Source organism: Apium graveolens, chromosome 2 (genome assembly GCF_009905375.1).
Source record: "Apium graveolens cultivar Ventura chromosome 2, ASM990537v1, whole genome shotgun sequence".
Classification (NCBI taxonomy): domain Eukaryota; kingdom Viridiplantae; phylum Streptophyta; class Magnoliopsida; order Apiales; family Apiaceae; genus Apium; species Apium graveolens.
In genome coordinates, this window is record NC_133648.1 from 222,305,332 (window position 1) to 222,377,420 (window position 72,089).

Consider the following 72,089-nt stretch of genomic DNA (forward strand, 5'->3'; position numbering starts at 1 on the left):
AGATTCTGAGTCATCATCACTTTCAGAACTTGATGACTCAGTATCAGACTTTGTGAAGAGAGCTTTACCCTTGTCTTTCCTTGAGGTAGTTGTTAGGTTTCGAAGGCATAAAACGCAGCGGATAAATGTAAATAAAACAAAAAATTCGAAACCCAAAAACAAGATCCATGTATAATTATGGGCAGATTATGGAGATAACGAATCATACCTTTCAAGAGCTTAACTTTCACGAACTCAACGGAGATCCTAGCTATCACGCTTTGTGTCTACCTCTCGGAGAAACACCTCTATGGTATCCACACGAGCACCTTCAAGAACGTCTCACGAACTTGACTATGGAATGGATGTACTAGCCTCCTTCTTGACGATCTGAATTGCCTCTGCCTCTCTTTGTTGCTAGGGTTTTCTCAAAAACGTACAAGCCTCTTTAACCTATCATTATGTATTTATAATGGCTGATTAAAAAAGCCCATAACAGCAAAGCCCAACCCTAGTAGGTATTGGATTAAATAATAAAAACGAATTTCTATTATTTAATTAATAACTAAGTCATACTTAATTATTATGGGCAAAAAACATTCCTTTTAATTCGAATTTATATTATCTCAATTAAGTCTTACTTAATTATAATAAAATTCAAATACTCATCAATTAATTTAAATCCATAATTTAAATTAACTATTCCATTAAGTGCTCTATTTGTGCGACCCTATAGGCTATTATTTAATTGGCAATAATTTTATTCTCTAATAAAATTATAAACAATGAGCGGTATCTAATAATACATCATTGTTACCCAATTAAACAATAATTAAATCGTGATTAGATAAAACCTTTAGTGATTAATGTTTTTCATGTAATATAATCCCTTTAACCATACATATTATAGATTAAACTCGAGGCATGTATTTAATCATCCTCTTCAACATTTAATCCGGGTTTACTTGATCCATGAGTAGATTATCGAGACAAATCATTATTTGAGCATGGCCATGCTTTTATAATCTCACTCAATCAAGAGGCCAATAATATCTCTCCTAATTATAGGAGGGTTAAATCCTTTATCTACCATTCATATTTCTCATACGACTCATGATATACCCGATGTCCACTTTTATCATCACCCGATCAAAAGTAACTTTCAATGTAGTCAAAGTATATTAATCCTCGTATAGAAATATAATGATTTCAAGTCAAAGGATCGTTACACCATTATCATTGTGAGTCTTTCTTATGACTTTATTAAACATGAAGAATCTCACTGTGGGTCTGTCCAGTACCATGTACTCTCACATGTACCTATGTATTGACTTTAGTATCCCCATACTTATAACCAATGAGATGTGGTTATCTTGTTAAACAACCTACTAGTCTACCTATGTATTATTATTGTCCTATATAATAATACTCGACTAGGGTCCTTTAAGAATATGATATATTATATAATCTCAAGTTCAAGTCATGTACTTAAACTATACAATTTGTATCATGATTCTAAGGACATTTATTATGCTAACAAAATATCGCAGTAATTAAGGTCATAATAAATACATTTATTGAATGATCAACTGACATAAAGATTATAAAAGAATAATGTATTGCCTCTAGGGCACCTACACTAACAGTAGCTGCCTTGGGGGATTCTTCTTCAGCCTTAAGAGCAACTGTCCTTGACTTTCCACCTTTCCTCTTGCTTCTTTGTTCCATCTCAAGTTCATGAGTCGTGAGCATTCCATAAATTTCATCAAGAGTTGTTTCATCAAGATTGTAGTTGTCTCTTATTGTTGTTGCCTTCAAATCCCAGCATTCAGGAAGAGCTAACAGGAATTTAAGGTTTGAATCTTCAAGATCATACTCCTTATTAACCAGTGACAAATCATTCAAGAGTTTGATAAATCTATCATATAAATCAGTCAATGATTCATTAGCCTTTGAGTCAAAGTGTTCATACTCTTGAGTGAGTATTGTCTTCCTGTTCTTCTTAATTGTATCAGTTCCCTGACACCTTGGTTCCAGAGCATCCCATATCTCCTTTGCAGTCTTGCAGTTTATTACCCTGTTTGACATTACATTATTAATGGCACTATGCAGTAAGTGTCGTACCTTAGCATCCTTAGCAATTGATGCGATATCTTCAGCAGTGTAATCACTCTTCTCCTTTGGTACAGTCTTTGCTGCTTCACCTGCAACTGCAACAACGAGCTTGGTTGGTTTGTGAGGTCCTTCCTTGATTCTATCAAGATATTCTGGATCTGTAGCTTCGAGAAACATGGTCATCCTCACCTTCCATATGGCATATTCAGATGGTCTTAATATGGGAACTCTGATGGTCTCATACCGACTTTGAATTTGTGTCTTTGGAGGTTCTTCAGTTTTGGTGGGCTTAGTTGGAGTTTCTGTATCAGACATGATTGTGTTTGGATCTTAAACTGTTTGTGTGTTAACAGAAAGGCTCTGATACCACTTGTTAGGTCACATACACACTGTAGAGGGGGTGAATACAGTGTATAGTACAATCAAATCGAACTTTAATAACTCAAGTAACAGAAAACAAACTTTATTAAAACAATAAACTCTGTTACAGTATGGAACTGTTACCTCTCAATGATGAACAAATATCACGAGAGATGCTAGGGTTACAATGAATAATCTTCTCGAATATGATAACACTTCTAGTGTAAATCCTATGTCTGTGTTTATATACTACACAGTTACAAGATAATCGCTAATTGATATGGAATATAATTCTTCTTCCTAAAATATATCAATCAGATATCTTTTCTTCCAAGTATTCTATTCTTCATAGAATTCCTTCTTCATGCATATCTCTACTTATGTTTATCTCGTTCTTCTTTCCTTTAATCAGCTGCTGTTCTTATCTGAACGTCCTTCAGTACTTAAGTTCTGATATCCATCTTCTGATGATTATCTCCTAATAATATAAGTACTGATATCCTTAAGTCCTGACTTCCAGTAAGTACTGATTTATCCTGTTTAAGTAAGATCTGAAAACTAAACATAAATCATATTAGCCATGACATTATCAAATATATCTAACAGGATGGTTGCGTAAGAGGCCGTGGCGTCGGTCCAGCGGAGATTTAGGTATTAAATAGGATATAATACCATTAGGCCGATATGTGCCTTGGGTGTCCCATTTGTTTAGTTGGATATGCTTCGGCATACCAGTGTTACTCCGCGGCTGATCACCGGCAGCAACACACTGTCATTCGAGGATTCCAATCTAAATTATTATATTGATTTTGATAATCTTATAAGGAATAATTTATCAACTATTTCCGTTTTGGAATAATGGTAAAATGCAGTTTTAATTCAGATTCTGATTTATGCTGATACTTACGTTGTTGTTAAATATCAAAGGTGGTATTAGTATAGATGATTGATGTTGACTTCAGTATGGGATGTTGTGAGCATCAAAATTCGTATTGATATCTAATTTGATATGACAGCAAAATAAGTATTAATTTCAAGGGTTCAGTTTTGAGTAAAGTTTATAATTCAGTCCATAATCATTGTTTCTTGTTATTGTTGTTTACGATATTACCGTAAACACTGTTTTACGAGTTTTATTCTCGTCAAAATTCAAAGTATTACTGAAGCATTTCGCTCAAAAATATCAAAAAGAGTTTTGAATATAATGAGAAACAATTATCCGATTCTTTAACAAATTTTGTGTTTCAGCAATTATGATTTTAAAATGTTCTGCACTATGGCAGATGTCATTTTTATATCAAAACAACCATATACATGCTATAATGATCTTGCTGAGCATTTCTTTCACTCATACTTTCCTGTTTTCAAATTTAACCTCCAGTGAGGATTAACTTGCGCTGTTTAGCCGCGTAATTCGAGGAAGCAAAGAAGAAGCTTTTGGAAGGTGATTGGTCCAGGGTTTACGGACTAGTATAAGTTTTATTGTATAAAGTTGTTTATATTATATTATATTATAATTGTATTATTTTATAGTTGGGCCTAGTATACTTCTTTTTAAAGTTATACTAGCGAGTTAGTCTTGAATTGGAATTTGTTGAAAAGAGTTTTAAAAGAAAGTGAAAAATTTATTGGTGGAATTTGGATATCTTATTTCTAGAACTGTAACCTTAAAATATCTTGGATTAGTATTGGGTCATTTTTGCTAAATATCTTCCGCTGGCATTTGTTTATTGATTAAACATGTTAATTTGGATTGAGATTTCACAGTGACGACCAAATCCCTTGACCCCGGATTTGGGGGCGTTACATTTATTGTAACATGAACATCATTAAGGATGTATAGGGAGTCTTGCATTTTACAACCTCTGTGAAAAAGAAAGTAATTTGTGTTAATAATAAGAGTCTTAATAAAGCACTACAGCTTCCACTGCACTTGTGTGAATTGCCATGTCATGACTCTATTCCTTGTTTGTGTTTAACAAAACTGAGTATGAACTTATGCTTGGTGTCTTGTGTGAGTCTGATGTTCCATCTAGTCTTTGTGATGTTAACTGTGGAATCCATTTTAAGTTAAATGGGTTATTTCTGTAAATTTGACTTGTTGATATACAATATTGAGTCTAAATACTAAATATAGTAGTTTTCCATGATCCAGACCTATCTATTTGCTTCCTATAATATTTACTAAGTTGATAGCCTGGACAATAAGGATTAAGAGTCTAATGCTCTTTCAATTATTGAGTCTAATGCTCTACTAAGTTGATAGTTTAAATTTAATGTTTGTTTGGCAAATACCAAAAAGGAGAAGATTGAAAGGATATCTTCGGTATATTATTTATTTTGGTATTTTTACTGTTAAAAATAAAATTTAAATACATGTAGATCCTCTCCATTAAGACATGATTTTAATTGATCCAAATCAAAGTTAAAATGGTCAAACTAGCAAAATTATTTCAAGTATATTCATATAAAAGAGATATTCCATTATTCTAAAACATCAAAATTATATCATTATGGGATATATCTTAAGGAAATATGATCAAAGAATAAATATTAAGATATGATATTTCTGAGATCTCAGTTGCAACATAAATAAGGCAACAAGCTCGAAAAATGGATATATCAGAAATATTTCTTAGAAGACTCGTGTTATATCAAATATATTTTACTCTTCGCTCCAAAATATATTTCTACATCCATCAAAAGAGTCTTTATTCAAATTTTATTAATATTCATGATTGAAATATTGATATCCATTTTTATAACCCATTCTATGTATACTTGGAGTAATTTTCTCATGTTTCATAAAATCAGCATTTCTCGAAAAATATTATTCAAAATTACTCAGAAATATTTCCCACCATCCAAATATATTTTATATATTCGGAAATATATTTTAAGTATGTATTCAAGTCAAAACTTTGGCCAAAAGATCCATATATTTAATTTCAAGACCAATGATATTTTTACTCAGAAGTAAAGGCTGACAGAACAGTTTTAATTCTAGATAAAATACTTCCACAAACTAGAATAACTTGAAATTTGGTATGGATCATTTAAATGGTATTTTCATTTCATGGTAAAAATTTCGTGGTCCCACAGTTGACCACGTTTGACCTAGTTACCATTGACCTTGGTTGACCAAAACTTTTATAAGATCATTTTATAATATTTAGTTAATTATCATATTTCTTATGATATTTATTTAAGAGTTTTGTAGGGTGGTCATAATTATTGGTATTTAATGCTTAATTAAATGATTAAACAATGATTAGAAGAAAAAGAAAAAAATATTTTTAATCAAATAAATCAGCTGAAATTTGAGCTTCATAAACTTGTTTGTCTTTTATGGGAATTTTAGAAACACAACTAACACACTTTTCTTTCCATGTCATCAATCAATGTGACTTACATCATCCACCATTCATTTTCCTCAAATCTCCACCATTCAATCCACCCAACTTCTCCTATAAATAAACCCCCATCCCAACCCATTTCAACTAAGATAAATAGCCAAAAAGTTACTGGGATTTTTTTAAGAAGTATAATCTCTTCATCCCTCTCAAATCTCTAAACACATACTTCTTCTCAAAAACCTTCTCTCTCTTTTATATACTTACATATATACAAGGTTTTTGAAATTCAATATTATCTTCACCCAACCAAGATTCATCCCACCAAGTGAGCTCATCCACTACCATTCTCCGGCCTTCAGAAGGGCTGTCCAAGTTCGACCATAGTGTCAAAATCCGGCCGAACCACCGACAAATTTTTTCGGCGAACTTTTCAAATCCTTTTCCAAAAGTGGTAATTTTTAGCTTCTTCTTTGAATTTCTTTTATTTGTTCTTTGTACTTAATTTATCTACTTCATCTCAAGCTCTAATACTAGATCTCCCATAAAGAAAGTTCTCAAAGAAAAGAAAACAAAGATTCGAACTCGGAATTCAAATAAGTACTTGATCTTCAAAAAGAAACATATAAAGAAGAAGATCTATAAACTACAAGTACTTAAATCTCTATAACTCCTCACGAGTGAGATTTCATAAATCTCTATAATTCCTCATGAGTGAGATTTCATATTTGAAAAACCTCACGAGTTGGCCAATTACTTGCACTTTATTTATCTCGATCTTGGCCAACCTATTTCGTGAATATAGAAATAATTACAAAATGTATCGTATAATCTTCAGTAACATCTTTAATATTTCGTGGGATTATAATTCAATCAATAGTAAACTTCGTAATTTTGTCAAATATCAGAGACAGATTAAATCACATGAGTTGGCCAATTACTTGCACTTTATTTATCTCGATCTTGGCCAACGGATAGTTCATGTATATAGTATCACTACGAAAAGTATCGTATAATCCCCACTAACATCTTTAGTGTTATGCGAGATTATAAATCGATAAATAGTAAACTTCGTAATCATCCATCTAAACTTCAAAAGCACAAATCCAAAGCCAATTACTTGCATTTCTTTTATCTAGATCTTGGCTTATATAGCCTATGAGCTTAAAAAGGACAAGTTACAGTTTTGAGATTGTAACTAAAGTATTCTTCGATTTATAAATACATAATTGAAAGAAGAAGAATACTAAAGAAGTCATAAGCTATATTGCTTATATATATAAAAGACTTTTTATATTACTCATATAACATATATTCTATAAAGACGGAGTAATCGAAAGTATACTTGACATTTATTCTATATCTCAAGTCAAGTATGTATAGTTGATATTTAATATTCTTATTTGAATATTATATTATCTAGTGGGCTAGTACCGTAACATACTAGTTCAACCCATCTTTTCTCTATACATTTTGTTTTGTGGATTGTCTTATTAGTTTTATAGTGAGGTGAAGTAACGTGACGTGATTCTCATTCTAAGACCCAAGTCCTATACGTACTAACGGGGAGTTCGTAGTATTTGCACCATGAAGAAGAAGAAAGACCCAAGACTGGATTACTAAGATCCAAGACCAACAAAAGCTAAGGAAGCCAAGTCTACACAAGGGTTCTATATCAACTTTGAAGAAATAGCGGGGAGTTATTGTCTAAGATAAGTTGTGTAGGTATTATATTTTATTTTTAGGTGGTAGCCCTTGTGTTACGCACCAAGACAAATATTTGTAAGAGTGTAAAGGCTTCTCCCCCTACTAAAGGAGCGAGTTTATCATAAGGAAAAATCCCGAGTCCGGGAGAGGAGCTCGGGGACTGGACGTAGGGGTGAGCGAATCTATTAGAGGTTGTGCTATCGCGAACCAGGATAAAATCTTCGTGTGGTATTTTCTTTCCTCGCACTTTATTTTCCGCACATATAAACTGCATAACTACTCGGTAAAGTTTTGAAAAGGGATAACTATTTTAAAACGCCATAATAATTTTTAAATATGTAATTAAGCTATTCAACCCCCCTTGTAGCTTAAAATAGCCCTTTTAAGGGACCTTACAATTGCATTCCTGAATTCTGTTCCATTATCACTTCTTAATCTTATCACACAATTACGACTTCAGCCTGCTTCTATACCTTCTTGTTGTGTTCAATTATGATGTGTGGAGTTTCATCTTTAGAATGCATAAATTCTACCCATGTATATCTTGAGTAGTCATCCACCATCACAAGTGCATATCTCTTTCTTGAAATTGACGGGACATTAAACTGTCCAAATAAGTCCATGTGATTAAGTTGCAAATGTGCACTTATAGAATTCTAAGTTTTAGTCTTGTTGTTACGATCAGTATTTCTAAATCTTATCTATATATAATTATGTGTTTATAATTGAGATTTAAATTGTGTGGAATTATAAATATGGGTGATCAATATATTGAATGCCTATAAATTAAGTGTTTAATGTATTAGTTTATATTAGAAAAATTAAAAGGAAAATTTTATTATTTAGTATTTTTAAATGATAATCAAAAGTATTTCATTCTATATTTTCAAATCTTATATCATTAAATTTCTAAAATCATAAGCTATTTTATAATATATATTTTGTGATTTATGGAAGTGCATTTATATTTATAGAAATTGTTTTAAATAGATTAGTTAATTTTTAATTTTCAATTTACTTAGTTTCCCATGCATGCATTTTGCTCCCAACATAAGATAAGGGCAAACTTGGAAATTCCAACCCCACTAACTACTACTTCAGTAGCCAAGTTACTTCTTTATCCTTGCATGCAAATTGACACAAGCTTGCTAGAGGGTTACTTTTGTCAATTCTCAATTCCACTCACATTTTAGTCAACTTAAAACCAAAAACCAAAGACAAGTTGTCATAATTTTCACCACCATATCACACTCACTCTCCCTCATCTCCTCCCTTCTCCCTCTCTCGGCTCTCTCTCGGCCGAAGCCCCCACACCCCCATTCTCCTTCATTTTTCATTCAAACATCCACCTGATAAGTGGATTTTATATCCACTTGGAACGCTTTATTACAAGCTTAAATTGGTGTTTAGGACTCAAGTTGTTGGTATTTTGATGTGTTTTTGTGTTATTGCATTTCAGGTATGAGTTAAATGAAGAAAGGAGCTTTTAAAGGAAATATGATGAAAAGTGATCAGATTTGGAATCCAAGGACATTGTCAAGTTGTAGAGAATCTCGTTAGCTTCGCGTGGTTAGTTGAATCGCCTAATTCTGACGAGTAGAACTCAAGTTATGGGCAAAATAAGATTCATCAGAATTTTCCAGCAAGGCTGCAGGCGCACGCCTGCTGGTGTCAGGCGCCCATCTGCTAGGAGGCGCCCGCCTGCTAGTGCCGTGTGGCCGCACGCTGATGCACGGTTGACTTCACTGATTTCGTTGAAAAAGCCTTTTTTGAGTGGAATTTGACGATTTTAAGGGTTCAGGTCCAATATGGGCTTATATATACTTAAAAAAAGGGTTTTATCATCCGGGAAGATTGGGATACCAAGGAGAAGACCTAGAAGCACAAAACAACTCCGAAAAAGAAGATCTTATTTTCAATTGTGATTCTTTGAATTAGTTGTAACTTTGGATGCTCGTTATCGTTCTTGTTGAACCTAGACCTTGTTTATTCGTACTTTAATTATTATTCAGTTTATTAAGATCTTGTTTTACAAGTTTTTGGCGCCGCTGCCGGGGACTCGGTGTTAATTTTTAGTTTATGTGTTTGTCATCAGTGGTCGTTAAAGTTCACTGAATCAGATTCTTTTACTTTCACGGTTTATTTGTTTATTTTTCAGGTACTCATTACAATGGGAGATCCAGCAACACGAATGAAAGCCTTGATGGATTTTTCTCAACCCAAGATCAATGATATTCAATCTAGCATTGTCCGGCCAGCTATCACAGCTAATACCTTTGAGATCAAGCCTGACATAATTCAATGGGTGCAGAATTCAATCCAGTTTGGGGGTTCTCCAACTGAAGATCCCAATATGCACATTAGGGATTTTATTGAGATTTGCGACACCTTCAAGTTCAACGGTGTTTCTGAAGATGCTGTGAAGCTGAGACTGTTCCCATTCTCTCTGAGGGACAAGGCTAAGAGCTGGTTACACTCTCTTCCAGCTGGTTCGATTACTACTTGAGAAGATCTTGCTCACAAGTTTCTTACTAAATTCTTCCCTATGGCGAAGACTGCTGCAATGAGGAATGCTCTTACTCAATTTGCACAGCAAATGGGAGAATCGCTATGTGAAGCTTGGGAGCGCAACAAGGAGATGCTTAGAAACTGTCCTCATCATGGAATGCCTGATTGGATAAGCATCAATTGTTTTTACAATAGGTTGGAAGCACAATCCAGACCCATGCTCGATACAGCATCAGGCGGAGCATTATGGGCAAAGAGCTATGAGGAAGTTTATGATCTAATTGAACTGATGGCTACTAATGAATATTAGTATCCAACCCAGAGATGTCCACAGGGCAAGGTAGCAGGAGTTCTTGAAGTGGATACAACTTCGGCTATCACTGCTCAAATAAAGGCGTTGTCTATGAAGATCGATTCTCTGGCTAACTATGGTGTTAAGCAGATAATTGGTGTTTGCGAGTTGTGTTCAGGTCCGCATATGACGGAGAAATGCGCTATATCTAGTGACTCAGCTCAGTTTGTGAGAAACTTTCAGAGATCGCAACAACCAGTTCCAGACACTTATCATCCTGACAACTAGAATCATCCTAACTTCAGCTGGAGCAACAATCAGAATGCGATGCAACAGCCGTTCCAACAGTTTGAAAATAAGCTATTCAATCCTCCTGGTTTTCAGCAACAAATTACACCAAAATAACAAACTCTTGGTGCATGTCTATCTTCGAATGAAAAATCTGAATTTGAGGAGTTGCAGCTTATGTGCAAAAACCAGGATCTTATATGCCAAAGCCGGGTTGTTTCTATCAAGAGTCTGGAGAACCAAATAGGGAAAATTACTAATGCCTTATTGAATCAACCACCGGGAATGCTTCCTAGTGATACAGAAACAAATCCAGGCAAGAGGGAAGTTGAAGAACAGATGAACGCCATCACCTTAAGGTCTGGAAAGGTCGCAAGCCCCTAAATTCAGCAAGACGAAGAGCCTGAAAAATCTCAAGTTTCAGAAAATGCAGTTGTGGCTGAAGAAGAAGTGCAGAAGGAAGCAGAGATGGAACCAAGGAAGACTACTGTGGAACACACTCCTCCTGAGGGTAATATAGGGGAGAAACAGATCTATCCTCCACCTCATTTTCCTACGAGGCTGCAGAAGAAAAAGCTGGATAAGCAGTTTGAGAAGTTTTTGGAGGTGTTCAAGAAACTTCATATCAACATACCTTTCACTGAAGCTCTTGAACAGATGACTAGCTATGCGAGGTTTATGAAAGGTATTCTCTCTCGGAAAGTGAAGCTCGATGACTTAGAGACCATTGCTCTAACAGAGGAATGCAGTGCTGTGCTGTAACAGAAGTTGCCTCCGAAGCTTAAAGATCCTGGAAGCTTCACTATTCCTTGCATCATTGGAAACTTGTCGTTCGACAAGTGTTTATGTGATTTAGGAGCTAGCATCAATCTGATGCCCTTATCTATCTTCAAGAAGCTTGGTCTGCCTGATCCGAAACCAACATACATGTCATTGCAACTAGCTGACCGTTCCATCGCTTATCCATGAGGTATAGTGGAGGATGTCTTGGTCAAGGTGGATAAACTCATCTTCCCTGCTGACTTTGTAATTCTTGATTTTGAGGAAGATAAGAAGATTCCCATTATCTTGGGAAGACCATTCTTGGCTACAGGATGAACCATGATCGATGTGCAAAAATGAGAGCTTTCGATGAAGGTTTTACGATCAAAAGGTCACTTTTAATGTGTTCAAGGAAATAAAGTTAGCCACAGCTAAAGAGGAGTGCTTTAAAGTAGAGTGGGTAGACTCTGTCGTGAATTTGAAACTTGAGCAATTGGCAAAGTCAGAGACCTTAGACAGATCCTTAATGAGGAAATCACTTATTGATGACAGGAAAGGAGCAGAGCAGCTGCAGGTTTTCGTTGCACCTCCGTGGAAGTGGAAGTTAGATATGCCATTTGATTCTCTTGGGCTAGCAGAGCTGAAAATTTCTCAAGAGTGTCTCGAGCCGTCTATTGAAGATGTTTCCACACTTGAGCTTCACCCACTCCCAGATCACTTGAGTTATGCATTCTTAGGTGCACCACATGATAAGGGCTTGGGATATATCTTTGATGATGTAGAGGGTAGCCGAACGAACCCTCCAATGCCTACAGAGGGTTCTTCTCATGTGCAGCAGGTAGTTGATAGGACTGGTATTGGTGATGAGCAGTACATGCGAGTAATTAGGCGTATGGAGGCCATGCATGTCATCCACCGATATTTTGCTGAAGATTTGACACACGCTTTCGGTACTGTTGTTCGAGACACTGGTGGTGAGGTTGATTTGCCACCCGATCCTCCACCCGACGGGTGTGACTCTCCCGCTAATTAGGTATGCCTGAAATCTTTATTATTACCTTCAGTGAGGACATTGAAAATTTTAAGTTTGGGGGTGATAATGTAAGGATTAGTAGTGTGTGTGTGTGTCCATATAGGTTCATATAGATTTATATTGCATGTTTAATTGTAGTTTATTCATATTTTTGCATGATTGTTCATTTAAGACATATTTGTTGTTTTTATTTGATTTCATATAGTTGCATTTGCATGCTTATTTAGCATGATCCCTTAAGATGAACTATGATTTTTGATAAGTTGATGTTGATTTGAGTGTGGTGATGATGAATAGAGGGAAGTTTAAGTCCTAATGAATTGATTTGCATGCCAAAAAAAATTATTTTCACAAAGTCTTATAGGGTTGCTTTTGATCTAGATCATGATCATACTTGTTTGTTGTTGAGATTTAATCACTTGGTTATATTTAGAATTTGTGATATTCTCGTAATGACGTAAAAACACTGATTTTTTTTATATGGAGAAAAACTTGGATTTCATTGCTAGTTGTTGTAAGGCTAAGCGTCAAATGGCTAGTAGCTGGGTCATATTTTTATGAGTAGTCTTGGGTTGAATGAGATGGAGCGAAATGCACTCATTCATTATTGAAAAAAAAAAGAAAAAAGAAAAAAGAGAAAAAAAGTATGTGTTTATGCATAATTTATCAAGAGTGAGCTCTTTAATACTCGAGTTATTAAGTTCTAGGGGACTTTGTGCCTAGTGACCTAATGCTTTTATAGTCTGGGATCCGCTAACCTAACGCTCGCTATATGGGTATTAATGCATAAGTCTTTTGGGACCTCATTCATTGCACGGCCAAATAAGCATCTTTGTTATGTGTTCAATAATAGTGTGAATCCTTGTATAACTCTAGTAGAAAGGAGGTGTTATGAGTTATAATGCGTTTATTGTCTATTCTGTTTATAAACTTTTTATTATTTCGATGATAGATAAGTTATGGTTATTGATCTAGTATCGAGAGATATCTGTTAAGCATTCCACACACGCACGTTTCTAGTTTGTGAGTTGGTTTGTGGGATTTATTCGAACTATGTTTTAAGTCATTGAATTCTTAGAAGCATTGGCTTATTCATTTGGTTATGGTTATTCTGAAGGGATCGATTGCATTATCATTTAGTTGCATTCACGTAGTTGTATTCATGCATTAGGTTTGTTTTGTAGTTTTGAGTATGTATATGCTTGAGGACAAGCATCGATTCAAGTTTGTGGGTGTGGTAAGTGGATTTTATATCCACTTGGAACACTTTATTACAAGCTTAAATTGGTGTTTTGGACTCAAGTTGTTGGTATTTTGATGTGTTTTTGTGTTATTGCATTTCAGGTATCAGTTAAATGAAGAAAGGAGATTTTAAAGGAAATATGATGAAAAGTGATCAGATTTGGAAGCCAAGGCCATTGTCAAGTTGTAGAGAATCTCGTTAGCTTCGCGTGGGCAGTTGAATCGCCTAATTTTGACGAGTAGAACTCAAGTTATGGGCAAAATAAGATTCATCAGAATTTTCCAGAAAGGCTGCAGGCGCCCGCCTGCTGGTGTCAGGCGCCCGCCTGCTGGTGTCAGGCGCCCGCCTGCTAGTGCCGCACGGCCGCGCGCTGATGCGCGGTTGACTTCGCTGATTTCGCTGAAAAAGCCTTTTTTGAGTGGAATTTGAAGATTTTAAGGGTCCAGGTCCAATATGGGCTTATATATACTTAAAAAAGGGTTTTTATCATCCGGGAAGATTGGGATACCAAGGAGAAGACCTAGAAGCACAAAACAACTCCGAAAAAGAAGATCTTATTTTCAACTTATGATTCTTTGAATTAGTTGTAACTTTGGATGCACGTTTTTGTTCTTGTTAAACCTAGATCTCGTTTATTCGTACTTTAATTATTAATCAGTTTATTAAGACCTTGTTTTATATCATGCTTTGATTGTAACCCATGGTGACGATGAGTTCGATTATGAACTAATCGTTATCATGGGATTCTAGCGGATTTACTTATGGATTTTAATAATTAATATCTTGGTGTGTGGTGATTGATTGATATCCTAGTATTCGTTGTGCTTATTCGTCTTATGTGCGTAGCTAACATATAAGATAGCGTGTTAATCTCTATTGAAGTGACAGTGAATATAGAGGTTTAGAACTTGCGATATTAGCATAGGTTCATGTATTTGTTATGCATGATTCGTAGGTAATTTTAACCATCTTACTTGCCCTATGTAATCACGATAGATAACTTGCGCATTAAACCGTTATGTTTTCAATTCTTATAGACATATAAGGACTAAGCATAATTGGTGTCTATTCAACTTCTATATCTTTTGTGGATGCTTGGTAGTAGGGTATTCATACAAAGAAAGTTGGCGTTTACTAGTTTCATGTTATCTGATTAGTATCATCACCATTACATGCTAAGGTTAAGAACAAAAAGGCTATTGAATGAAATATTTAATGAAGTTAGAATCACATGTTTGTCTCATATAATATACAACCCTCTTTACTCTCTTAGTTATAATTGTTAGTTTAATTCTTAATTATAAACAACTCCAATTTGTTATTTGTCTTAGCACTGAGCGATAACCATACATTGTTGCATAGGTGCATAAATTGAACTTAACCTAAACCAGTCTCTGTGGGAACGAATCTGATTTATATCTTACACTACTTGTGAACGCGTATACTTGCATTAATATTAGCGCGTGTTTTCGTCCTAACACCACCCTCCATTAAGTAATCTCACTTCCCATATGTTGATCATTTATAATCCAAAGAGTTTATGATGAAAAATCTATATTTTAATCTTACATGGTAGTGTTTTGTTAAACTCAAGGTGAACACCCTTGATTCTTGTGAATCTAAGGCTTTCACCATGAGATATATTATCATGGGGTTGAGAATGGCTAGACATGAGTGTGTCACACTTGTGTAAATGTTGTTTTCACTCTAATCCATTCGGCTATGACTTGTTAGGAGCCGAATGGATGTTGTTCTTGTTGCTTTGTTTGATTTTTGTGTGTTTATGTGATAATAACATGGATTTGGAAATTAAAAACTTGATAAAACTCTTTGCATGCTAAGTGATCATATTATTTATGGTTAATTCTAGGCTTGCATGTTGATTCTATGATGAAATTTATATGGAAACCATATTGATTTTGGCTTGTAAGTTCGAAAGCATGCATGTATGGGTTCAACTCATGATTTCCGAAAGTTCTTGATTATTTGGATTGATTTTTATTAATAAACTCTAATTTCAGTTGAGTTAAGATATTAGTTATTATTTGTGCTCCTCGTTATGTGATTTTGATTCGTATATATATGGAGGATTTAAGTTGTTATTTTCGAAATTGTGATGACTTGTAATTAGTGTATTATTTTGACTCTTGTTTTTCTATATTGCACTTTAGGTAATGTTGATCTCCACTAAGCCAATATTGTGTGTGGGAGTGTTAGTTCAGTAGGTTTCCTTGGTTGAGGTTTATTTTGGGTTTTGGTTGATGTTTGGTTTGGTTTGTCAAGTGGGAAACATGGTGGAAAGGGGTACATTAAATTCTGCAGATTTTTAGTTTAGTAACATGAGGTTTAGGGTGAGATTTGACCTTGTCATTGTAATGCACTTTGAGGCTCAAGTCACCAGAAGCTAGTACTAGGGGTATACTTAAGATTTTAGATGTTTGTTAGAGGTTTGTAGGTTGTTTGGTTAGGTGCACGAGTGAAAACACTAAATCTGTCCAGCAGGAGACAGTTTTACTACAACCTAGAAATGAGGAGTTTTGACCATTTCATGGGTAGGCCCTCACTAGGCCTTGGTTGGACCTAGTTAGAGGGAGTGTCAGAGGTGTTTTTCCAGCCATAGTTCATAGGAATTGAGTTAGAATCATGTGTCATAAGTTAGTGCAAGACATGACACTTTTCTGTCTAGAAAATAGGGGAACCATGGACATTAAGCTTAGGCCTAGGGAGGCCCAAGCTAGGCATTTGAGTCACACCAAGTTTGGGAGTTACCGTATGATCAGAAGAGGCTAGTGTAGAAGTTTGGAAGGTAAAATTGAGGTGTAAGGGTGTCAATTGTACTCAAGAACCCATTGATGTCATCCTGGAATCACTATAATAAGCACATTCACTTAACATTTAGTTTTAGAGGACTTATGAGTGAGGCCTAGGTTGACCGTCATAGTTGTAAGATAGTTTAATGTCAGTAGAGTGTAGGGCCTAGGTCAGGGTCAATAGGAACTTGATGGGTTAGGAAAGGTACTTCGAGTTATGAGGTCAATATTAGGAGTTTTGACTAGATTAGCATAACTAAGTGACTTGAGTAAGTGGAGTGAGATCATCCAAGCTTAGTGATGCAATATAGTGTGTTGATATATTATTATGTACTTAAATGTGTTATGTGAGCATATGTGGCTATGTGAACTATTATGCTTATAAGGTAATTGTAAGCATGTATGTGTATATAGGCCTAAGTGCCAATGTGCTTAAATTCGGTTTATAATTAGGTTGAGTTGGTGAGAATATATTATAATAAGGTTATTATTATTTTATGTAGGCTCCAAGACGAGGGTAAACTTTCCATTAAAGTCAAGTAAAGCTCCCAGTTGCTCCCACCTGCCAGTCAAGTCAAGCCTTTCTCAAGGCAAGTGTTTCAACCTACTTTTTTTGTTTACACTGCAAGTGTGTGTTAACCCAGCATTATATATGATGCGAGTATTCTAATTCACCTTGATATACATGTATACATTGTCCAAGTGGTTTCAAATCTATCTTTCGTATTATATGCAAGTGCCATGAACCCTCAAGTATCTATTGCAAGTAGTTTAACTTTACTTGGTGATTGCTATGCAAGTAATTCGAAAGTCATACCATGCTAGTATACCAAAGTAATTGTGATGCTGAAACCTGTATAAGTTATATTTATTGACCTTATCTTGACACCTAAAAGGCAGTTATTCCTCAAAGTTGTTCATATATGCTTGATAACTCCATTCTTATCCTTAAACAATGAGACCCTGTTATACTTTGAACTGATGCTTACCTTCTTTATATTTTAAATACCTATGTCTTATCTAGAACCACTACATTGAACCTAGTTTGACTTAGTTCCTTTATACTATTTAATAACCCTGTTAAACCTCATTACCAAATCCCTTGTGAATAGAAACTTTGCAATTCTATTCGATAAGATATCAGTCTAGTTGATCATGGCCTTAAAGTTGATTGAACCTATCCCATGTGCTTCGAAGTTGGTATAGAACCCTTGATAAAGATGTTCACTATTTAAGAATTTAACCGTCACTTGGCATCTGTTTTTAAAATGAAAAGTTAAAAGTGGATTTTCAGTCTCAATGGGGGACGAATGTTTTATTTAAATAGTGGACCTGCACTTAGACGCAAGTCCTTTCCGCTTTTAGATTATAGGCTTAAAGGTTGCCTAGGGATCCTATTGATGTTCTAGAACCCAACGAGGTTCAGGATTACTTCGCGGCTGATCACCGGCTGTAATCCGTACTGTCATAAAATGGTTGTAATAAAGAAATGGTTTTTAATTGTTTTGTTACAAATAAAAGATGCCATCACCTTGAAAGTTTATCTCTTGTTACTATATTGTTGAATCTTTCATTTCCATTGTTATTTTTTTTTCATTCTTATTTATGTATATTATAGCACTTGTTGAGCATTTGACTCACTACTTGCTTTCACCCTGATATTTCAGTTAGCAGATTTGGTTAGATTCAAGTAGACAACACGTAAGACTTGTGATGCCGATTCGTATATTCGAGCTCAGGTAGATTAGTGATCATTTTGTGTGAGGACTCGATATTGAAATCAGGTTGTAATAGTTAATAGTATTGGGCTGTTCCAAACCCTAAACTGTAAGATCTTGGATTCGGTGTATTTATATTCTTTTGTTAACTATTGTGATTATTCGTATACTGTCTTTTGTAAAAATTGGTGTGTGACAGGTTTGGTATCAGAGCTACGGTTTAGAGTCCCTGGAGAGCCCAAATAGGTTATAGGATATATACATAGGTTATAGAATATTATGCAAGAGTGTGAGTATAGGTTAGGCGAATCCATTATAAATAATTCTCTTATATATATATATGCACTGTTTGGAAGCAAAGGGCGCATTCCTCATCATCCTCTGAACTGTCTAACACAATTAATTTATCCGTGTATGTTGAGTTGAAGCATGAGTTCGATAGGCTTCAGGGCAAGTACGATCGACTGTTAGAGAGATTAAAGAACGTGTATCCGGACAGCCGAAATTATGGAGGAAAGCCTAAGGAACAGATGACTGCGAGCCTTGAGAACTTAGTTCAGTACATTAACACTAAGTTGGTTGAGATTCCACCTCACCGAGACCGTACCAGCCAGTATACTATCTAGATGATTGCGGACGAGCTCCAGTGTTTTGTGAAGACACTTCGTGAGGAGAAGACTACCAGACCCCGTTCTGATGGAGTGGAGCCTTAGTTTTTTCCAATATCCACTTTTCATGTTGTTGTGTTGTTGGACTTTGTAGAATTCCCTGTTGTTTTCCTTTAAATTAAGCATGTTATCCCTAGATTCAGACTCTATTTTGATCTTGATGTACCTTGACCTTAATTTTGATAATTATGCATTATCGTTCTATTTGCTTTCAATTGTGCCTATGCCTTATATGCATCACCCTTATTGTTTAATTTGAAACCCGATCGTATATGTGAATATAATGACTTGTGACACCCTAACCTTGAATTATCTGTATAGTTCATACATGTTTTGATATAACTTTTATTTCAGGATCATGCCACCTAAAAAGAAGAACCCGACAACAACTTCTACCACAGATAATATTCTTCGATTGCTGGAAACCTTACAACAGCAAACAAATGCTATAGATCAACAACAAAGAACTCTTCAACAACAATTTGAAAACCAAGATAACCGTGAACCACACCAACCACCTGATCCACCGGTACCACCTCGACAAGTTGTCACTTTCAAAGCTTTTCAGAATGTGAATCCACCTGCATTTCATGATACCACTGATCCGGTAATAGCTAATATATGGATTAGGGAAATGGAAAGATCTTTTGAATTGGTTCAGTTAGGAGAAGATCAGAAGATGCCATATGCTACTTATTTTCTGAAAGGTGAAGTTATCTATTGGTGGGATTCAGTGAAAGCTATGGAGACAAATCAGCCGATTTCTTGGGAAAGGTTTAAGAGGTTATTCCAGGAAAAGTATTACCCTAAGTACATGCAGAATCAGATGGAGCTTAAATTTCTTGAATTGAAGCAAGAAAGTATGTCTATATTGGAGTACGAGAAGAAGTTTACGGAGCTGTCAAGGTTTGTGATGAAGTATGCCAACACTGAGGAGGAGAAAATAAAGAAATTCCAACAAGGATTAGAGCCTTGGATCAGAGATAGAGTGGTTATGTTTGAGCTTGATACTTATGCTGGAGTAGTACAGAAAGCTGCTCTGATTTAGAGTAATGGGATACAGTCAAGGAAAGAAAAGGATAACAAGAAGAGAAAGGTTCCATTTTATGGAGAGAAGTCTGAAGCCGAAAGCTCACAAGAAAGGAGTGTGAAAAGGATTGGATTCCACAAAGGTGGAAATTTTTAGAAGAAGGGAAATTTGAATAAGAGACAAGATCCTAAGGGGAACAACCAGTCAAGCCAAGGACAAGTTGGAGAAAATAGATTTCAGAGACCAGAGTACAAGCATTGTGGAAAAAGACACCCAGGAGTGTGTAATAAGCCGAACATGACATGCTATAGATGCAACCAGAAGGGACACTTGGCCAATGAGTTTAAGGTACCGAAGCCGGGAGTTACATGCTATAAGTGTGGAAAGACTGGACATATAGCTAGGGAATGCAAGTCAACTAGACAGTCAAGGCTTTGATGAATGTGGCAAGTACTAGTGCACACATGCCAACTGAGGTATTGACATTACCTCCACCATCTACAGCACCTCCACAATCAACAACAAGGACATTTGATTTAAAGATGAAGGACGCTGTTCAGAATTCTGAGGTGATAGCAGGTAAACTTTTAATGAATAATGTTGAAGCTAAGGTATTGATTGATTCTGGAGCTACTATATCTTTTATATCAAAAAAATTTATTGACAAACTTAAATGTGATAAAATGACCTTGAACGAGGTAATAGATGTGGTAATTGCGAACCAAAAGAAGATTCATGTGAGTCAATTATGTCTAAAGTGTGAGATTGATATTTCGGGACATAAATTTTCAGCAGACTTGATACTTTTCAAGTTAGGGGAGTTTGATATAATTTTAGGCATGGATTGGTTAGGAGAGAATAACGCTCAGATAATCTAAGAAAGTGTATTTAAAGACGGAGAATGGAGAGAAAGTGGTATTTAAGGGTCAGAGGCAAGAGCGATTGTTTCTTACAATCGTCCAGGCTAAGAAATTACTTAGGAAAGGTTGCGAATCGTTCCTAGCCTATATAGTAGATTCAAAAAGAGAGAGCCTCAACATGGAAGATATTCCCGTAGTCAACGAATTTCCAGATTTGTTTCCAGATGAATACCAGGTTTACTGCCCGATCGATAAATTGAGTTTGAGATCAACCTTGCTCCAGGAACGGAACCAGTTTCGAAGACACCTTATAGAATCGCACCAGCAGAAATGAAAGAGTTGACGAGCCAGCTACAAGAATTTTTGGACAACGGAGTGATACGTCCAAGTACGTCGCCATGGGGAGCACCTGTTCTATTTGTAAAGAAGAAGGATGGAAGCATGAGGTTTTGTATAGACTATCGGGAGTCGAATAAGATGACGATTAAGAACCGTTACCCGCTACCAAGGATATATAATTTATTTGATCAGCTGAAAGGAGCTAAGTGTTTTTCCAAGATTGATTTAAGATCAAGATACCATCAATTGAAGATCAAAATAGACGACATCCCAAAGACAGCATTCAGGACAACATATGGACATTATGAATTCTTAGTAATGCCTTTTGGGTTGACTAATCCCCCTGCAGCATTTATGGATTTGATGAACCGTGTATTTAATAAGTATTTGGACAAGTTTTTAGTGGTATTCATTGATAATATTCTTATATATACAAAGTCAGAAGAAGAAGATATGCAGCATCTATGGATATCATTGGAGATACTTCAACAAGAGAAGTTGTATGCCAAGTTTTCTAAATGTGAGTTCTGGTTAAAGGAAGTTCAATTTTTGGGACATGTTATTGAAGTGAAGGAGTCAAAGTGGATCTGGCAAAGATTGAGGCAATTATGGGTTGGGAGAGACCAATGACACCTACGAAAGTGCAAAGTTTTCTAGGATTGGAGGGATACTATAGAAGATTTGTTAAAGATTTCTCGAAAATCGCCACGCCATTGACTAAGTTGACTATGAAGAATCAGAAATTTGAATGGAATGTAGAATGTGAAGATAGTTTTCAAGAATTGAAATAGAGGTTGGTTACAACCCCGGTGTTAGTAATACCAGACAATCAAGGAGACTTTGTGATTTTCAGTGATGCCTCACATAAAGGTCTGGGTTGTGTGCTAATGCAACACAACAAGGTGATTGCATATGCATCAAGACAGCTGAAACCACATGAATTGGAGTATCCTACACATGACTTTGAATTAGCAGCTGTAATATTTGCACTTAAGATTTGGAGACATTACCTTTATGGAGAAAGGTGTGAGATCTACACGGATCAAAAGAGTTTAAAGTATATTTTCACTGAGAAGGAGCTCAACATGAGGCAAAGGAGATGGTTAGAGTTGATCAAGGACTATGATTGCTCGATAAATTATCATCCGGGAAAGGCGAACGTGGTAGCTGATGCTTTGAGTAGGAAGGAGAGGTTAAATATGGTAGCAATACCAAAGTAATTATCTGAAGAAATTAAGAGATTTGAATTAGAACTTTGTGGTTGCAGAAAAGTTGAAGAGATTTGTCATACTATGACTTTTCAGCCAATATTGTTGGAAAAGATAAAGAAATGTCAGGAAGAAGTGATGAAACAGGAGAATAATCAACTGACCGGAGAAGAGATTTGTACTCAAAGGAATAGACAAGGTTTATTAAGGTTTTCCTCAAGAATTTGGATTCCTCATGTGATTGAATTGAAGAATGAGATATGCAGGAAGCTCACAATTCTAGATTTTCAATCCATCCGGGAAGCACCAAGATGTACTAGGACTTGAAGCGGAACTTTTGGTGGCCAAATATGATGTGAGAAGTACCAGAATGGGTTGCAAAGTGCTATACTTGTCAAAAAGTGAAGGTAGAACATCAAAGACCAAGCGGATTAATTCAGCCCTTAAAGATTCCATAATGGAAGTGGAAAAACATTACCATGGACTTTATAGTAGGATTACCACGAACGAAATCTGGACATGACGCTATATGGGTTATAGTTGATCGCCTTATGAAGTCGGCATATTTTCTTCCAATTAATGAGAAGTCTTCATTGGACATATTGTTCCATCTGTATGTGCGTGAAATCGTATTAAGACATGGCGTGCCTGTATCAATAGTTTCAGATAGAGATCCACGATTTAACTCGAGATTCTGGAAGCAATTTCAAGAAAGTCTTGGCACCAAGTTAAACATGAGTACGACATATCATCCGCAGACTGGTGGTCAAAGCAAAAGGACAATTCAAACAATTGAAAACATATTGCGTAATTGTGCGATTGATTTTGCAGGAAGTTGGGACGATGACTTGCCATTGGTAGAATTCTCCTATAACAACAGCTATCACACTAGTATTGGCATGCCACCATACGAAGCTTTATACGGACGGAAGTGCAGATCACCAACCTGTTAGGATGAAGTGGGAGAAGGAAAGATTCTAGGCCCGGAATTGGTGCAACAAATGCATGAGACAGTCAAATTAATTCAGAAGAGATTACTTGCTACTCAAGATAGGAAAAGAAAGTATGCAAACCCTTCTCGTAAGGATATCAGATTCCAAATAGGTGAAGCCGTATTACTAAAGGTATCACCAAGGAAAAGATTGTCTAGATTTGGCAAGCAAGGGAAGTTAGCGCCTAGATATATTGGTCCTTTTGAAATTTTGAGTCAAGTAGGGAAGGTGGACTATGAATTAGCTTTGCTGCCTCAGTATCAGCATGTGCATAATGTGTTTCATGTGTCATTGCTTAAGAAGTATAATCCTGATGCCAACCATGTGATAGAGTATGAACCTATAGAGATTCAGGCAGACCTGTCATTTATGGAGCAACTTGTCAAAATACTCGACTGGCAAGTAAAGAGTCTTAGAAATAAGTTGGTCAAGTTGGTAAGAGTACTTTGGAGAAATCCCAAGGTTGAAGAGTCAATGTGGGAACTAGAGTCGAATATGCGTAGCCGGTATCCTCACTTATTCTCCTAGATTCTGAGGACATAATCCTTCAAGGGGGAGAGGATATTACGACCGGTATTTCTAAATCTTATCTATGTATAATTGTGTGTTTATAATTGAGATTTAAATTGTGTGGAATTATAAATATGGGTGATCTATATGTTGAATGCCTATAAATTAAGTGTTTAATATATTAGTTTTTAACAAAAAAAATTCAAAGAAAATCTCATTATTTAGTATTTTTAAATGATAATTAAAAGTATTTCATTCTATATGAAAAAACGATTTTTAAAAATCTTTTAACAATAAATTTTCAAATCTTATATTATTAAATTTCTAAAATCATAATCTATTTTATAATATATATTTTATGATTTATGGAAATACAAATATATTTATAGAAATTATTTTATATAGATTATTTAATTTTTAATTTGTAATTTACTTAGTTGCCCATGCATGCATTTTGCTCCCAACACAAGATAAGGGCAAACTTGGAAATTCCAACCCCACTAACTACTACTTCACTAGCCAAGTTACTTCTTTATCCTTGCATGCAAATTGACATAAGCTTGCTAGAGGGTTACTTTTGTCAATTCTCAATTCCAGTCACATTTTAGTCAAACTAAAACCATAAACCAAAGACAAGTTGTCATAATTCTCACCACCACATCACACTCACTCTCCCTCCTCTCCTCCCTTCTCCCTCTCTGGGCTCTCTCTCGGCCGAAGCCCCCACCCCCCCCCCCGTTCTCCTTCATTTTTCATTAAAACATCCACCCTCCATTAAGTAATCTCATTTCCCATATGTTGATCATTTACAATTCAAAGAGTTTATGATGAAAAATCTATATTTTAATCTTGCATGGTAGTGTTTTGTTGAACTCAAAGTGAACACATTTGATTCTTGTGAATCTAAGGCTTTCACCATGAGATATAGTATCATGGGGTTGAGAATGGCTAGACATGAGTGTGTCACACTTGTGCAAATGTTGTTTTCTCCCTAATCCATTCAGACATGACCTGTTAGGAGCCGAATGGATGGTGTTCTTGTTGCTTTGTTTGATTTTTGTGTGTTTATGTGATAATAACATGGATTTAGAAATAAAAAACTTGATAAAACTCTTTGCATGCTAAGTGATCATATTAGTTATGGTTAATGTTAGGCTTGCATGTTGACTCTATGATGAAATTTATATGGAAACCATATTTTTGGCTTGTAAGTTCGAAAGCATGCATGTCTAGGTTCAATTCATGATTTCCGAAAGTTCTTGATTATTTGGATTGATTTTTATTAATAAACTCTAATTTCAGTTGGGTTAAGATATTAATTATAATTTTTGCTCCTTGTTATGTGATTTTGATCCGTATATATATGGAGGATTTAAGTTGTTATTTTCGAAATTGTGATGACTTGTAATTAGTGTATTATTTTGACTCTTGTTTTGCTATATTGCACTTTAGGTAAGGATGATCTCCACTAAGCCAATATTGTGTGTGAGAGTATTAGTTCAGTAGGTTTCCTTGGTTGAGGTTTAGTTTGGTTTTGGGTTGATGTTTGGTTTGGTTTGTCAAGTGGAAAACATGGTGGAAAGGGGTACATTAAATTCTGCAGATTTTCAGTTTGGTAACATGAGGTTTAGGGTGAGATTTGACCTTGTCATTATAATGCACTTTGAGTCCCAAGTCACCAGAAGCTAGTACTAGGGGTATACTTCAGATTTTAGATGTTTGTTAGAGGTTTGTAGGTTGTTTGGTTAGGTGCACGAGTGAAAACACTAAATATGTCCAGCAGGAGACAGTTTTACTGCAACCTAGAAATGAAAAGTTTTGACCATGTCATGGGTAGGACCTCACTAGGCCTTTGATGGCCCTAGTTAGAGGGAGTGTCAGAGGTGTTTTTCCAGCCATAGTTTATAGGAATTGAGTTAGAATCATGTGTCACAAGTTAGTGCAAGACATGACACTTTTCTGTCTAGAAAACAGGGGAACCATGGACTTTAAGCTTAGGCCTAGGGAGGCCCAAGCTAGGCCTTTGAGTCACACCAAGTTTAGGAGTTACCATATGATCAGAAGCGTCTTTTGTAGAAGTTTGGAAGTTAAACTTGAGGTGTAAGGGTGTCAATTGTACTCAAGAACCCATTGATGTCATACTGGAATCACTATAATAAGCACATTCACTTAACATTTAGTTTTGGAGCACTTATGAGTGAGGCCTAGGCTGACCATCATAGTTGTAAGATAGTTTAAGTTCAGTAGAGTGTAGGGACTAGGTCAGGGTCAATAGGAACTTGATGGTTTAGGAAAGGCACTTCGAGTTATGAGGTCAATATTAGGAGTTTTGACTAGATTAACATAACTAAGTGACTTGAGTAAGTGGAGTGAGATCATCCAAGCTTAGTGATGCAATATAGTGTGTTGATGTATTATTATGTACTTAAATGTGTTATATGAGCATATGTGGCTATGTGAACTATTATGCTTATAAGGTAATTATAAGCATGTATGTGTATATAGGCCTAAGTGCCAATGTGCTTAAATTCAGTTTATAATTAGGTTGAGTTGGTGAGAATATATTATAATTAGGTTATTATTATTTTGTGTATGCTCACGAGATAAGGGTAAACTTGCCATTAAAGTTGAGTAAAGCTCCCAGTTGCTCCCACCTGCCAGGCAAGTCAAGCCTTTCTCAAGGCAAGTGTTTCAACCTACTTTTTTTGTTTACACTGCAAGTGTGTGTTAACCCAGCTTTATATATGATGTGAGTATTCTAATTCACCTTGATATACATGAATACATGGCCCAAGTGGTTTTAAATCTATCTTTCGTATTATATGCAAGTGCCATGAACCCTCAAGTATCTATTGCAAGTAGTTTAACTTTACTTGGAGATTGCTATGCAAGTAATTCAAAACTCTTACCATGCTAGTATACCAAAGTAATTGTGATGTTGAACTCTGTATAAGTTATATTTAGTGACCTTATCTTGACACCTAAAAGTCAGTTATTCCTCAAAGTGTTCATAAATGCTTGATAACTCTATTCTTATCCTTAAACCATGAGACCCTGTTATACTTTGAACTGATGCTCACCTTCTTTATATTTTAAATACCTATGTCTTATCTGGAACCACTACATTGAACCTAGTTTGACTTAGTTCCTTTATACTATTCAAGAACCCTGTTAAACCTCATTAGCAAATCCCTTGTGAATAGAAACTTTGCAATTCCATTTGATAAGGTATCAGTTTAGTTGATCATTGCCTTAAAGTTGATTTAACCTATCCGATGTGCTTCGAAGTTGATCTAGAACCTTTGATAAAGATGTTCACTGTTTAAGAATTTAACCGTCGCTTAGCATCAGTTTTTAAAATGAAAAGTTAAAAGTGGATTTTCAGTCCCAAAGGGGGACGAATGTTTTCTTTAAATAGTGGACCTGGAATGAGACGCAAGTCCTTTCCACTTTTAATTATAGGCTTAAAGGTTGCCTAGGGATCCCATTAATGTTCTAGAACCCAGTGAAGTTCGGGATTACTTCACGGATGATCACCGGCTGTAATCCGTAGCGTCATAAAATGGTTTTGACAAAGAAATGGTTTTTAATTGTTTTGTTACAAATAAAAGATGCCATCACCTTGAAAGTTTATCTCTTATTACTATATTGTTGAATCTTTCATTTTTCATTGTTATTTTTTTTCATTCTTGTTTATGTATATTATAGCACTTGTTGAGCATTTGGCTCACTACTTGCTTTCACCCTGATATTTCAGCTAGCAGATATGGTTAGATTTAAGCAAACAACACGTAAGACTTGTGATGCCAATTCGTAGGTTCGAGCTCAGGTAGATTAGTGATCATTTTGTGTGAGGACTCGATATTGAAATCAGGTTGTAATAGTTAATTGTATTGGGCTGTTCCAAACCCTAAACTGTAAGATCTTGTATTCGGTGTATTTATTTTCTTTTGTTAACTATTATGATTATTCGTATAGTGTCTTTTGTTAAAATTGGGGTGTGATACTTATGACTTAATTTATTCATTTTTCCCTTTTGATAAGCTTCATAAACTTCATTCTGAGCAAATTCCAAATTAGGCATGTCTCTCACTAACTCCTTCTTGACTAGAGTGTTGATTGCCTTGTAATTCAAGTGAGACAACTTCTTATGCCACATCTTGCTTTGCTCAACAGATTCCTTAGTGTAGAAGCAACAAATTCCATCCTTATTTGCTGAGTCCAAGTCTGTAACATATAAGCTTCCCATCCTTGCTCCTTTATGAGCAACTTCACTAGTCTTTTTGCTAATAAAAGTGCATTGTCCTTTGTCAAATGAAACCTTAAATCATTTGTCTACAAATTGGCTAACACTAAGAATATTCACTTCAAGACCATCTACCAGTGCTACATCTTCAATGAAAACATTTTCAGAAATCAATTTGTTATATCCCATTATGAAACCTTTGATGTTGTCTCCAAAATTTACTAATGGGTCGGCCTTCTCCTTAAATTATGATAGCAGGGCCATATCACCTGTCATATGTCTTGAGCATTCACTGTCTATGATCCATATGACTTTCTTCCTTTTACCCTGCACACAATAAGGATTAAGTGTGTTTAGAAACCCGAGTAGTGTTGGGTACCTTCTTCTTGTTAACAGAATGAGCAAAATTAGAATGAGTTGTTTTAGAAAGAATAGTGTTCATGGACTGTTGTGCATTCTCCCTTTTTGATACAGACCCAACTTTTACTTCTTTGAGGTTTACTCTCATCTTATGGAAAGTTTTCATCACTTTCAAGTTGCAAGGAATGGAATAAAAGTTGTCACAAAATGAGTAGGGATCATTTGCATTTGCTTCATTGTAATTGTATGCTCCTTCTACTGGCTTGCTAACAGCCTTTTTACAAAGGTGAGTTAGATGATTCATTGAGCCACATTTTTTATATTATTTCCTTGGAGCATCTACAATAAATGCAAAGTTGTTGCTTTTGTTTATCCCAATCTTCCCATTTCTATTCTTCTTCTTCTTTCTTACATCTTCAATTTTTACTTCCTTGACAGTTATATTGGTTGACCATGGGCTTCTTTTCAACTTTGGAAGTTGGAGTTATTTCTGCATTTTCTTTTTCATTGTCTTCGTCAGCAATTTCTTACTTTATGATTAACTCTTCTTCACTGAAGTCTACTTCACATGCTTTGAACATAGGTGAACCAACCTTTCTCAGCATAGCTGGGACATCTTCATTTTTAGTTGCTTTTCCTTTACCACTTACAGCTTTCCTGTTTCTATTCAAACCATCATAATCAAGTCCAATAACTATGTTAGCACATGGTTTGTTCTTCTCATGGTACTGACCAACCAACTCAGATGCATTCCTGAAAGACTTCAACTTTAATTCATTCTTTTCCAGCCAACTCTTCTCATGGTTTGATCTGTCCACAGATCCAGTTTTATAGCCACTTTTGCTAACTGAATTATACTGAGCTTTTCGTTTCCAAATTTTGCAGTTGGTTGATTATCCCTTGCTTCTGAAAACATTGGCTTCTTGAATCTTATATTGGAAAATTTCCTAGCCATGTAAGCCATGGATTGGTCCATTTCATCAAGCTCATCCAAGGTGTAATATTCATCTTTCTCCAGCTTCAATACAACTTGCTTCTAAGGTCGTTTGTTCTTTTGTTCTATAACTTGAATAACTGGAACTTGATCATCTTGCTCATCTTGCTCATCTTAACTTTCTTCTTTGTCATGTACAATCAAAGCACGGGAACCATCAATAACATGTCCAAGGTGTGCTTTCAATGACTTTCTCTGCAATATCTCAATTTCATAAGTTTTTAAGATTCCATATAGAACTTCTAAAGTCATTCTTCTTAGGTCTCTTCCTTCTCTAATGACTGATATCTTCTGTTCAAGATGGTCAGGAAGGGCTAGCAGAAACTTTAGGTTAACCTCCTTAGCTTCATAATATTTATCATGTAGCTGCAATTCATTTATCAATTTATTGAACCTCTAAAAAACTTCAGTAATTCCTTCTTTTGGTTTAGCTATAAACCCCTCATACTGAGAAACCAGAATCCTTCTTTTGTTTGACCTAACTTCCTCTGTTCCTTTATACAGAATATCTATTTTCTCTCATATTTGTTTGGTTGTGTCACAGTTGATAATGTAATTATACATTACATTGTCAAGTGACTCTATTAAAATCAACTATAAGCCGATGTCCAAAGATACTTTTTCTTTTTCAAGTTCAGTATAATCTGAAGGATCTTTAAGAGCATAGTGTGCTGGAATGACCATGTCTCCATCTGTATATTCCTCAACTCTTACCATGGTGGTGAAAGGCCCATTCTCGAGGATCTAAATATATAATGGGTTGGCCATTCTTATGAACAACAATATTTTCTTTTTCCATAATGTGTAGTTAGATCTGTCAAAGGTAGGGATTTTGATACTGCTAAACTTCTGTGTATTCATTCTTTCAAGATCTTTAATCTGTTTGCTTTCAGATTTTGCTCTGATACCACTTGTTAGGTAATTGATACAACACAGGGGGGTGAATGTGTTTTAGATTATTTTTAAGCTTTTTGAACTATTATGGATATGGTGAACAAAGTAGTCTAACTTTTAGAGATAAAGTGTTTTAACAGAAATAGAAAAACATGCATATAAACACACTATCTTCAAAACTCACTTAATTTTATATTAAAATCAAGTATGTCTTGCTACAAATTTATGGGTTCTTTGTTGTTAAAGAACTCAGCTTCTTTCTTGAGAGAGTTACAAGAATTTAGATCTATTTGTTACAACTTAAAAAAAAGCATCCAATGTTTACTTAATATAACAATAAACTCAGGTTTTATACAGCAGCAATAGTATGTAGTAAACCCTACTTCAAGTTAACTAAAACTTTCTATTTCTGGCTTAGTGTATCTTTGCAAATCGTGCATGTCTGTGACTTTACTTTGTCAGTTATTCTTGGCCTTTGATCTTGTACTCTTCAAGCTGCTTTTTGTAGACTTTTCAAATCAGTGATTGATTTGTTTGTTGATTGATAATCTTGGATCTTTAACTGATCTGTATTTTGTAATTGAGGTTTATATCAAGATCTCCAATTTATTATATAGAGAACTCGACATTTCGATAAGTATAATGGCTTATCGAGATCTCTTATTTCTCTATAGTTGTTTTGACTAATCGAAGTCTTTGAGTTCTCTATAAAAGAATTTTGTTACGACCGGCATTTTCGTGTAATATTATTTGTGAATTTGGTATAATTTTAAAGCCGAATGCAAATATATTCAATTATTGTACGTTTGTGTGAATGAAAATTTCTGCATTTTAAATTTGCTTTATGTAGTATATGATTTTTTCAAAGAAAAAGTTTATTTATTTCCTTTATTTTTTATTTATAAGGAATATTCTAAACCTTGGAGAAATTTTCTTTTAAAAGTTATTTTGTTCACAAATTTCGAAAGTGATTTTATAAAATTTCTGAAAATCCAAGTTGTTTTATGGTAAAAATTTTATAATTTTTGAACTTGTATTTTATTTTATAAAAATAAATCTTTACAAATTTTAGTTGTAATAATTAGCAAATTACAAGGAAGCCCTTGCATGCAAACCACCCTTCTGTTCTCTTCAAGGATAAAGAAGACATTTCTAAACCCACTAACTCATGATTTATTAGCCAAATTACCTCCTTGACCTTGAATACAAGATAGCCTCACTCTAGCTAGAAGGTCACTATTGTCATTTCCCAAACCCACTCATATTATAGTCAAATCAAGACATAAAAACAAATCAAAGAGTGATCACCACTCCACTTTCACCCTACCATTTCACTCTCCTCTTCTTCTCCTCCCTCCCTCTCGGCTTTCTCTCCCTCCCTCTCGGCCCTTCTAAAACCGAGGCCCACATTCCCTTCTTTCTTCATTTCTTCACTCAAATAATCATCCCATAAACAAGTAATCTTACTCCCTACATGTTGTTCATGTATATCTCAAGAGTTTATAATAGAAAACTTATGTGTTGACTTTGCATGGTGGTGTTTTTGTTAAACTCAAAGTGAATATCCTTGATTCTTGTGAATTCAAGGCTTTCACCATGAGTTATAGTATCATAGGGCTGAGAATGGCTAGACATGAGTGTGTTGCACTTATGTAAATGTTGTTTTCAACCTAATTCATTCGGCCATGACTTGATAGGAGCCCAATGGTTGGTTCTTTGGTTGCTTTGTTTCATTTTGTGTGTTTTTGTGATAATAGCATGAAAATCTTAGTGAAATCTTGGTAAAAACCTTTGCATGCTAGGTGGTCATTTAGATATAATCCATGATAGGCTTGCATGTTGAATTAAAATGAAAATTTATTTGGAAAGCATGTTGTTTTGGTTTGTAAGACTCGAAGTCATGCATGCATGTAGATTTCTCTTGAATTTTGGAAGTTCTTGATCATTCGGATTGATATTTTGTTAGTAACCCATAATTTTAGTTAAGTTAAGATATTAATTAAGAATTGTGCTTCTTAAAATGTGTAATGTGATTTCCTTTGTTTTGCTATGTTGCACCTTAGGTAAGGATGATCTCCACTAAGCCTATTTTGAGTGTAAGGGAGTTAGTTCAGTAGATCACCATAGTTAAGTTATGGTTTGGGTATATTGGTTGTTGGTGGTTGCGTTTGTTAAGTAAGAACCTTGGAGAAAGGAGAGTCTTAGTTTCTGCAGAAAATCAGTTTGGTACCCTGAGGTTTAGAGTGAGTTTTGACCATGTCATTATTGTGCACTTTGAGGCCCAAGCCACCAGAAGCTAGCACTTGGAGTATATAAAAGGTTTTAGGTGTTTGTTGGAGGTTTATAAGTCGTTTGGTTAGGTGCACGAGTGGAATCACAAAATCTGTCCAGCAGGGGACAGTTTGGATGCAACCTAGAAATAGGAAGTTTTGACCATGTCACGGGTAGGCCCTCATTAGGACCAGTTGGGCCTTAGTTAGAGGGAGTGTCAGAGGAGTTTTTCCAACCATAGTTCATAGAATTTGAGTTAGAACCATGTGTCACAAGTTAGTTCAAGTCAGGGCGTTTTCTGCCCAGAAAAACAGGGGAACCATGGACTTTAAGCTTTGGCCCAAGGAGGCCCAAGCTAGGCCCTTGAGCCACATCAAGTTTGGGAGATGCCTTATGGTCATAAGAGTCTAGTGTAGAAGTTTTGGAGGTAAAATTGTAGTTTAAGAATGTCTAATGCACTCAAGAAACCCTAGATGTCATTCTGAAATTTACTCTAGTGAGCACTTTCACTTACCACATAGTTTTAGAGCACTTATGAGTGAGACCTAGGTTGACCACGGTTGCAAGATAGTATAAAGCCATTAGAGTTAAAGCCCCAAGTGAGGGTCAATAGGTTTTGGATAGTTTAGTAAAGGCACATCGAGTTAGGAAGCCAAAATTTGGAGAGTTTGTCTAGTTTAACGATCAAGTGACTTAAGTTGGGGATCGAGATCATCCAAGCCTAGTGTTGCATTATGGTGTGTGTGATATTATTTGATATTAAAATATGATATGTGAGTATATGTGGCTATGTGGACTATGGTATTTATAAGGTGATTATAAATTGAGTGCATATAGGCCTAAGTGCCATTTGTTTTTAATTTCGGGTTGTAAATAGGTTGAGTTGGTGAGAATATATTATAATGAGGTTATTATTATTTATGTAGGATCTCGAGACGAGGGTAAACTTTCCATAAAGGTCGAGTAAAGCTTCCAGTTGCTCCTACCAGCCAGACCAGACCAGCCTTTCTCAAGGAAAGTGATTCAACTTGTTTTTCGTTTACACTGCAAATGTGTGTTAATTAGTTCATATGTTGATGCGAGTATCCTGAGTAATCTTGATATACTTGAACCGAGTGATACTTAAATCTATCTTTGTATTATATAGAAATGCCATGAATCCTCAAGTACATATTGATATTGCAACAGTCGTATCACGCTAGTATATCAAAGTAATTGGAATGTCATAATAAGATAAAGATTTGATATAATACTAGATTGATCCTCTTGATTAACATGCTATTGATTCCTAAAATATTGACATCTCACCCTGATGCTTGAACCCCAATTGAAACTTTACATTGATACCTAAAAGCCAGATATTCTTCAAGGTTGTTCTTAATTGATTGATAACCCTTTTTTTCTTACCCTGAAGATTGAAAATCCTGATATACCTTAAGCTAAAAATCATTTCTTCATAACTTAACACCCCTAGTATTCATGAAGCTTATCTTCTTGATGTTCTAGTACTTGTACCTTGTCGAAAACCATTGCTTTAAGCCTAGTTTGGCATTACTCTTTCATATTATCCAGGAGCCTTGCTAAATCTCCTTGTCAAAGTTCTTGAATATGGAAAGCTTTCAATTACCCTAATATAGTGAAGTCTAGTGGATCATGGCCCTGAAATTTGGTGACATATTCCCAGTGTTTCAAAGTTGATCTATAATCCCTTGATAAAAATGCTTACTATTTAAGAGATTTTATTATAAATCGGCATCAGTTTTTGAAATAATTAAAATATGGATTTTTAGTCCCAAAGGGGGGTAAATGTTTTCTTTGAATGGTGGATCTGGACTGAGACGCGAGTCCCTTCCACATTTATGTTGTAGGCTTAAAAGTTGCCTAGGGATCCCATTAATGTTTTAGAACCCAGCGAGGTTCGAGATTACTTCGCGGCTGATCACCGGCTGTAATCCGTAGCGTCATAAAATAATTTTGACTAAGTTATGATTTTGAAAATGTTTTGATTCAAGCAAATGATGCCATCACCCAAAATTTCATCTCTTGTTATTATTAGTTATATCTTCGCATTGTCATTCTTTAATTTATATCTCGATTTATATTTCGTATCGTACTGTTTAGCACTTGTTGAGTATTTGGCTCACTCCTTGCTTTACCCTGATATTACAGCTAGCAGCTATGGTTAGATTCAAGTAGACAACACGTAAGACCTGTGACGCCGATGCGTATGTCCGAGCTCAGGTAGAATAAGAGATAGTTTTGTGTGAGGACTCGATAAAAAAAAAATCAGTTGTAATAGATGGTAGTGTTGGGCTGTTCCAAACCCTAAACTGTAAGATCTTGGATTTGGTTATGTCTACTTCCTTTTAAATATTGTAATAGTTATTTATTTTGTTTGTTAAGTTAGGGGTGTGACAGGTTTTGGTATCAGAGCTACGGTTTAGAGTCCCTGGACAGCCCAAATAGGTTATAGGATATAAGTATAGGTTATAGATAATATGCGAGAGAGTAAGTTAAGTAAATTTATTATTATTAATACCCCTCTTATTGGTTTGTCAGCAAAGGGCGCATTCCTCGTCATCCTCTGGGTCAGACGACACTATTGTTTTCTCCGTGTATGCTGAGTTGAGGCGCGAGTTTGACATGCTTCAGGGCAAGTACGACCGACTGATAGACCGACTGAAGAACGTGTACCCAGACAGCCGAAACTATGAAGGGAAGCCTAAGGAGCAGATGACTGCGAGACTTGAGACTTTGGTTCAGTACGTCAACACTAAGCTTGAGGAGATGCCATCGCACCGAGACCGCACCAGCCAGTATATCATCCAGATGGTGGCGGATGAGCTCCAGAGCATTGTGAAGACGATTCGAGAGGAGAAGACTACCAAGCCCCGTTCCGATGGAGTGAAGCCTTAGTTCATTCCATTATCTACCTTCCATGTTGTTGTATTATCAGACTTCGTAAAATTCCCAGTTGTTTCCTTTAAATAAGCATGTTTCCTAGAATCAGACTTCATCCTAATCCCGATGTATTGTGACTTTAAAATTTCAATTATTATGCACTATTGTTCCATTTGCTCTCCACTGTTATTTTACGCCTTATATGCATCACCATATCTGTTTAATTTGAAATTTGACCTCATATGTAAATAAGAATGACATGCAATATCCTCGAATTATTTCATTATTCATACCTGATTTGATATAACTCTTATTTCAGGATCATGCCACCCAAAAAGAAGAACCCAACAACCACATCCACCACAGACCCAAATATTCTTCGATTACTTGAAACCTTGCAACAGCAAACCAACACTATAGCTCAATAACAACTAACTCTTCAACAACAATTTGAAAACCAGGATAATAGTGAACCACACCAACCACCTGATCTACCAGTACCACCTCGACAAGTTGTCACTTTCAAGGCTTTTCAGAATGTGAATCCACCTGCATTTCATGATACCACTGATCCAGTAATAGCTAACACATGGATTAAGGAAATGGAAAGGGCTTTTGAGTTGGTACAGTTAGGAGACGATCAGAAGACGCCAAATGCTACTTACTTCTTGAAGGGCGAAGTCATCTATTGGTGGGAATCAGTAAAAGCTATGGAAGCAACTCAGCAAGTTTCTTGGGAAAGATTTAAGAAGTTACTTCTGGAAAAGTATTACCCTAAGTACATGCAGAATCAGATGGAGCTTAAATTTCTTGAGTTGAAGCAAGGGAACATGACTGTACTGGAGTATGAGAAGAAATTCACAGAGTTGTCAAGGTTTGTGACAAAGTATACCAGCAGTGAGGAGGAAAAAGCGAAGAGATTTCAACAAGGATTAGAGCCTTGGATCAGAGATAGAGTGGCTATGTTTGAGCTTGATACTTATGCGGGAGTAGTACAGAAAGCTGCTCTGATTGAGAACAATGGGATGCAGTCCAGAAAGGAAAGGGATAATAAGAAGAGAAAGGTTCCATTTTATACAGAAAAGTCGGAAGCCGAAAATTCACAAGATCGGAATGTAAAGAGGATTGGATTCTATAAGGGCGGAAATTTTCAAAAGAAAGGGAATTTGGGCAAAAAACAAGAATCGAGAGGGAACAACCAGACAAGTCAAGGGCAAGTTGGAGAAAATAGATTCCAGAGACCGGAATACAAGAATTGTGGAAGAAGGCACCCTAGAGTGTGTAATAAGCTGAGCATGATATGCTATAGGTGCAACCAGAAAGGACATTTGGCAAACGAGTGTAAGATGCCGAATCCAGGAGTTACATGTTACAAGTGTGGAAAGACTGGACACATAGCTAGGGAGTGCAAGACAACCGGACCAGTCAAAGCTCTAATGAATGTGGCAAGTACCAGTGCAAGCGTGCCAACCGAGGTATTGGCATTACCTCCACCACCTACAACAACTCCGCAAGCAACATCAAGGACATTCGATTTGAAAATGAAGGACGCTGTTCAGAACTCTGAGGTGATAGCACGTACACTTTTACTAAATAATGTCAAAGCTAAAGTATTGATTGATTCGGGAGCAACAAGATCTTTCATATCAGAAACTTTTGTTGATAAACTTCAATGTGATAAAATGATTATGAGCGATGTAGTAAATGTGGTAATTGCGAACCAAGAGAAGATTCCTGTGAATCAATTCTGTCCGAAGTGTGAGATTGATATTTCGGGGCATAAGTTTTCAGCCGACTTGATACTCTTCAAGTTGGGAGAGTTTGATATAATTTTAGGTATGGATTGGTTAGGGAAGAATAACGCCCAGATTAATTGTAAGACCAAGAAAGTGTATTTAAAGACGAAGAGTGGAGAGAAGGTAGTATTTAAGGGACTGAGGCAAGAGCAACTGTTTCTTACAATCGTTCAGGCTAAGAAGCTACTTAGAAAAGGTTGTGAGTCGTTCCTAGCATATGTAATGGATTCAGAAAAGGGCAACCCCAGCATAGAAGATATCCCCGTAGTTAACGAGTTCCCAGATGTGTTTCCAGACGAACTATCGGGCTTACCGCCAGATCGACAAATCGAGTTCGAGATCAACCTTGCTCCGGGCACAGAACCAGTTTCAAAGGCCCCATATAGGATGACACCAGCAGGAATTGAAAGAATTGGTGAGCCAGCTATAAGAATTGTTGGTCAAAGGAGTGATACGGCCAAGTACGTCGCCATGGAGAGCACCTGTTCTGTTAGTAAAGAAGAAAGATGGAAGTATGCGGCTATGTATATATTATCGGGAGTTGAACAAGGTAACGATTAGGAACCGCTACCCACTACCAAGAATAGATGACCTATTTGATCAGCTGAAGGGAGCAAAGTGCTTTTCAAAGATTGACTTGAGATCAGGATACCACCAATTAAAGATCAAGGAAGAAGATATTTCCAAGACAGCATTCAGGACCAGATACAGACATTATGAATTCTTAGTAATGCCTTTTGGATTGACTAATGTCCCGACACATTTATGGATCTGATGAATCGGGTATTTAAAAAGTATTTGGACAAGTTCATAGTGGTATTCATTAATGACATCCTTATTTATTCTAAGTCAGAAGAAGAACATAAGCAGCACCTATGGATAGCATTGGAGATACTCCGGCAAGAGAAGTTGTATGCCAAGTTTTCCAAATGTGAGTTTTGGTTAAAGGAAGTTCAATTTTTGGGACATGTCATTGAAAATGAAGGAGTTAAAGTAGATCCGGCAAAGATTGAGGCGATTATGAGTTGGGAGAGGCCAAAGACACCTACAGAAGTGCGAAGTTTTCTAGGATTGGCAGGGTATTATAGGAGGTTTGTCAAGGATTTTTCAAAAATCGCCACGCCATTGACTAAGTTAACCAGGAAGAATCAGAAGTTCGAATGGAGTGCAGAATGTGAGGATAGCTTTCAAGAGCTGAAACAGAGATTGGTAACAGCTCCGGTGTTAGTACTACCAGATGACCAAGGAAACTTCGTGATTTTCAGCGACGCTTCACATAAAGGATTGGGTTGTGTGCTAATGCAACACAATAAGGTGATCGCGTATGCGTAAAGACAGTTAAAACCGCATGAATTAAAGTACCCGACGCGTGATTTGGAACTAGCCTCCATAGTGTTCGCACTTAAGATTTAGAGACATTACCTCTACGGAGAAAAGTGTGAAATCTACACGGATCACAAGAGTTTAAAGTACATTTTCACTCAGAAGGAGCTCAATATGAGGCAAAGAAGATGGTTGGAATTGATCAAGGACTACGATTGTTCAATAAATTATCATCCTGGAAAAGCGAATGTTGTAGCCGATGCTTTAAGTAGGAAGGAGAGATTGAATATGATAGCAACACCAAAAGAATTGTCTGAAGAGATTAAGAGATTTGGATTGGAACTTTGTGATTGTGGAATAGTTGAAGAAGTTTGTCGTGCAATGACTTTTCAGCCAACACTAGTGGAAAAGATAAGGAAATGTCAGGAAGAGGTAATGGAGAAAGAGAAGAATCAGCTAACTGGAGAAGAGATTGGTACTCAAAAGGATGAGCAAGGTATACTAAGGTTTTCCTCAAGAATTTGGATTCCTCATGTACCTGAATTGAAGATTGAGATCCTGCAAGAAACCCACAATTCAAGATTTTCAATCCATCCAGGAAGCACCAAGATGTACCGGGACTTAAAGCAGAACTTTTGGTGGCCAAATATGAAGCGAGACGTGACAGAATGGGTTGCAAAGTGTTATACTTGTCCGAAAGTGAAGGCAGAACATCAACGACCAAGCGGATTAATTCAGCCCCTAAAGATTCCAGAATGGAAATGGGAAAATATTGCTATGGACTTTATAGTGGGACTACCGCGAACGAAATCCGGACATGACGCTATATGGGTTATAGTTGATCGCCTTACGAAGTCGGCGCATTTCCTTCCAATTAATGAGAAGTCATCATTGGACAAATTGGTTCATCTGTACGTGCGTGAAATTGTACTAAGGCATGGAGTACCCGTATCGATAGCTTCAGATAAAGATCCCCAATTTAACTCGAGATTCTGGAAGCAATTTCAAGAAAATCTTGGCACGAAGTTGAACATGAGTACGGCGTACCACCCGCAGACTGATGGTCAGAGCGAAAGGACAATTCAAACAATCGAAGACATGTTGCGCAGTTGTGCAATCGATTTTGCAGGAAGTTGGGACGACCACTTGCCATTGATAGAATTCTCTTACAACAACAGCTATCACTCCAGTATTGGCATGCCACCATACGAAGCTTTGTACGGAAGAAAATGTAGATCACCGACAAGTTGGGATGAAGTAGGAGAAGGAAGGATTCTAGGCTCAGAATTGGTAAACCAATTGTATGAGACAGTCAAGTTAATTCAGAGAAGGTTGCTTGCTGCTCAAGATAGACAGAGGAAGTATGCGGATCCGACGCGTAAGGATGTTCGATTCCAAGTAGGCGAAACCATTTTGTTGAAGGTGTCACCAAGAAAAGGGTTGTCTAGATTTGGCAAGAAAGGGAAGTTAGCACCTAGATATATAGGTCCTTTTGAAATTTTGAGTCAAGTGGGGAAGGTGGCCTACGAGTTAGCCTTACCACCTCAGTATCAGCATGTGCATAATGTGTTTCATGTGTCATTGCTTAAGAAGTACAATCCTGACGCCAGCCATGTGATAGAATATGAACCTGTAGAAATTTAAGCAGACCTGTCATTTGTGGAGCAACCTGTCAAATTACTCGACTGGCAAGTAAAGAGTCTTAGGAATAAGTTGGTAAAGTTAGTGAAAGTACTCTGGAGGAACCCCAAGGTCGAAGAATCAACTTGGGAGTTAGAGTCTGATATGCGTTCCCGGTATCCTCATCTGTTCTCTTAGATTCTGGGGACAGAATCCCTTAAGGGGGAGAGGATGTTACGACCGACATTTTCGTGTAATATTATTTGTGAATTTGGTATAATTTTAAAGCCGAATGCAAATATATTCAATTATTGTACGTTTGTGTGAATGAAAATTTCTGCATTTTAAATTTGCTTTATGTAGTATATGATTTTTTAAAGCAAAAGTTTATTTATTTCCTTTATTTTTGATTTATAAGGAATATTCTAAACCTTGGAGAAATTTTCTTTTAAAAGTTATTTTGTTCACAAATTTCAAAAGTGATTTTATAAAATTTCTGAAAATCCAAGTTATTTTATGGTATAAATTTTATAATTTTTGAACTTGTATTTTATTTTATAAAAATAAATCTTTACAAATTTTAGTTGTAATAATTAGCAAATTACAAGGAAGCCCTTGCATGCAAACAACCCTTCTATTCTCTTCAAGGACAAAGAAGACATTTCTAAACCCACTAACTCATGATTAATTAGCCAAATTACCTCCTTGACCTTGCATGCAAGATAGCCTAACTCTAGCTAGAAGGTTACTCTTGTCATTTCCCAAACCCACTCACATTATAGTCAAATCAAGACATAAAAACAAATCAAAGAGTGATCACCACTCCACTTTCACCCCACCATTTCACTCTCCTCTTCTTCTCCTCCTTCCCTCTCGGCTTTCTCTCCCTCCCTCTCGGCCCTTCTAAAACCGAGGCCCTCATTCCCTTCTTTCTTCATTTCTTCACTCAAATAATCATCCCATAAATAAGTAATCTTACTCCCTACATGTTGTTCATGTATATCTCAAGAGTTTAGAGTAGAAAACTTATGTGTTGACTTTGCATGGTGGTGTTTTTGTTAAACTCAAAGTGAATATCCTTGATTCTTGTGAATTCAAGGCTTTCACCATGAGTTATAGTATCATAGGGCTGAGAATGGCTAGAAATGAGTGTGTTGCACTTATGCAAATGTTGTTTTCACCCTAATCCATTCGGCCATGACTTGATAGGAGCCGAATGGATGGTGCTTTGGTTGCTTTGTTTCATTTTGTGTGTTTTTGTGATAATAGCATGAAAATCTTAGTGAAATTTTGGTAAAAACCTTTGCATGCTAGGTGGTCATATAGATATAATCCATGATAGGCTTGCATGTTGAATTAAAATGAAAATTTATTTGGAAAGCATGTTGTTTTGGTTTGTAAGACTCGAAGTCATGCATGCATGTAGATTTCTCTTGAATTTTGGAAGTTCTTGATCATTCGGATTGATATTTTGTTAGTAAACCTTAATTTTAGTTAAGTTAAGATATTAATTAAGAATTGTTCTTCTTAAAATGTGATGTTATTTCATTTATATTTATCATGAAAGTTAAAGTTGTTGTCTTTGAAAACTTGATGACTTGTAATTTATGTAATGTGATTTCCTTTGGTTTGCTATGTTGCACCTTAGGTAAGGATGATCTCCACTAAGACTATTTTGAGTGTAAGGGAGTTAGTTCAGTAGATCACCATAGTTAAGTTATGGTTTGGGTATTTTGGTTGTTGGTGGTTGGGCTTGTTAATTGAGAACCTTGGAGAAAGGAGAGTCTTAGTTTCTGCAGAAAATCAGTTTGGTACCCTGAGGTTTAGAGTGAGTTTTGACCATGTCACTGTTGTTCACTTTGAGGCCCAAGCCACCAGAAGCTAGCACTGGGAGTATATAAAAGGTTTTAGGTGTTTGTTGGAGGTTTATAAGTCGTTTGGTTAGGTGCACGAGTGGAATCACAAAATCTGTCCAGCAGGGGACAGTTTTGTTGCAACCTAGAAATAGGAAGTTTTGAACATGTCACGGGTAGGCCCTCATTAGGCCCTGTTGGGCCTCAGTTAGAGGGAGTGTCAGAGGAGTTTTTCCAACCATAGTTCATAGGATTTGAGTTAGAACCATATGTCGCAAGTTAGTTCAAGTCAGGGCGTTTTCTGCCCAGAAAAACAGGGGAACCATGGACTTTAACCTTAGGCCCAAGGAGGCCCAAGCTAGGCCCTTGAGACGCATCAAGTTTGGGAGATGCCTTATGGTCAGAAGAGTCTAGTGTAGAAGTTTTGGAGGTAAAATTTTAGTTTAAGAGTGTCTAATGTACTCAAGAAACCATAGATGTCATTCTGAAATTTACTCCAGTGAGCACTTTCACTTACCACATAGTTTTAGAGCACTTATGAGTGAGACCTAGGTTGACCACTATGGTTGCAAGATAGTATAAAGCCATTAGAGTTAAAGGCCCAAGTGAGGGTCAATAGGTTTTGGATAGTTTAGTAAAGGCACATCGAGTTAGGAAGCCAAAATTTGGAGACTTTGTCTAGTTTAGCGATCAAGTGACTTAAGTTGGGGATCGAGATCATCCAAGCCTAGTGTTGCATTATGGTGTCTATGATATTATTTGATATTAAAATATGATATGTGAGTATATGTGGCTATGTTGACGATGGTATTTATAAGGTGATTATAAATTGAGTGCATATAGGCCTAAGTTCCATTTGTGTTTAATTTCGGGTTGTAAATAGGTTGAGTTGGTGAGAATATATTATAATGAGGTTATTATTATTTATGTAGGATCTCGAGATGAGGGTAAACTTACCATAAAGGTCGAGTAAAGCTTCCAGTTGATCCTACCAGCCAGACCAGACCAGCCTTTCTCAAGCTAAGTGATTCAACCTGTTTTTCGTTTACACTGCAAATGTGTGTTAATTAGTTCATATGTTGATGCGAGTATCCTGAGTAATCTTGATATACTTGAACCGAGCGATACTTAAATCTATCTTTGTATTATACAGAAATGCCATGAACCCTCAAGTACATATTGATATTGCAACAGTCGTATCACGCTAGTATATCAAAGTAATTGGAATGTCATGATAAGATAAAGATTTGATATAATACTAGATTGATCCTCTTGATTAACATGCTATTGATTCCTAAAATATTGACATCTCACCCTGATGCTTGAACCCCAATAGAAACTTTACCTTGATACCTAAAAGCCAGATATTCTTCAAGGTTGTTCTTAATTGATTGATAACCCTTTTTTTCTTACCCTGAAGATTGACAATCCTGATATACCTTGAGCTAAAAATCATTTCTTCATAACTTAATACCCCTAATATTCATGAAGCTTATCTTCTTGATGTTCTAGTACTTGTACCTTGTCGAAAACCATTGCTTTAAGCCTAGTTTGGCATTACTCTTTCATATTATCCAAGAGCCTTGCTAAATCTCCTTGTCAAAGTTCTTGAATATGGAAACCTTTTAATTACCCTAATATAGTGAAGTCTAGTGGATCATGGCCCTGAAATTTGGTGACATATTCCCAGTGTTTCAAAGTTGATCTTTAATCCCTTGAAAAAAATGCTTACTATTTAAGAGATTTTATTATAAATCGGCATCAGTTTTTGAAATGATTAAAATGTGGATTTTCAGTCCCAAAGGGGGGTAAATGTTTTCTTTCAATGGTGGATCTGGACTGAGATGCGAGTCCCTTCCACACTTATGTTGTAGGCTTAAAAGTTGCCTAGGGATCCCATTAATGTTTTAGAACCCAGCGAGGTTCGGGATTACTTCGCGGCTGATCACCGGCTGTAATCCGTAGCGTCATAAAATAATTTTGACTAAGTTATGATGCCATCACCCAAAATTTCATCTCTTGTTATTATTAGTTATATCTTTGCATTGTCATTCTTTAATTTATATCTCTATTTATGTTTCGTATCGTACTATTTAGCACTTGTTGAGCATTAGACTCACTCCTTGATTTACCCTGATATTACAGCTAGCAGCTATGGTTAGATTCAAGCAGACAACACGTAAGACCTGTGACGCCGATGCGTATGTCTGAGCTCAGGTAGAATAAGAGATAGTTTTGTGTGAGGACTCGATAAAAAAAAAATAAAAAATCAGTTATAATAGATGGTAGTGTTGGGCTGTTCCAAACCCTAAACTATAAGATCTTGGATTCGGTTATGTCTACTTCCTTTTAAATATTGTAATAGTTATTTATTTTGTTTGTTAAGTTGGGGGTGTGACAAATTTTGTTTGCCGAGATCTCTAAATTTCTGCATCTAGAAAAGACTTGTCGATATCTCTGAAATCTCTATTGGGATATTGATTTATCGATATCTCTGAGATCTCTAATGAGAGTTTGACTTGACGATATCTCCAATCTTCACATCTTCAATTTGACTTGTCGATATCTCCGAATTCTTTATTGTAGAAATGACTTGTCGATATCTCCAATCTTCATATCTTGATTTGGCTTGTCGATATCTCTGAGACTTCTCCATAAGCTAATTTTTGACTTGTCGATAAGTCATTCTGGAGTTCTCGAATTACTTATCTATATGACTTGATCCGTGACTTGTAGATTTATTGACTTAGAATGTTTTTCTCAAAATAAATTTATTCAACTCCAAGCTTCTTCACACTTTCTCTGAGGCATGATCTTCTTCCAGAGTTTATTCTTAGGCTTGAGACTCTTTATAAAAAAATACTTCAGTCTCATCTATTGACACTTTTACAGACTCAAGTAATACAATACAAAATGTAAACTTAGATTATCATACAACTTACTTAGGGCTGTCAATTTGACTTAGTCTTGTTATAGTACTGGCATGTCTTGTACAACATCCTCTAACAAAGGAAGCTCTCTACAACGATAAAAACTCTTGTCTAGGTATGCCTGATGTTGAAGAAAACAGCTACAAGCTAAGAATGCGTCTTAAACTTGATATGAACCATGGCTATACCTCCATTCATAATCAATGGAAATAGTTGGTAAGGGAATGTTATTCTTATCCAAAGCGTACATTATCAGTGAAGTTCTGCAATTACGGTTGAACCTCATAGTTGGACATTTTTAAAGCTAGAAGAGGACCTCATCATATGGAAGATTGAGTTCAATTGAGACAACAGGAAGAAGAGAGACGAACGCCGCTCGTACAAGCATTGCTCTAGGAAGGAGACAACATTTTGCTAGTAAAAATTGGCATTGGAGCGATGAATATGCACTATGTATCCATCACCAATGGAAGTTCCGTAAACACCCTCTACTATGAAGTATATAAGAAGAATGAAGTTTCCCCATATAGCCCCATGCCCCTAGGGTGCACCCCAAAGCATGACACCACCTAGGGCGCACCTAGAAGCTTGTCGGAGGAAGTCAGGAGATTTTTCGTGATGGTCTCTTGATACACACTCTCAATTTCCTCGTTGGAAACCTAATTTGTGAATCCTAAATTACAAGTTAAACTAACATTGGGGTTGAAGATCCCAATCTTTTTCAAGTATGATCCCATAATGAGAGTCCACTACAGAAAAGAAGTATGACCGAATTCGACTCTATAAGGAATAAAATAGTATGACAAAGAATATGGGGGAATCAACACAGGAGCCTAAAGATGAAGAGATGGAAGAAGAGCTCGAACTAAGTTTGTACATGCCAAAGCTAAGAATGAGAAATGAGGAGTACTCAGGTAAAGCGCGGCATCGGCCCCTTACTCACTAACGTATATTATAGTTGATTCCAGTAGGGCTTTGCCTAAATAGTAGACTAGTAGCAATGAAATTATTCCTAGCCTAGGGGTAGTGCATATGCTAGAGCGCATTGCGCTAAGGTGCATTGCACATCGCGCATCATTGATAAAATTATGAAGTTTTTTATTTCATATCATGAAGATCAATTTTTTTGTTATTTTATTTCAAGACATGAAGTGCAAAGGAAAATTCGCATGAAAGTCGAAGACAGTTCCCGAACACGTAAAGAATAAGAACATCATCCAAACATACAAGAAGACACAAAGCTTCCGAGGAAGCTCCACGCCCCCTAGGGCACGCCCGAGGGGTGTTCACCCTAGGAAGGAATTTGAAAAATTCATGTTTGTGTTTGATTGATCGGTATTTTATTTTTTGTTTTTTAAAGAATTGAAACAACCCAGAAAAAATAACTTTCGGATATGCAAGGAGGAACAAGGCCTTCCAAGAGAGCCGCATACTTCCCAGGGTGCCCTATGAAGGTCTCCCCCAAGGGGAAGGTCTTAGAGTTACATCCCATTTCTTACAAGTTCACTTATTGGTTCATTTTCGCAAGATGAAAATAATCCAAGGCAAAAGTGGGAGGACAACATACGATAAGACGCATAATATGAAGTCCAACCAAAAGTTGTGGTAAATAGATAAGTACGTACAACTTGCAGGAATTATAAAGAGGCCCGCACCACAAATAAAAGTCAAGATAAAGTTATAATTTCATGGAAATCATAGTGAAACATGTATAAAAGGATGCAAGACGTAGAGGGTCTAGCAAGCACACCCCTATGCTAGAGGGTTAAGAGAAGATAGCCCAGGAGAGGAGAACCCACGGTGGAAGGAACATCATTCACGGGAATAGTAATGTCCTCAGTCGCAACAATACCAGATGCTGCAGCTGCGACTCCCACCATGCTTTTGGATATGACAGGCATGCATGAGGTCTGAACATGGCAGTGACCCAATACTAAGACGATCCTTTAGCATTGATAGCCTTGTCATCCTCCACCTTGAGGTCGTTGAAGTATGAGAATGTCTCTGCGTTAAAGTAATTGAAGTCATAGTCGGGATCGTTTACAAAGAATCCCCTCAGTAATTTAAGCTTGAAGCTTACTCTACTCCATAATGACTATAACAACCACGATGTCCAAGCTAAGATCGAACTTCTTTCCGATGAGCAAGATCAAGTAGTACATGGTATGTCAGACATGGAATAAAGCACACAAGGTAGAGATGCATGTGTGTTGACATAGATAAAGAAAACATAGGATGAGAGAATATGCATTGCACGAAGATGCAAGTGAAGAAGGCATGAAACAACAAGGAATGCAAGAACAAAAATCAAAGGCTTTTATTCTTAGGAGGTACACTATGCGGGTGTGCACCCTCTAGGGCACCCCCTGAAGGTGTGCACTCCCTAGGGGCGCCTAGCACCTATCGGAGGAGGAGGGAAGGTCCTTTGAGGATGCTAAATCATCCATTTTCTTGATAAAAACTTGTTTCTTGCACTTCAAACCCACATTAGGGTGGAGAACTCAAATCTTGCTAAGATTATCTTCTGGAATAAGAGTATCAAGACTAAAGTCCCCACAAGGAAGAAGAAGTATAACACCCACTCTCTCCACGACTGCACTACTTAACTTCTTTACCCTGTTATCATATATTTTGAAGGAAAAAAGATGAAATTACAAAAATAAAGAAATATTGATACGACGCTAATGGAAGACAAGTTAGAGAGACGTACGAACATAAAATTTTAACTAACAACTTGTAATGAGGATGAATACTGAAGAAATAAGCAATCTTCTTGCAGTTGGAATATGAAGCTTATGGAGATCATACAACACGAAAAAAGATAACAGTAAATTCCAAATATTGAGAGACAATTGGAGAGGCGTCATATCGAACCAATCCAAGATACACCTGAATAAATAATAAAAGGATGCATCAAAGCCAAGCTCAACCAAACTTAAGGAGATAACCATCCAAGGAATCCTCAAGTTCTCGCCATTGTTGACTATGTGACATCTCATGAAGAAAACTACACGAATTTGTATGCCCTCCATCATGTAGGACTCTACAGCATAACCAATATGAGTGTGCGACACTCGCGAAGCCGTGTCAGGATATGCAAATCTATTATGGTGCTTCCGAAGAATTCAGACACTAAGTGTGAGTAAAAATGAACTCAATCTTTGATGGAAAGAAGAACTCTAACTAATCTCTAAGTACTTGGCGAGAAAGCTCGTGTGAAGGGAACTTACTCTCCGCATCGGAAGCAAATATATGGCTCTACCCCTGGCTCTTACTATCATGTCTGAAACATCATGCTCAGACTAATCCTCCAATCAAGACCGATTACTCTAAAGATATACTCTAATTGTAGCTACATCTAAATATCTCCTGATACCTCAGAAAGAACATCAGAAGTCAATGCCTCGTGCTCAATAGACATAGTAGTCTCTCATTGCAGAATCCGCTTAAATAAAGTCTCGAGAAGATAAAGCAATTATGATAACAAATGAGATGGTGATCGAAGCGGAGAGGTGAAAAGCCCCAACTTATGGTTGAATTCTACAAACAAATGGAAGGGAGTAGGCAAGTCGTCGATAAAAGAAAAGTGGTTTGGACGCGTCATAACCCCAACAAAATTGAAATTATATTTTGAAGGAACTAGGGCATTCGACAACAAGGAAATGAGGTCACAATCTAGGCTCCGAATAAACTCCGGGCATGCCCTGCATAGCGGAGGCCATAACCTAAGAAGCCTGAGAGCTTCGGGTGCGCTCCGCACTATACAGAGATCGCGACCCGTAAATCCGGAAGCTCTAGGCGTTCCCCATAAAGAAAAATTTAGGGCGCGACCCGAAAGCCCCATAGAATGCCTCGGGCACTCCCCCATGTGTGAAGTGGGTGTAATTGATGCCATAATTTTGAAATTTAAGCAATGAACAAACATAATAGATGGTCAGTGTTAATGTTTTACAAGATCTACAAGTTATGCATATTCAATATACAAGCCAATAGGAAAATATATCAATATGAAGAAGAGATGTATGCACGAAGCAAAATTTTAATTTTGTTGAAGTTTCAGACCTGGAACGAACCCCTGGGGTAGGGCGCGCCCCACGTTATTTTAACAACAGAGATGAAGAAAATTTTTACGGAAAATTTTGCGGAAGATTTCACGGAATACAAACTGAAGTACTTGTCATGGAAACTCAAAATAGAATTTTAAGACAAATTTTATCAACTAGACACTTTTTACGAAAGAACAAATTTACGCATATTTATGGAAGAGAGCTCACTTGCGTAGGATGAAGTGAAGATGTTGCGAACAATAAGACTAGAACTACCCACGGAAGATCGAAGGAAGTAAAGAAGATTTTTCACTTTATTTTTAACAAACTAGAAAATCGGGGGGTAGTTGTTATATCGACATGGATATTTTATCGTATCTTTGGGGAAATACGTCGAATTATCGTCAAGAAAGAAGAAGGATGAGCTCCAGAGGGTTACGATATATACTGAACTATTTGTTTGAAAGTATATAATAATTTTTTGAAAATCTTGAATGCATGTTTTCAAAATGTCTGTATATTATATATTGTAGAAAATCTAGTATCAAATGGGATAGCAAAAGATTAGATTGTCAGACTCCTTATATAATATAGTAATGGTTCATAGTCTAAGTGGTGTTAGGCAAACCACTGGAACGACTGAAGTATTATTTAGAAATAGTTTATCTTGACTATTGAATAATACTTGTGTATATTGAATATGATCGAAATAGTAGAATAGTTATTTTATTCTGACAATAAAGAAGAACTAAGATTCTATGATATTATTATTGCTTATGTTCTTAATCCATATATAGTGATTGACACTTGTATTTAATACACTTGTCTTGATTCATACAATATGTAATTTATTTTATATTATGAATTTATGTAATGGGAAATGACATTATATACAAAGTGGGATATTGACTATAAAAGGAAACCGTGTCTGAAGAATAGTTTCTGGTAATGATGTCCTCTTGAAAGCTCATAAAGATAATTGTGCTTTAGTCCTGCAGGTAGATTTATTCTTGCACAATTATAAGGTTGAGTGGATGATCAAGGATAAAATATGTTGATTAAATTAATTGTCAGAAATTAATTTAATTAATGAACATGCGATAACTTAAACATGGGGAATTTAATAAGAAAATAATATGGGAGTTAAATTAAATATTAATTTACGGAATTAGGAAAGGTAGTGTAAATATCAATTCTTTAGTGGATTGAATTAATATTTAATGACATTAGGCTTGGCCCAGAATGTCATTGGGATGCCCAACCTAATTATCCATAATCCCTACTGTAGCCTATAAATATTATAATTCTCCTGAAGCCAAAAGAGGTGTGCGTGCATGTGTGTGCAAGAACACATAAAATAACATCCTAGGGTTTGAGAGAGGCAAACGTTTTTCTGAAGAAGCCAACTAGGGTTTTGGATTTTCAGAGCTATCAGGAGAGGTAAACCTTGGGAGATCGAAGCCCACACTTCATCCAAGGAGAATCGACGAATACAGTAAAAGACGTGGATTTGAATCGCTTGCGCGATAGCGATTAAGGTTAACATTCTGTTCGAACTCTCTATAGAAAATTCATATCGTAAAATGCAGGGCCGAGATCATGTTGTCCCAACACAGATAACACGTCTTCGGAGCCCCGGGCGTGCCCTATACAGGGCTAGCACGCCCAATACAGGGCTAGCACGTCCTGTACATGGCTAGCCCTGTTTGGATACCATTTGCGATGACTATCAATGATGAGGAGTTACGATGAAAATTGATGAATTTCTACATGAAGCTTTACAATGGTCATTATAACATAAGCTTACAACAATAATAATAAAGGAAGCGACGAAGGTCACTATGACGACAATATTACGATGGCCGTTACGACAAGGATTTCACGATGGCCGCTGTTGTAGAAGGTGACGATGAAGAACAAGTATTGACGAAGGAATCCATAAAAGGTGTTTTAAGATAAGAGAGAAAGAATAAAGCTATGAAGAAGCATGGAATGATCCGGGATTCAGAGTAAAGTCCCTGGACCTTTTTGGGCGCGCCCCATGCTACAAAGTCGCATGGGGTGGCCGCTCCGCAATGCTAGTTGAGTAATTATGAAGGATTAGAAAAGAGGTTTCTCCCATAATAAAAATGAGAAGTCAATGAAACATAAGACATAAGCCCGCTCCAAATAAAAAAGGAAGCCCGCTCAAATTAAAACTAAAAAAAGCACCGCTCACTTAAAAATAGAATACAAACAAAATCAATTCCGTTTATCCATCTCTCTCCTCTTCAGCTCTCTCTTACATCTGTTTGCTTATCTTTCTCGCTAATACGCCGCTCAATTCATTACTTTCCTCAGCACAACTCGGCTCCAGGTATCTCTCTCCTTCTCACACTCCTGTCATCTCTTTCTGTATCTCCGTTCATTTCTCGGGCCCTCTTTGTTTACAGCTCTGGTCTTCTCTGTTTATAGCTCCGGTCCTTCCTGTTCTACTAATTAAATCGTCTATTTAAAGGTATGTTTGTTTCTCCTTTTAATTAGTTTACGGAAGTTTAAAAGACCTAATTATTGGGCGTCTTTAAGTTTTTCAATTTGGGGGTTTTTGAAAACCCTAATACTTGAGTTTTTTTCTAATTAAGGGTTTTATTTTATCTATTTTGGCCTTATTTTCTACAATATGTTATCTGATACAGATGATAAATCTAGTTATAGAAAATTCTAGAAGATTGATTAAAGATAATCCCGAAAACACATCTTTCTAGTATTTGAAGTCTCAAATTTTTAGGTTGTCAGCATGTTTCTATAATAATAATAAAATATGGACCACTTGAAGATTGGCAGCTCTAATACACAAATGAGTTATTTTCAATCTTTGAAGAATAACTTATATCTTATGCCATTATGGCCAATTATGAATATTTCATTGTAGTTTGTTTGATTGAATTACACAAATTTTAATTAATTTTTCTTTTTATTGGTATCATTAATTATAGATCTCTAGTATATGTTTTGTGCGGTACATATCTAGAGAAATAAAATAAGATTGATAATTCTAATGTATGTGCACTTCAGCTCAAAGCCTAAAATATATGTGCACTTCAGCTGTTGATACTTATTCAACTTATGTTAATGTATCACATTAGATATTCTAATATCGTCTACTTTTCATTCTTAATGTTATCATACTATGTTTTGCCTGGGTACAGCTGAAACCCCCTCGGAGGAAGATGCGGATGATGATGACATTTCTAAGAAATGGGATGATGAAAAAAAATTGAAGACTAAGACAGTCAAAGAAATAACTTACGAGTGGGAACTCTTGAATGATGTGAAAGCTATATGGCTACGAACCCTAAGGATGTGACATATTAAGAGTATGTAAAATTCTACAAATCCCTTGCAAAGGTAAGCCGACGTTTGTTTGTGTATAAAGGTCAACTTATTTTGGATTCTACTATTGTTTTATTCTTTTCTTTCTTTGACACATATTTTTTGTCTCCAGTACTTTACTGATGAGAAGCCTTTAGCTTGGAGTCACTTCAATGCTGAAGGAGATGTTGAGTTTAAGGCTTTTCTTTTTGTACCTCCAAAAGCTCCTCATGATTTGTATGAGATTTACTATAATGGAAATAAGTCTAACCTGAAGCTTTATGTTAGACGGGTCTTCATCTCTGAGGAATTTGATGAAATTTTTCCTAAATATCTGAATTTCTTGAAGGTAACACTTTGGTCTCTCAACTTGTCCAATCATTCTTTGTATCTTGGAAATATGTGACCACTGATCGATTTGCTGATAGGATTCTTTCTGATTAGGGACTTGTTGATTCTGATACCTTACCACTAAATGTCTCGAGATATATGCTTCAGCAACACAACAGTTTGAAGACTATAAAAAAGAAACTCATTAGGAAAGCCCTTGATATGATACGTAAGATTACTGATGAGGATCTTGATGAATCTACTAACAAAGAGAAGAATGGTACGAGAATATTGAAGTTTCAATGATTTTTTAAACTATATAAGTCAAAAGTAATTTTTTAATAATATTGATAGCTGTCAGTACTTGTGGGTAGTCCTGCAAGGCTGCAAAACAGAGTTTTGTATGTTGGGTGTTGAATGAATCCTTGTTCTTGTTATAGGTTTGGTAACTTAATATTAGTACTACCTTTGTACTCTCTTTATTTCCTTATTTTTTCATAAATTATTAATTATGGTGCATATGTTGAGGCATATGATGAAAACGATGAGATGAAACGCCAATATACAAAATTTTGGAATGAGTTTAGAAAATCAATAAAACTTGGAATAATTGAGGATGCAGCAAACATAAACCGCCTGGACAAACTCCTTAGATTTAAGAGGTATTTATATTGTAGTTTGTATGAGTCCACAATGCAGTTTCATTTTATATTATGTCTAATCGTCAAATTTATTGCTCTTTGCAGCACAAAGTCGAATGGAAAACTAACTTCACTTGATCAGTACATAAAGTGAATGAAATCTGGCCAGAAGGATATCTTTTACTTGACAGGAATGAGCAAGGAATAGTTAGAGAAGTCTCCATTCTTGGAAAGACTGATTAAGAAAAATTATGTGCAGTTTGTGCTCGTATATTATTAAAATATGCCAATCTTCTTTATCTTGAAGGTTATTTTCTTTACGGATCCTGTGGATGAATAACTTATGCAATACCTAATGGATTATGAAGAAAAGAAGTTCCAGAATGTTTCCAAGAAGGGTTTAAAACTTGGTAAGGATTCTGAAGGCAAAGAACTCAAGGAGGCCTTTAAGGATTTGACCAAATGGTGGAAGGGCATACTTGCTAGCGAGAATGCGGATGATGTGAAAATAAGCTACCGTTTGGGGAGTATCAAGGAAGCTGCACTACAAAAAAGTGGTCTATTAGTAGCTGAAGATCAACTATAGAAGCTGGGTTTTGAAGGATGGAGTTTTATCTAAGTAGAAAGTGTAGGTTGGTGTTGTTGGAATTAGTATACAATAGAAATTTATATTTGGAATTTGTATGATTAGGAAGTGTTTTCTTCGAGTAGTTATATTGATATTTATTTAAGTCGATTGAGTTGCAAATGGTTTGTGTATTTTTGGATTAAATTGATTATTATTGGGATGTTTTATTTAGATAACAAGCTGCTAAAAAATTGCCATTAAAATGTTGCCTTAGCGTGATACGGGTGTTTGAAGAAATAAATTAACTCGTGTTGCTATAACATGATAAGGTGTTAGAAAAAATGAGAAAACATAATTAACTAATGTTGCTATAAAGTGAGAGAGATGTTGTGAGAAGAATTAAGGCAGCATCACATGCGTGTTACTGTTGATCATAAGCTGTTTCCATACAATTAATGCCAACACCAGAGTTCGTGTTTTTATTGGATAAATAAATGTCGCCTTAGGTTCAAAGGCAACATAATTTGGATGTTGGCATACTTTGATAAAATATGTTGGCTTAATCTCTAAGGCCACATATAAATATCCAGCACCCTCAAAATTGAAAAATATGTTGCCTTACACCTTTTAGCTACATTTTTAAGCATTTTTAAAAAAAAATTTGCATGTTGCTGAAGACCATTTATGTGGTAGTGTTTAGTGGATTGAATTAATATTTAATAACATTAGGCTTGGCCCAAAATGTCATTGGGAGGCCCAACCTAATTATCTATGATCCCTACTGTAGCCTATAAATATTCTAATTCTCTTGAAGCCAAAAGAAGTGTGTGTGCATGTGTGTGCGAGAACACAGAAAATAACATCCTAGGGTTTGAGAGAGGCAAACGTTTTTCTCAAGGTGCCAGCTAGGGTTTTGGATTTTCGGAGCTATCAGGAGAGGTAAACTTTGGGAGATCGAAGCCCACACTTCATCCAAGGAGAATCGGGGAATACAGTTGAAGACATGGATTTGAATCATTTGCGTCGTAGCGATTAAGGTTAACATTTTGTTCAAACTCTCTATAGAAAATTCATATCGTAAAACGCAGGGCCAAGATGCTGTTGTCCCAATAATTGGTATCAGTGCCTAGTTCTAGGTTCTAGGTTTCGCATTTTATGATATGAAGTCCATGTCATAATTATATATACATGAATATAGTGGTATGCTTGTATTGATTCTGTGATGCAGGTTGTTATTCACTATTATGGCCATATTTTAATTATGTGTTTGGATCCCACCTGGTTTAATTATGGTTATTTTATTATGGTTAAGATCTCACGTGGTTTATCGTGGTTTTGTTGTGAATCACGAGGGTTGATCGTGATAGTCTTTTCTATTCTATTTTTGTAATCTTGTAGTCTCAATTTATAATTGATCAAGGTCTGTATTAAGTTGTATGTGATTGTTGGATCAACGAAGCTGTAAAAAACAGAGATTTTCCGCTGCTGTATTCTGTTTTAGGGAGCTTCGCTGTTTTGGCTGCAGATTTTGCATAAGATGTCTGATTTGGGCTTACAATACCTTTTCGGAAATGGCAGAACGAGAGGAAGATGCTGCAATAATCTAAAGATCTATTTCCCTAGTTTTCAAGTCGTTCTGAGGTTGTTTAGGTGTTCAACCGGGCACTCAAAGATTTTCAGAAATTTTCGAAGGATGAATTTCAGGACATCCGTTGATGAGGACATCAGTTGATAAGGGCATGCATTGATGAGGACATCCGTTGACGAGGACATCCGTTGATCAGGACATCCGTTGGTAATGACATCCGTTGATAAGGACATCCATTGATCAAGACATCAGTTGATCAGGACATCCGTTGATCAGCTTATATGAGGCCATAATAGTGAATGTGCTTTATTAATTTCTGCTGATCATGATTATTGCTCTTATGTATTTCTTGTCTGTGTTATTATGCCATGTGATACTAGCCCCAACATGCTGTAATGACATGGACATAGGAATGTTTTAAATTCTTTAGTCATGCGAGTATGCTGCTATGTTATGTGTTCTTTGTTGTTTACATATTACATGTGGAATTCGAAGAAATAATGTAGGACGATGCATCTAGATTAAAATCCTCAAAGTAAATAATATGTGGGAGAGGGAATTAATATGAAATCAAATCCCATGCTCTCCATTATTGTTTGTATGTAATTTAACATAGAGACAAATATAAATTATATATACGTCACCCATCGTGACATGTAATTTATGGTGTCTGAACTGTTAAGGAGATTACTAGAACAAACTTCTTAAGTTAATAACGAATATTGGAAGGTATACATGTCACCCATCATGGCGTACCAAGTTTCAAAGATTTCGGATAATTATAAGATATCATTTGATGGCATCTGATATAAATATGATTTAAGATTTGATAATGGTATACACTTAGCTATGAAAAATAATATTGACCAACCCAACATGACGTATTATTTAGTAATAGGACCGAAGTAACATTTAAACAAATTTAGGTGGTATACATGTCACCCATCATGACGTACCAGAAACTTATGGTGTTTAAATGTTAGGGCATTAATTTTAATAATTGTTAGAGGAACTAATAGGTCTTAATATTTAATGCACCTTTTATGTGTTATATGATGTTTTTATGCATGATTCTCATGGTATAATGGGGTTTAATCCACTGTTCAACATACTTAAGGATAATAAACTTACCGGACCTAACTATATTAAATGGAAACAAAATTTGGACATTGTGTTGACCGCTGAGGAGTACAAGTTTTGCACTTATGAACCCAAGCCAGATCAGCCTGCTATTGATGCTCCTAAAGATGAGAAAGAGTATTTTGGCAGCAATATCGGATGTTTTGCAGCATTAGCATCAGTCTATGGCCACTACTGCGGATATGCTCTTTATTCTCAAGGAACTTTTTGGAGATAAAAATAGGGCTGCTAGGAAAGTAGCCATGAAGGCTTTAATGAACACTCAGATGACTGAAGGAACGCCTGTAAGAGATCATGTTCCCAAGATGATGTCTCATCCGAATGAGATAGAGATCCCTGGTGCTGAACTTGACGGGGAAACCCAGATTGACATTATCCTTATGAGATTTCAAAGAGTTTTGAGCAGTTTCGCTTGAATTACAACATGAACAAGAGGTTGTATAGTCTCGCGGAACTTCTGGCAGAACTTCAGGCAGCTGAAAGATTATTTCGGCAGAGTGTTCAAGTGAATGTGGCTAAGAAAGTTTCTTCCTCTAAACCGAAAAGCAAGAAGAAGAAGAAAAAGGCTCGGACACAGAATGCTGCAAATGCAGTGGGAGTTCAAGGTGGTGTGAAAAAACCTAAGGGAAAGTGCTTCAGATGCAAGTAGTCAGGTCTCTGGAAACAGGATTGTCTTCTTCCTAAGAAGATAAACAATACCGGTATGTCTCTTTCTCTAGTTACAGAAACATATATAGCGGCTATATCTACGAACACTTGGTGTGTAGATACATGAGCCACTGATCATGTTTGTAATTCTATGTAGGGATTCCAGCTATCCAGACTGCTTAGAGATGGTGAGATATACGTGTTCATGGGAGACGCTATGAAAGTAGCAGTAGTTACAGTATGAGTTATTCATTTATCTTTTGGTTCTAATAGGATTTTGGTTTTGAACAATTGTCTTTATGTACCTTTGTTTAGAAGAAATCTAATTTTAGTTTCTAAGCTTGTTATGGATGGTTATAATATTTGTTTGGATCGTAATGTTACTATTATGATGAATAAACGAATTATATGTTTTGGTACATTGTAATACAATTTGTATATAATTAATCCTAGTCAACCTGCACTACAACTATAATATATGGAATTGAACAACACGTCTTTTACATCTATTAAAAGAAAGGAACCTTCTAGTTTGAACCAAACATATCTTTGGCACTTGAGATTAGGTCATATTAACTTGAGAAGGATTCAAAGACTGGTAGTAGATGGGCCTTTAAGCTCATTGGTTCACACTGTGACACCCTCAATCTCAGGGTTAGGAAATGAGAACCCACACACCTTTAAACTAAGAATAATTAAGCATAAACCCCGATTAACTAGTAACAGGATCAAACAGGATTAAGTTTGAGACAAAATTACAACTACCAACCAGATAATATATATTACAACCCAAAATAAAATTTAATTTATACAAGCGATTCTGACTTCGAACCGCCAGATAACCCATTGTATCTTTACAAACTTTCTAACTAAGCGCTTGCTCACACACAACCTGTACTACCTGCTCTGGCATCTGAAAGCCTACAATACGGTAGGGGCCACCAGGTACGCTCTTATGAGCAGTGTGCCTAAGTATGGCCATCCTCTTGCTTAACTGCCATGGTTAGAACAGAGCAAAATATATGAGTATAAAACTCAGCAAGTAACTAAATGACAGTTCTATGATGCAATAATTAACATTTATCCACAATTACTTTTAAGGCATTCTATTTTAAATCTCTAGGTGGCAGATTTCTATCTTTGGGCTATAAAAGGGTTATAAAGAAATAGTTGGGCTTTCAAGAATCAAGATTCAAGATAAGGCGAAAGCCGACATTCATCCCAAGAATCTATTCAACTCTGGGAATCAATTATATGATTGATAACAATATCAGAAAAAGAATCAGGGTTCTCAAATCTGTATGCTAAATAATAACATAATCAACTCTTCTCAAATCATTTCAAAACATTATAAACCATTTTATTTTCAAAGAAGCAGTTTGCTAAGCAATATATTCAATATCTTTTTATAAAGTGATAGGGAACCCTTGATTGGACTACTTTTAACTTTCAAATAATAATAATACGGGTGATCAGCCCATACCGACCTCCATCTGGTCGTTAAGGTATCTATGGCATAATTTCAGCCTTAAATTGGACTAGCCACGCTAGTCTCTTATATGACTGGACTAGTCCCACTAGTCTCTTACGTCTCAATCCAATCCATCAGGAATTCATTTGGAAAACCTTGTATTGAAAAAGAAAGGTTTTACTAAGTTCATTTTATCATTACCAAGAATATGAAATCATTCAGACTCTTTCAAGTCGAAAATCATTCTTAAGTTCAATTTCAAGAATTCAAAGGAATTGAATGGATCAAGGTAATCAAAGATCAATGTTATGGTCAAGATCAAATGATAATCAAAGTACGTAAGTTGGGGAATCAGAACAATCTTATAAATCTCTATAGAATAAGGTATACAAAGGAAAGATATAGGTTGATCAAAATAATACGCAAGGGTGTTCTCAAAGGTTCTTATAAGGTTAACAAGAATTCAAGGTATCCAAAGGAATCAATAGGTAATTAGGGTATGAATCAACAAGTTTACAGTAAGGGTTTAAACAATAATCAAAGCAAGTCATTACAAGAACACTATCAGGGTGTTTCAAGGAACCAATAACATGTATGGTACAAGAATTAATATCAGGGTTCAAGAATCAACAACAGGTTATCACAAGTGTTATAAAAGATCAATACTCTATCATGGCATCATCAATATCCTTTCAAAACATAACTTATACAAGTAGGAAGAGTTACTTGTCTGAATTCGCTTTCCTGTTTTACAAAGGTTGAACTACTACCACCTAGAATACCTTTCCCTTTCCTAGCCTGAATGCCTTCACGCTCTGAATCTATAATCCAAAATCAAAACCCTAATTAGATTCCCACTCGAATTTCCCGGAATGTTTAACAATTACCCCTTATCGCAATACCCTAAAAGTATATATACTCAATCATATTCACATAACACGTTTATACAATATACTCATATACTTTAAATTAAATAGTCATCGAATCACATATTGTGCCGCAACCATAACACATAGCATACAATCCTTATATCCAAACTCTATACTTGAGTTATAATAATGATTATACAATCCTATATCAAAACGACTCAATCCTTCCTTTTATTTCACTTAATTTGAATCAAAACCACCAAGTAAACCAATTAATCCTTAGTAATCTTACATGCATTCGCTTAGTGAAATCCTAGGATCAAATCAACCTCTTTTTATACCCTCAACCATTCGGCTATAACACAAAACACAATAAAAAAATCAAACAATGACATGCAAGTTCCAAAATCACATATAAACTTGAGATCAAACCAACACTCATCCTTTTAAATCATTTTTAACTTAACTAGTTACATGCAAAGTTATAACTTGACATGCATTTGCCATTTCAAATAAAACCGAATCAAAATCATCTCTACAATCCATTTAATCACATAATTGAAACCTAAGCATGGTTGATCAATCACTTTAACACATAATTCAACTTAATTTCTTAAGAATAAGCAAGAACACTCGAAATTTCCAAGAACTACAACATGCATGCATCACTTTGGATTCTTAAACCACAACTCAATCTATTTATTCAATAATTTCTAAAAACAATCAACAATAAACCATTTACATCAACAAAAAAATCAACTTAATCTTTTCCAAATCAAGAACCATTCGGGTTTCAAGTAAAACAACACATGCAACATTTGAAAATCAAGTTTTAATAATTTAGAGTTCAGTTTGTACATCATTACTCACCACCGGTTCACCGGAGTTCATCACCGGTGGAGGTGGTTTCATGGTGGTGCCCCTATTCGGGGGTTTCCGACCTTGAACCTCCAATTTTTAACCCACAAAACACAGCAACTAACACATGCAATACACAATCATCACCGAAATCACAGAAACTCAAGTCGATCATTGAAAAGAAGCAAAGAATTCGGCCTTCAGTTCATCACCCAACCCAAACACACACACACACACACTTGCATGCAAGCACCTACACACATATGCACATGATTTAGAGCTCATATATGAATAAGAAATGAAGTTTCATGGAGGAATTCATAGAAATTAAGTAAAGAAGAGAGGTGTACTGAGAGGAAAAGAGAGAGAGAGAGAGAGAGACTTCGAGAGTGAGAGAGAGAGAAGAGAGATGAGAGAAAACAAAAGAGGGAGACGAGAGTCGGGTGAAGAAAAAATGAAAGGGGGAGATACTGAGAGGAAAAGAGAGAGAGAGAGAGAGAGAGAGAGAGAGAGAGAGAGAGAGAGACTTCGAGAGTGAGAGAGAGAGAAGAGAGATGAGAGAAAACAAAAGTGGGAGAAGAGAGTCGGGTGAAGAAAGAAACGAAAGGGGGAGAAATGAAGTTTCATGGAGGAATTCATAGAAATTAAGTAAAGAAGAGAGGTGTACTGAGAGGAAAAGAGAGAGAGAGAGAGAGAGAGAGAGAGAGAGAGAGAGAGACTTCGAGAGTGAGAGAGAGAGAAGAGAGATGAGAGAAAACAAAAGAGGGAGAAGAGAGTCGGGTGAAGAAAAAAATGAAAGGGGGAGATACTGAGAGGAAAAGAGAGAGAGAGAGAGAGAGAGAGAGAGAGAGAGAGAGAGAGAGAGAGAGACTTCGAGAGTGAGAGAGAGAGAAGAGAGATGAGAGAAAACAAAAGTGGGAGAAGAGAGTCGGGTGAAGAAAGAAACGAAAGGGGGAGAAATGAAGTTTCATGGAGGAATTCATAGAAATTAAGTAAAGAAGAGAGGTGTACTGAGAGGAAAAGAGAGAGAGAGAGAGAGACTTCGAGAGTGAGAGAGAGAGAGAGAGAGAAGAGAGATGAGAGAAAACAAAAGAGGGAGAAGAGAGTCGGGTGAAGAAAGAAACGAAAGGGGGAGAGTGGGATTTTATAATAAAAAGATAGGGGTATTTTAGTAATTAACAACATTTTCCTTCCTTCCATTCTCTTTTCTCTTTTTATTCTCAATCTAGAAACTTCGAGAGTGAGAGAGAGAGAAGAGAGATGAGAGAAAACAAAAGAGGGAGAAGAGAGACGGGTGAAGAAAGAAACGAAAGGGGGAGAGTGGGATTTTATAATAAAAAGACAGGGGTATTTTAGTAATTAGCAACATTTTCCTTCCTTCCATTCTCTTTTCTCTTTTCTCTTTTTATTCTCAATCTAGAAACAAACTTAAATAATGAGAAACTCTCTTAGAAAAGATGGGAATGCAGAGAATAATAATTTTAGAACGTAGATCTCGAAATTAGCTTTTCAGCCATAGTTTTAGAATAATTTTTTAGCGAACGGTTGATTTAATACGGATTTTACAAGATTAAGCTTAAAATAGTATTTTAACTCCATAAAATCATTTTAAAATACACCGATTACGAAATAAATCAATCTATCATTTTTGTAAAGTCTATAGGATTTTTCGGAAGATAACAAAATAAATTTCACGCCTTGACCATACTCGGATAATTTTATAAAAATATATAAAGGTTTAATAATCCTTATTTTAAATAAAATAAATCACTTAAAATCAGTTAAACATAACCAGAGCATATAATCAAGCATATTTTCAAGAAATAGCACATATTCACATATCACGACTCATATCATAACACGTTCGATCATAAGAGTCCCCCTTTTAAATTTATAACCACTTTCGCGTAACGGGTCGCGTCCTGTCTGACGGCCAGACGCTGAGCGTTTTTAATTACGCTTCTCAATCATTCCCTTTATAGAAACTGACACATCTTTGGAATATAATATTCACTTAAACATTCATATTTCACACAATAACACATAGTTCACACTTAAATACTTTTAATCTCTTTTTAAGACGGGTTCCGTTCTACCTGACGGCCCGACAACACAGCTTATCCCCTAAGCTGACTCATCAAACTGGAACGTGTCATTTTACGTTCCCAGTTACTAATATACAATAAAGACAATTAACCAACAAAATCATTTAACCCTTTATTTAATCACATAATTTATAATTACACCACAAAATTATACTTTATTCACTTAATCACGTCGCGTAATTCCCAGTTGCTATACACACTGATTTATGTGGACCCATGAATGTCCAAGCAAGAGGTGGTTATAAGTATTTCGTCACATATATTGACGATTATTCAAGATGTGGGTACATTTATTTGTTGCGCCGTAAGTATGAGTGCTTTGACAAGTTCAAAGAGTACAAAGCTAAAACGGAGAAGCGACTTGGTAAAAGTATAAAGTCACTACGATCAGATCGTGGTGGCGAATAGTTTCTTGGAGAATTTAGGGAATATTTATCAGATAATGGGATAAAAATCCTAGTTGACTGCACCATGCACACCCCAGTAGAATGGTGTAGCAGAAAGAAGGAACCAGAATATTCTAGAGAGTGTGAGATCGATGATGAGTTATTCAGATTTACAAGTTGTTTTTGGGACATGACTTAGAAATAACAGCTTATCTTCTTAACCCAGTACCTTCTAAATTGGTTCCAAAAACCCCCTTATAATTGTGGATAGGGGACAAACCGAGTCTAAGACACATTCAGATATGGGGTTGTCCAACACATGTGCTGAACAGGAATCCGGCTAAGTTAGAATCTTGTACCTAAGTAAGGCTATTTGTAGGCTACCCCATGGGAATGAAAGGTTATTTATTTTATAGTCCGAAGAATCGGGATGTCATTGTAACCATCAATATTAGATTCTTAGAAGAAGACTATATAATAAACCACAAACCCATAAGTAGTGTTATTTTAGAGGAACTAGTGGGAATGACCGATAATATCCAGAAACTGATAGTACAAGTAGAACAACCACAAAGAAATACACAACCTGTCACTAATACTGCACCAGTGCCTCGTCATAGTGGGAGGGTTGTTCTTCATCCTGATAGATTCATGTTTTTGGGAGAGTCTTCAGACTTGGTCTCTGGTGAACATGATGATGATCCCTGGACATTCGAAGATGCACTGCAAGGCAAAGATGCAGATCTTTGGCAAAAGGCAATGGAATTGATGTATTCTAATCAGTCTGGGAGCTCGTGGAACCACCCAAAGGTGTAAAACCTATTGGATGTAAGTGGATCTACAAGAAAAAAGGAGATCAGATAAAAAGGTGAAAGCTTGGAAAGCAAGACTTGTCGCGAAAGGGTATACTCAGAAAGAATGTACTGATTATAAGGAAACCTTTTCGCCAGTGGTCATGGTTAAGTCAATCCGTATTCTTTAATCTATAGCAGCTCATCTCGATTATGAGAGTTGGAAAATAGATGTCAAGACAGCTTTCCTTAATGGAAGTCTTTAAGAAACCATCTATATGCAGCAACCACAGGGATTCATTAAGGAAGGCCAAGAGCATCTTGTATGTAAACTTAAAAAGTCTATTTATGGACTTAAAAAAGCTTCTAGGTAATGGAACAATCATTTTGATCAGGCAGCTCAGTCATATGGGTTTGATCAAAGTTTAAGCAAAACATGTGTGTATAAGAGATGTGAGGGAAATGCAGTGATTTTTCTAGTGCTATATGTTAATGACATTTTTCTTATTGGAAACAATGTTAAGATGATGTCTTCAATAAAGGCATGGTTGTTCAAACAATTCGAAATAAAGGACTTAGGTGAAGCGGCATACATCCTTGGGATCAAAGTAATAAGGGATCGCAAGAAAATGATGTTGGCTTTATCTCAGAAGCCCTACATAAATGACATATTAGCTTGTTTTAACATGCAGGACTCCAATAAAGGTAATTTACCTTTCAGACATGGAGTTTCTCTATCAAAGAGTCAGTGTCCTTCGATACCTAAGGAGATAGAGAACATGAAGGCAGTTCCTTATGCTTCGGTATGTGGAAGCCTAATGTATGCCATGTTATGTACGAGGCATGATATCTATTTTATCGTGGGCATGGTTAGCAGATACCAGTCTAACCCAGGACATGAACATTGGAGTATAGTAAAAACAACACTCAAGTACTTGTGTAGGACTAAGGAGTATATGTTAGTTTACAGGTCCTCGGATGTGTTGCCTCTGGGATACCGATTCATATTTCCAAATAGGTAGGGATAAGAGAAAGTCCACCTCAGGATGTGTTTTTACCTTGGGAGGTGGAGCCGTAATATGGAGGAGTTTGAAGCTGAAATGCATTACAGACTCAACCATGGAAGCCAAGTATGTGGCAGCCAGTGAGGCAGCCAAAAAGGCTATATGGTTCCGAAACTTTCTGCTGGATTTGGATGTAGTTCCTAATTTTCTGTGACGCCCCCTAAATCCACCTTTTCGTAGATTTAGGTCGCCATGATATTAAGCTTCACACACCTGTATTATTATTACAAACATAACCAAATATGTCATTTATAGTGAATGTAACACCCCCAGATCCGGGGTCGGGGATCCGGGTCGTCACGAGTTCCATTTCCCTTAATAACACCCAATCTTAATAATTACTCAACTACTCTGTACTGTGACCCCACAATAAACACACACACCACACGTTATAGTCTCAGAGATGAACATCCAAAAATAACCACAAGTCATTTTATTCCACAATTATCTGCCAATACACCTTAAAAGGTTTTCTGAATAAATTTACATTTCTTTGCCATTATTACAATTCATAAATATAAATAAATCTGGTACATCAAAAGTTGAAAGCCTAGCCTATTGGTAGTTCCTACCTCAGCTACGGCGGCATCAATGCTTCTAGAAAACTGCGGAACGTCTCCTAATCGCTTGCGAATCGGGAGCTTGGTTCTGTTCATCTTTTCTATCTGTTGTTGTGTGATGAAAGAAGAAAGCAAGGGTGAGCAGCAAGCCCACCAAAATAATATGTATAATGATTAATAGTATATGAGCCTACTCATAATACTCATGAAAGTCTTGGTCAAAAGAAATGAACCAAGTTTGATATCTTAATGCGATGAAGTCGCAAAATATTCCGTATGTATACATATATACTTTTCTAAATATTGGAAGTCCTCTTCCATGCATAATACACACAAAGTCCCAGTGTATAACTGTATAAAAAATATCGTTGCAAGGTGATCTCATATATCTAACCTTGTCTCAACGTTTTTCTGAAAATCTTTGTCATTCATAAGACAATTATTAATTAGATATAAGTTTAAAAGATGAAGTTACAAGATACCCCAATATACTTATATCTTTCCCAAATACTACTTGAACTACCACTGTTCAAGTTATAATTAGTTTCAAAAGTTCATCACATAGATGAGACTACAAGACAAGATTTGAATAGATTAAATCTTTAAAATTTTATTAAAGGAAAATGAAGTTATGACATACTTCATTAAGTTCTGATATATATATATATTCATATATATCTCCCATACATTTCCTGAAACCTCTGTCATGTAAAGTATGAACAGAATTGCAATATCCAATAAATTTGGAAAGGAAAAGAATTTTGGCATAAACCAGATATCTTGCTGATCAGGCAAAGATACCAATAAGTAACCTTTTCTACTAGTAGATGGATGAATCCCCCACCGGTCATCACCCTGGCCTCATAAGGACCTTGTGCTTGGACCGCCACCCGGCCTCTTACGCGTTGATGGACTGCCACCCAGCCACTTACACAATAATAGACCGTACCCCGGCCTGTCACTTATGCCGACTCAATTAGATGGGCTTACTTCCCGAACATTGGGCAAGTAATCAATTCATTTACCAAAACTGCAACCTCGTTGCGAATATAAAATACACCACAGAGCCGGATTCCCCAGGTTTTGAGCGAGTATTTAAATCCCCTTAAAAAGGAAGATCTTAAATATAAAAATGAGTTTTGGGATCCGCTCTAACTTTAAAAATCATTTTGAAGACTCGAAAACACTTTATAGAGTGTTTGGAGTAAAGCTGATTTAATGAAGTAAATCAGTCCCCAGAATATTTAGAAAATGACTGAATATTATTATTTAAATAATATTCCCATAAAGAATAATCTTTATAAAAATAATTGAAGTAGAAGTATTAAAACTTATACTCGAAACGAGTATTAAATAACCAAGATATACTTATATGAAAGTATTATCTTTATTTGAATAATCGAAAATAAGTTTGATTATTGACACCTTATTCTTTAATAAAATAAAGAATAAATCTCAGCCAATAATCGGAGTCATAGATCCTCAAATGAATATTCAAAAATATTCATTAAATAATATAAACTGAGTCGTAAGCCCTCGAATGAATATTCAAGTAATACTCATTAAATAAAATAAAGTGAGTCATACATCCTCAATTGAATATTCAAATAATATTCATTTAATATAAAGGAGTCATACGCCTTCGAATAATATTCGAAATAATAAAATAAAGTTAAAGTTATCGAATAAACCTTATTCGATTAATAGTTTTGAAAACTATGACCATATATATATATATAAATATATATATATATATATCCATATCCATATATACAAAATCTACTCGGGATCCTCGACTCCCGGTTTTAGAAAATATTTTCACCTTTGGGTCCCTATACTAAGGGTATATGCAAGTTACCGCTATTCTCTAGCATAGGTATTATCAACTGAACCAACAGATATATATTTCAAGAATATGAAACAGGCATGCATATATACCATATCACATGCTACAATATATCGCAAGAATTTTGCTAAATAACCAATATGCATTTATCGCAAGATCATGCATATACAAATGTATACATCACAACAACAGTATAACGGATAGAATACTTGCCTGAGCGACTTGGGGTGATAAAAGGCTCGGGACGAGTCTGGTAACCTATAAACAACAAGTAAGTTGGAATTAAACCAAAAGCACTTGTAAATCTATACTTTAACTAACTTAGACTCTAACGCTTGATTTGCGCTCACTGATTTGCTTAAGTCACTCGGGTACCCTCGGCTCCACCATTTTTAATAATTTAATCTTTACGAGTTTTAAAGCGATTCCTTCGCGAGTGTCTTACCAACTGCCTAACACACTTACCATAAATGTTTCATACATTAATTAACCCTTTTTGGTCTTTAACCTATGTTTCAAAGTAAGGCGAGGGAAAAAGTTTCGTTCGCGAAACGCCGTTACTTGAGACGGTCGTTTCTCCTAAACCGTGCATCGGAATCGAACGAACTACATATCAAAACGAAGCTCGTAACATGAGCTATCTAAACATGGAAGTGGTAATATTCTAGCAGGGGGTTCTCGGGTCCTAATGCCATGCACAAAAACAGTCCAAAGAAAATCGGACGTTACGACGGCTATGTTTACGCGATTTCCAAATTTTAAACCATTCAAAACCAACCACAAACCAACCTCAAATCCAACATACAACCAACACCCATCCTTATCACATCATAACAATCCCAACCAATTCAATTTAATCATTCATACTTATGCCTAAACTTAACTTTAATCATACTTAAGTTCTTTTAAATCAAAACCACAACAATTACCATTCCATTTCACTACCATTCCAAATCCCAAACTCTAAATCATAACAACAAGCTACAATATCATCCTACTAATCAAAATCATCTTATAATATATAGGAATCTAGGGTTTGGAGATGGTATACCTTCCTTGAAGTGGTGGGAGGAGCTAGGAAGCCTTAAGAAGCTTTGAGAAGTCTTAAGAATGCTTGGATCTTCAAGAAAAACAAGAAAAATTTCAAGTTAAAAACTTGAAAACACTATTCATTATCTTCTTCTTTGATTAAATGAAGAAGATTGAGAAGGAATTAATGGCTTAAACTCATAATATAGTCCTAACTAAGCATGAAGATGATTAGGGAATTATCTTACCAATTTAGGAGGCTTGGATCTTGAGTTTTGAAATTCTTCTTGCCTTTTGAATAGTGAAAAGCCGAGAGCTTCAAGAACAAAGCCTTGGTTGCTTTTTGATTTTTGATGAAAATGATTTTACTTGGCTTGGTTGCTTGGTTTTTGTATTTGATTTAGTCAATTACCTTTTTGCCCTTGAATTTGTGTGGTTACAATGCTACCACACCTCCTTCCTTCCCATGTCATGCTTATGTCATCCTCATGATGTCATCCTCCCTTCCTTGTCCTCTTTCTATTGGTTGGATGACATCATTCCCACTAATCCCTTTGATTAGCTTTTAATTGTTTGCCTAATGACCGCTGATCTGTTATACGGTTCGCTTAACTTTCGTTCTCGTTTATCGTTTGAGGGATCATACCCGGGATCTTATTACTTAGGTTCCCTTAACCTTTCTCAATATATTGTATTCCTTCTATGATCCTCTCTTATAATCCTTTAATTTAAATCCTTTTTATCCTGTTATCTTATACTCAATTCTCTCCGTATCTTGTGGATTTCCGGGAAAAATCAAAGTGTTCGGAATTGGATTCTGACGATCTTTACATACACTTATATACCACATAGAGTACTAATAATATCCCATAAGATCAATAACAGAACCCCTACATAGCGTGGCATGAAAAGTTTTCTCGTTCAGCAAAAACACTATTCATAAGGGTTTCAAAATTTCTCAAAAAATTGGGGTTATTACAGTCTCCCCTCCTTAAAAGGATTCCGTCCCGGAATCAGATAGAAAACAAATGGGGATACTTTCTTAGCATTACACTTTCTAACTCTCGAGTCAATTTTCCCACATTGTGGTTCTACCACCAAACTCTGCCTAGTTTGATAATCCTTCTCCTAAGCACTTGTTCCTTTTCACTCTATAACCCTTCCTGGTTGCTCCATATAGGTTACGTCGGGTTGCATATCTATGCGCTCATATGCCTCTATTTATCTGGCATCTGAATTACACTTCCTTAACATTGATACGTGAAACACGTTACGACCTGCTACATGTTCGGGGTTAGGGCTAGCTCTTATGCTAACTTCCCAAACGTCTTAATATATCCAAGGGTCCAACAAATTGTAGACTTAGCTTTCCTTTCTTTCCGAACCTCATCAATCCTTTCCAAGGGATACCTATAACATTACTAGGTCCCCTATTTCATACTCTTTATCCTTTCGTGTCAAATCAACATACTTATCATGTCCATCTTGGGCTACTACCAGCCGTCCTCTGATTAGATCTATCATATCCTTGGTCCTTTGGACTACTGCGGGTCCGAGCATCTTGCGCTCTACAACTTCATCCTAACATAAGGGAGATCGACATTGTCTTCCCTCAAGGATCTCATAAGGCGACATCTCGATAATGACATATGATCTATTGTCGTAAGATAACTCAATCCGAATTAAGTGATCATTCCAAATTCTTTCAAGTCTATTGCACAGACTCTCATTATTGCTTTTAACATTAGAGCTTCTGCTTCTCAATACCCATTCTTTTCCAGTTCGTAATCGCTACTACCTTCCGTTCCTAATATTATACTGGTTATACTTTTGCTCGTTAGCGTTCTATAACCTTTTAATAACCACGTCAACCTTAGTATCACGAATGTGTTCCCATTCCGCATACTACCACCACTTTATTACTCCTTTTTCAGTTGTTTCTATTTTCCAAAATTTGATCAATCAAATAGAAGTAAAGGAATTTGTTGAGAGATCACTAAGATCATGAACACTTGTTATATCGCATAGTTAGTACAGAAGGTGGCCAGCCTTTAGTACTTGACAAGCAATTAAACAATAGCTGGTATCCTACTCGGCTTCTATCACACAGATAGATAGTCATTCGGCAATACCTCCCCTTCTGGAAGGGTTTTTCTTCTCAGCTTACATGAAATGAAAAGAAGAGAAAAGAACAAATTTAAGAGAATTGTATATTCATAAAAAAAATTTATTGCCATAAAATATGTGGCTTGGAATCTACCTCTGAACTATAGAGGTTTGTCATAGAAGAACAAAACATATATGTATTTATATCAACATCAAGTATTATAGCATCGCATTTCACGTGCCTAAATATTTTCGCTATCCCGTCCATCATTCTATGGACCCATGCTCTTCCTCGAGCTTATACACAATTACCTTTGAAACTCCCTCGACATCGAAAATCGAATCTGGGATCTCATTCTAGACATCATCGTTACTTGAATTCTATGCTTGCACCGCAACCTTCCTCGTATAATAATACGACTCTCTATTGATAAGAAAGAATAATAATTCACTAGGTAGATACTCTACTTAATTAGTCTATCAATGATAACTTATACACTACCACGACCCGATTAGTGGTACTCAATCTCAACACCCATTCCAATACAACTCTCACGGTTGTAATCAGCTCATTACTCACAGAATCATTGCTACCTTACTATGGTCCACCACTGACCTACTGTAGTCATTCATTTTCCATGAAGTCTTAATAGCTAACCATACGGAGTCCATACATCTCGTATCAAATCCTTCTAAGGAGGTAACATAATCACCATTCCTGATTCATGAAGAACACTCCTGATCCTGACATACATACATGACATGAAGCAGATAAAAGTGCAGAAGAGTTTCAATCAAAGCAACGATAGCAGGTTAATACCATTCTTAATCATACGCCCTAAATAGAAGAATTAACTCAAGGGTTCATCTAGTCCTTTTTGAAACATGGTTCTGGCTTATCTCAAGATAGGACCTTCTAAGATAGATAGCCCGTTCATGGCGATTACACGAATTAAACCTTTACCAACTACTATTACGGTTGGGTATTGCACGGTCATCAGAAGGAATGTCAATCTTCCTAACCATAATTCAACCTTCACATTTTTAACCATCATCACTGTATTCTTTTGGCACACGCGCCTATAATTATCCTCTTACCTTTAAAGTGTTGGCCACCTCTTTAACCTTCCCTGATAGTAATAGTTCCTTATAATCAATGTCTTTTAACCACCTTCAACTAAATTTTCTACCTCATTTCAATCACAGCTTATGTGAAGATGTTTTCCTTAACATCTGATAAGTAAAAAAAAAATCACCATTTTTCCATAAGTTGTTGCCTCAGTCTTTAGAGGTTAATCACTGTCATGACTGACTCTCAATCATAATTAGAACATCTTTTATCTTAAGTCCTAATTGCCCTGAATAATTTCGACCATTACTGGTTCGATCCATACTTTCTCGTGGTTTAACACGTGCCCCACTTGGCAACATTATAATTATGTCATATTTCCTTTATCAACATTTTTATTCTTGAGAATTTCGAATATTTCCTTTCTCCTTGTAAAACCTCTAAGGTTATCCTTCAATCGTTCCTCCTGTATTCCCTATATACAGGGCATATCAAATACCATTTACTGATACTAGAACCATTGTCTATTTACTTCTGAAAAATTTCTCCACTGATCCTTAAAGGTTATTATTACCTTAATCCTTTCCAATTCATACTGTCAAAACTCATACTATCCCTATTAAGGGTGAAATGCCAACCTTTATGCATTCCCCTAGGATT

General features: G+C 36.1%; 1 non-coding gene and 1 pseudogene across 1 annotated transcript; one reads left to right on the top strand and one right to left on the bottom strand.

The window, feature by feature from the left end:
- Positions 1-10,074: 10,074 nt before the first annotated feature.
- LOC141709170 (small nucleolar RNA R71) lies at positions 10,075-10,181 on the bottom strand. Its single transcript, XR_012569760.1, has one exon. It is a non-coding gene; the product is annotated as a small nucleolar RNA R71 (small nucleolar RNA).
- Positions 10,182-45,774: 35,593 nt separating this feature from the next.
- LOC141697067 (endoplasmin homolog) lies at positions 45,775-53,917 on the top strand (annotated as a pseudogene).
- The last annotated feature ends 18,172 nt before the right edge of the window (positions 53,918-72,089 follow it).